Source organism: Vigna umbellata, chromosome 9, assembly GCF_029865625.1.
Source record: "Vigna umbellata cultivar VRB3 chromosome 9, Vumbellata_1.0, whole genome shotgun sequence".
Taxonomy (NCBI): Eukaryota; Viridiplantae; Streptophyta; class Magnoliopsida; order Fabales; family Fabaceae; genus Vigna; species Vigna umbellata.
Window position 1 is genome coordinate 1,563,597 of NC_142173.1, and position 72,089 is coordinate 1,635,685.

A 72,089-nucleotide genomic window follows, 5' to 3' on the forward strand; every position below is an offset into this window, starting at 1 on the left:
TCATTCATTCAAAATTTAAGTGGGTTCTCTCGTAGGGAAAGTGAGTTTCTAGAAAAACTTAAGAGGCTATGGGAAGAGACAAGCAAATATAGAATTGAGAGATTAAAAAGAGAAAAACAAAAACAAGAAGTAAGAGAGAAAAGAGAAAAAGAAAGAAGAGAAGAGGAAGAACGAAATAGAAGAGAAGAGGAAGAAAAAGAGAGAAGAGAGAGAAGAGAAGAAGAGAAAAGAAGAGAGCAAGAGAGAAGGGACGAAGAAGAAAGAGAAAGAAGAGAAAGAAGCGAAGAAGAGAAAAGAAGAGAGAAAGAGAGAAAAGAAGCACAAAGAAGAGAAAAGGAAGAAGTTGAAAGAATAGAAATGGAAGAAAAGAAAAAGCAACTAAGGGTCACATCTCCTCCTATCCTAGAAGCTAGACTCTTAAGGGGAGGTTTTCTATCCTATCACTTTTCTCCATTTATATTTGAAATTTCAAAATTTCACTTTTTTTTCAAAGAATTGACCACTCCATCTTTAAAAATGTTATCACTTTCAACACATGCAAAGTTCCAACGTGGGTTATGGTTACCTTTATGGTTACCAATAACTCAAGATACAAATAAAATTTCAAATGAAGAAAGGTTTCTTTGTTATAATAAAATTAAAAATTTCAAAATTTGGAACCCTTCTTCTACACATATTATTTTATATATTTTATTGGGTCAAAGAAAACTAGTTAGAGATATGTTTGATGCTTATTGCAGATGGATATTTGACCCAGGAGGAACCCTTATGAAGCTAACAAAAATAAGTCTTCAAAAGCACCATCAGATTTGAGGACAAATCCTTTCCAAGGGGGAGGGGATGATACACGGGGCCCAAGGCCAATTAGTTTAGTATAGTATTTCTTTTACTTTTATTAAAAACATGTGTAAAAGGTGTTAGGCATGTGCTAGATAGGAGGGACTTTTAGTCCTATATATAGACATGCCACCACCTCTTGTAAGGTACTTTTGAGAATAATGAATTAAACTTTCTGTAGAGAGAACTCCAGAAATTAATTCCCTTGAAAGTCAAAGCTAGAGAATCCCAAAGGATCTCCTCTAGCCCCCTTCCATCTCACTTATCATTCTCTCATTTTACATTATCAGATTCTCTCTCCTCCATAGCATCCATCTCACGCCACTCTCACCAATTGATAGCTTCCTCGTGGCTTGCATCAGGTCTACTGCCACGCGTGCCGTTCCTTCACGAGATTCCATCACATAGCTTCCATATCATCAATTCGCGTCCGCACCTACGTTTTCTCTCTCGAAAGCTCTTCAACCACAAACCTCATCCTCATCAACAAGCCTCCGAGAGATTCTTTACTTCAGAATCTCAAAACCTTCACGTCTGCCCAATCCACCGAATCACATATTCATCTCTGCTTCACGACCATTCTCCACCGATTAGATCCTTTCTCACCGACTAAAATCACTTCTCCATCGCTCAAACCGCTTCCGCATCAAACCCTAGGTTTTCAACCGAACAAACCTCGAATCTCTGGTTTGTTCCTCGCTGTTCATCCTCGAATCCAAATACTAGGGTTCTTGACTATGTCTGTTTCTTCTGCTGCTTCCCGGTCTTCATCTCGAGCAAATCCAGATTTCTCGACGTTTCCGAATTCAGCTCAAGCCGTCAGCTATCATGTGGTATTCAGAGCCTAGGTTAGGCGCGTCCGCTTGAGCTAAGTATCTCGTTTCTCTCTGATCTGAGTTACTCTTCGTCGATTCTCAAATTTTTCTGTCTCGATCTGTTCTCTGTTCTTGAGATTCAATCTGTGCGTTTGGTTTTTTTCAAATTATTCGTGTTGTTCATTATGATTCCTTCTCTGTCTTGTGTTGATTCATGTGTTTTTGGTCTTGATTTGTTCATTAGGTTTCTGCTTGAGTCATTTCTTGTATGCTAACCTTGTTTTGGTTGTGTCTTTCATCATCTTAATCGGTCCAAATTTTTGTTGAGTCATTTTCATTGCTGAATCATATTCTGTCATGTTTACAGTCATGTTTAATTTCTTAAAATGTCATAAATTTTGTGTTCAAAGCTGTGTTGAGTTTTTTTCTGAGATTTTGGAATATATGATCAGTGGCTATACACCATATGAGCTATGATACATTCATTGTGAGCTCGGGTGCATGCAAAAGTGACCGTAATCTCAGATTTAACGTACTGTTGAGGTGTATTTTGATTTGCGTTTATTGTCATGGTCAATACATATTATTTTGGTGATAAAATGCTTGAATGAGTTCGTATCAGATGCACATCACTTAAGCCATGAATTGCTGAAGCAAATAGCTTGATGGCACCTTGTGAAAACTCCAACAGTATCAAATTGCAGTTGGCCGATCTGCATTGTCTTGTTTGAGTCTAAATTTTGTTTTAAAATCTGTTCTGGCATATAGATCTTGCTGGAAATCTTACATTAACTTCCTCGTGTCGTGTTCAAGTTTCCAATTGCTGTTTTAAAGTCATTTTCATCAATAATTTGTCCTTTGACTCAATGAAACTTAAAACTGGTGGTGTGGTTGACCTGTTTGATTGCATAATTGGCTATTGCAAGTTCAATTTTCGAATTACTATGTTCTGCATCCAATTTTAATGCAAAACAAGTTTGTTTTGAAGTTTTAAACATGTTGAGATAGTTAATTCGAGTTATATCAGCCTTTGTGCGTTTTTCACCTTTGAAACCACCATTTTAAGTCAATTTTTTTTATGAAGCAAGTATAGTGCAGTACTGAAATTTTGATTTGTGTGTTTATGATTCAGTTGGATTGTAGTAAGAGCTAGGGTCTGTTGAATGAAATCAAAACAGGTGAAAAAGAATATCTATACAAGTTTAAAAAGCATTCAGACCTTGTACAATCCAAATAAGTGAAGCTCCAAAATCAGAAACTGAAAACATTATCAATTATGAACTAAATTTGTTGGGGCATTGTATCAAACGCATTTGTAAAATTCAGTACTGGAGTCACTTAATTGTTTCTGCTCTAACTTGCTTGTGTTTTTCTTGCTTTCTTAATCCCTTCTAGAGCAATTCTTAGGTTCATTTTTGAGTACTTCCCTTCTTGATAGCTTTGCTTCTTGTTTGTCTTTGTTGGTTATCTAGTTTTGTCTGCAATGCATGTGAAATCTATTCTGCCAATCTTTAATTGAAGCTTTTAATTGCTTATTTCATCTGGTCTAGAGTTTCCTTAGTTAGAGTATGTTCTGCTGTTTGAGTGGTTGTCCTGTTTGTCCATCACTTTACCTTAGCTAACCATTTTCCTGAATTGAGAAATCTGATTCCAATCTGGTTTGTGGATTTGAAAGAAGGTAAGTGTGAATGGTAGCATTCTAGGTGGTGGTGATCCACAGGATTCTCTGGCTTAGACTGAAAATTTCATTTGAGTGCCTTAAAATGTTTTAAAGAGAAATTTGGGTGCTGTGAGATTAGTGGCTATTGGCATTTACAAGAGTTCAGTTTCAACTAACCATTTGTTGATTGTTCATTGTGCAGGAAACGAAAATGAGATGATCAGAGTGGAGAGTTGTGACTGTTTAAGAAGTTATTGAAATCAATTTCGTTCATAAATTGTTTGATGAAGTCAGTGAGATATTAAATGCTTGAATGTTTAAACTGTGCTTGTGATGCTAGTTGTGCTTGTGAGTGTTTAAACTATCATTGCACTCATTTTAGTTTCAAACATTGCTTGCTGAATTCATTGATATACTCACTGCTTTGAAAGTGAATTGTTGATTTTATGGTTTAATTGGGCATGTTGAATGTTGCTTCTGATTTGATAAAGACCTATGGGACTTGGTAGATGCATAGGAATTGCAAATAATGTGCTGATTGTTTTATGAGCATTTCTGGAATTGCAAGAACACTGTTTTAAAACTGCCAATTTCTGATTTGCCTCACAATACTCTGTCCATTGATTTGATTAGCATGGTCCACTGATTTTTGAATTAGTTTAGGACATTATTCTTGACTGGTTTGGTCCATTGTTTCTGTCCAGTGTAATTCATTGAATTGTTGAAAAGGCTGCTCTAGTCATAATCAGTTGTGCATCAATCTGTTTTAATTACCAATGTATCAACCAGTTTTCACAAGTGATTAAAGCACCTAAATTCCAGTTCTGACTTGGTGGTTGAATTAATTAGGTGGTTATTTTCTGCATTGAATTACATCCAATCTGAATTTAATTCACTGTGCTGGATTCTGTTGCTGGATTCTGTTGAGATTTAGGTGTGCAGAGCTGATGTGAATGAATCATTAGTTGAGCAGAATATTATTGAAGAAACAGTAGCAGGAACACTTCAGTGTGGATCTTGAAACAGGCTAGAAACAACCATTCAAATAGGGAAGTTGTCTAACTTACCTTTGTTGTGAATTGCTATTCTATTTTAGCTTGTAAGTGATGTAAGTGATAATATTGAATGAATATCCTGCTGATGTTGGTTGAAATTTAACTGTGCAGAATACTTGGAACAGTTTGAGAGTTTAGTTTAAGCACTTCATGTGGAAGCTTTGAACTAAAGTGAGTTTAATTGAACAGCAGCATAATTCTGAGTGGAAAGCTTGGAAAGCTTGTGCAGCCAAGAGAAAGGGAAGTTCTTACTGCCCTATATCTTCTTTTACAATCTGTTTTAACCAAGTGAATACTCACAACAGTTTTTGTGCATTTGTGATTATAGGATTGACCAGAAGCTAGATTGCCCAAGTTATCCCGCAACAAGAAATTGAAGCAATAGGAGTGTACGTATTTTTGGCACAAGGACTGGCATCCAAAAGTGGATTGTAGCTGAACCAGACCAGACCGTGACAGCTGTTTGAATCTTTTGTAAATTGTTTTCTTCATTTTATGTGTAATAGGTTTTTGTGTTAGCTTTCTTTTAATATCAGTGTAAAAGGCCATTCAAAGTCCAAGTGTCTTGGAAGAGTCCTTGGTGCTCTTTCAACTCTTGGCAAAACTTTTCTTGTTTGTGTTTAATTTTTAGTGTCTTACGTTTAGGGTGATTTTAGGCTAAAAGGGATTAAACTCTAAGCCTTGTCACATTAGAGTCCGCAAAGTCTCATTTATTAGTGTTTAATTGTTGTGATTGTTTGTGAGTTGTGTCCTTTGATTTTAAAAGTGATTTTAGTTTAAAGGGTAACTAGTAGTAACCTAAGACATTTCTGGCAAGGCAAGACTTGGTACTTAAGCAGTCTTCATGACTCACCTCTCTTACCTGGGACTTGTCTAAGTGTGAATCTTGTATATCTTTTACACTAGAAAACTTTTAGAAACAAAGATGTCTTGTTATCCATATAGGTCTTCTAGGAATTTTAATTTTGATAAGCAACTTAGTTACAAAGGAATCAAAAGAGAACATGATAAAGCTAGAAGGAAGTCTTGTTCATCTTATGAATTTGATAGGATTGAAGATGATTTGTATAAAAAAGCTAGTGAAAATATTCCATTCTTTGGTGATGATATTGGTGCATTAACATACCTAGCTTGGGAAAAGGAAATTAATGACATGCATTCATTCATGGTGAGAAAAAGTAAATATGAATCCTTCTATTCTAAAGATGATGAATCTTATATTCTTAATCTTTACACTTCTAGTTTTAAAAAGCATGCAAGAGAGTGGTGGGATGATAGGCAATATCATGTTAAGATAGGTAGAAAATATCCCATTTATGATTGGAATGAATTGAAAGCTTGTATGAGAAGAAAGTTTGTGCCTCGAGAAATTGAAAGAAACTTAGAACTTATGAGAGAGCTTATTAGAGAAGGTGAGTCATTCATTCAAAATTTAAGTGGGTTCTCTCGTAGGGAAAGTGAGTTTCTAGAAAAACTTAAGAGGCTATGGGAAGAGACAAGCAAATATAGAATTGAGAGATTAAAAAGAGAAAAACAAAAACAAGAAGTAAGAGAGAAAAGAGAAAAAGAAAGAAGAGAAGAGGAAGAACGAAATAGAAGAGAAGAGGAAGAAAAAGAGAGAAGAGAGAGAAGAGAAGAAGAGAAAAGAAGAGAGCAAGAGAGAAGGGACGAAGAAGAAAGAGAAAGAAGAGAAAGAAGCGAAGAAGAGAAAAGAAGAGAGAAAGAGAGAAAAGAAGCACAAAGAAGAGAAAAGGAAGAAGTTGAAAGAATAGAAATGGAAGAAAAGAAAAAGCAACTAAGGGTCACATCTCCTCCTATCCTAGAAGCTAGACTCTTAAGGGGAGGTTTTCTATCCTATCACTTTTCTCCATTTATATTTGAAATTTCAAAATTTCACTTTTTTTTCAAAGAATTGACCACTCCATCTTTAAAAATGTTATCACTTTCAACACATGCAAAGTTCCAACGTGGGTTATGGTTACCTTTATGGTTACCAATAACTCAAGATACAAATAAAATTTCAAATGAAGAAAGGTTTCTTTGTTATAATAAAATTAAAAATTTCAAAATTTGGAACCCTTCTTCTACACATATTATTTTATATATTTTATTGGGTCAAAGAAAACTAGTTAGAGATATGTTTGATGCTTATTGCAGATGGATATTTGACCCAGGAGGAACCCTTATGAAGCTAACAAAAATAAGTCTTCAAAAGCACCATCAGATTTGAGGACAAATCCTTTCCAAGGGGGAGGGGATGATACACGGGGCCCAAGGCCAATTAGTTTAGTATAGTATTTCTTTTACTTTTATTAAAAACATGTGTAAAAGGTGTTAGGCATGTGCTAGATAGGAGGGACTTTTAGTCCTATATATAGACATGCCACCACCTCTTGTAAGGTACTTTTGAGAATAATGAATTAAACTTTCTGTAGAGAGAACTCCAGAAATTAATTCCCTTGAAAGTCAAAGCTAGAGAATCCCAAAGGATCTCCTCTAGCCCCCTTCCATCTCACTTATCATTCTCTCATTTTACATTATCAGATTCTCTCTCCTCCATAGCATCCATCTCACGCCACTCTCACCAATTGATAGCTTCCTCGTGGCTTGCATCAGGTCTACTGCCACGCGTGCCGTTCCTTCACGAGATTCCATCACATAGCTTCCATATCATCAATTCGCGTCCGCACCTACGTTTTCTCTCTCGAAAGCTCTTCAACCACAAACCTCATCCTCATCAACAAGCCTCCGAGAGATTCTTTACTTCAGAATCTCAAAACCTTCACGTCTGCCCAATCCACCGAATCACATATTCATCTCTGCTTCACGACCATTCTCCACCGATTAGATCCTTTCTCACCGACTAAAATCACTTCTCCATCGCTCAAACCGCTTCCGCATCAAACCCTAGGTTTTCAACCGAACAAACCTCGAATCTCTGGTTTGTTCCTCGCTGTTCATCCTCGAATCCAAATACTAGGGTTCTTGACTATGTCTGTTTCTTCTGCTGCTTCCCGGTCTTCATCTCGAGCAAATCCAGATTTCTCGACGTTTCCGAATTCAGCTCAAGCCGTCAGCTATCATGTGGTATTCAGAGCCTAGGTTAGGCGCGTCCGCTTGAGCTAAGTATCTCGTTTCTCTCTGATCTGAGTTACTCTTCGTCGATTCTCAAATTTTTCTGTCTCGATCTGTTCTCTGTTCTTGAGATTCAATCTGTGCGTTTGGTTTTTTTCAAATTATTCGTGTTGTTCATTATGATTCCTTCTCTGTCTTGTGTTGATTCATGTGTTTTTGGTCTTGATTTGTTCATTAGGTTTCTGCTTGAGTCATTTCTTGTATGCTAACCTTGTTTTGGTTGTGTCTTTCATCATCTTAATCGGTCCAAATTTTTGTTGAGTCATTTTCATTGCTGAATCATATTCTGTCATGTTTACAGTCATGTTTAATTTCTTAAAATGTCATAAATTTTGTGTTCAAAGCTGTGTTGAGTTTTTTTCTGAGATTTTGGAATATATGATCAGTGGCTATACACCATATGAGCTATGATACATTCATTGTGAGCTCGGGTGCATGCAAAAGTGACCGTAATCTCAGATTTAACGTACTGTTGAGGTGTATTTTGATTTGCGTTTATTGTCATGGTCAATACATATTATTTTGGTGATAAAATGCTTGAATGAGTTCGTATCAGATGCACATCACTTAAGCCATGAATTGCTGAAGCAAATAGCTTGATGGCACCTTGTGAAAACTCCAACAGTATCAAATTGCAGTTGGCCGATCTGCATTGTCTTGTTTGAGTCTAAATTTTGTTTTAAAATCTGTTCTGGCATATAGATCTTGCTGGAAATCTTACATTTACTTCCTCGTGTCGTGTTCAAGTTTCCAATTGCTGTTTTAAAGTCATTTTCATCAATAATTTGTCCTTTGACTCAATGAAACTTAAAACTGGTGGTGTGGTTGACCTGTTTGATTGCATAATTGGCTATTGCAAGTTCAATTTTCGAATTACTATGTTCTGCATCCAATTTTAATGCAAAACAAGTTTGTTTTGAAGTTTTAAACATGTTGAGATAGTTAATTCGAGTTATATCAGCCTTTGTGCGTTTTTCACCTTTGAAACCACCATTTTAAGTCAATTTTTTTTATGAAGCAAGTATAGTGCAGTACTGAAATTTTGATTTGTGTGTTTATGATTCAGTTGGATTGTAGTAAGAGCTAGGGTCTGTTGAATGAAATCAAAACAGGTGAAAAAGAATATCTATACAAGTTTAAAAAGCATTCAGACCTTGTACAATCCAAATAAGTGAAGCTCCAAAATCAGAAACTGAAAACATTATCAATTATGAACTAAATTTGTTGGGGCATTGTATCAAACGCATTTGTAAAATTCAGTACTGGAGTCACTTAATTGTTTCTGCTCTAACTTGCTTGTGTTTTTCTTGCTTTCTTAATCCCTTCTAGAGCAATTCTTAGGTTCATTTTTGAGTACTTCCCTTCTTGATAGCTTTGCTTCTTGTTTGTCTTTGTTGGTTATCTAGTTTTGTCTGCAATGCATGTGAAATCTATTCTGCCAATCTTTAATTGAAGCTTTTAATTGCTTATTTCATCTGGTCTAGAGTTTCCTTAGTTAGAGTATGTTCTGCTGTTTGAGTGGTTGTCCTGTTTGTCCATCACTTTACCTTAGCTAACCATTTTCCTGAATTGAGAAATCTGATTCCAATCTGGTTTGTGGATTTGAAAGAAGGTAAGTGTGAATGGTAGCATTCTAGGTGGTGGTGATCCACAGGATTCTCTGGCTTAGACTGAAAATTTCATTTGAGTGCCTTAAAATGTTTTAAAGAGAAATTTGGGTGCTGTGAGATTAGTGGCTATTGGCATTTACAAGAGTTCAGTTTCAACTAACCATTTGTTGATTGTTCATTGTGCAGGAAACGAAAATGAGATGATCAGAGTGGAGAGTTGTGACTGTTTAAGAAGTTATTGAAATCAATTTCGTTCATAAATTGTTTGATGAAGTCAGTGAGATATTAAATGCTTGAATGTTTAAACTGTGCTTGTGATGCTAGTTGTGCTTGTGAGTGTTTAAACTATCATTGCACTCATTTTAGTTTCAAACATTGCTTGCTGAATTCATTGATATACTCACTGCTTTGAAAGTGAATTGTTGATTTTATGGTTTAATTGGGCATGTTGAATGTTGCTTCTGATTTGATAAAGACCTATGGGACTTGGTAGATGCATAGGAATTGCAAATAATGTGCTGATTGTTTTATGAGCATTTCTGGAATTGCAAGAACACTGTTTTAAAACTGCCAATTTCTGATTTGCCTCACAATACTCTGTCCATTGATTTGATTAGCATGGTCCACTGATTTTTGAATTAGTTTAGGACATTATTCTTGACTGGTTTGGTCCATTGTTTCTGTCCAGTGTAATTCATTGAATTGTTGAAAAGGCTGCTCTAGTCATAATCAGTTGTGCATCAATCTGTTTTAATTACCAATGTATCAACCAGTTTTCACAAGTGATTAAAGCACCTAAATTCCAGTTCTGACTTGGTGGTTGAATTAATTAGGTGGTTATTTTCTGCATTGAATTACATCCAATCTGAATTTAATTCACTGTGCTGGATTCTGTTGCTGGATTCTGTTGAGATTTAGGTGTGCAGAGCTGATGTGAATGAATCATTAGTTGAGCAGAATATTATTGAAGAAACAGTAGCAGGAACACTTCAGTGTGGATCTTGAAACAGGCTAGAAACAACCATTCAAATAGGGAAGTTGTCTAACTTACCTTTGTTGTGAATTGCTATTCTATTTTAGCTTGTAAGTGATGTAAGTGATAATATTGAATGAATATCCTGCTGATGTTGGTTGAAATTTAACTGTGCAGAATACTTGGAACAGTTTGAGAGTTTAGTTTAAGCACTTCATGTGGAAGCTTTGAACTAAAGTGAGTTTAATTGAACAGCAGCATAATTCTGAGTGGAAAGCTTGGAAAGCTTGTGCAGCCAAGAGAAAGGGAAGTTCTTACTGCCCTATATCTTCTTTTACAATCTGTTTTAACCAAGTGAATACTCACAACAGTTTTTGTGCATTTGTGATTATAGGATTGACCAGAAGCTAGATTGCCCAAGTTATCCCGCAACAAGAAATTGAAGCAATAGGAGTGTACGTATTTTTGGCACAAGGACTGGCATCCAAAAGTGGATTGTAGCTGAACCAGACCAGACCGTGACAGCTGTTTGAATCTTTTGTAAATTGTTTTCTTCATTTTATGTGTAATAGGTTTTTGTGTTAGCTTTCTTTTAATATCAGTGTAAAAGGCCATTCAAAGTCCAAGTGTCTTGGAAGAGTCCTTGGTGCTCTTTCAACTCTTGGCAAAACTTTTCTTGTTTGTGTTTAATTTTTAGTGTCTTACGTTTAGGGTGATTTTAGGCTAAAAGGGATTAAACTCTAAGCCTTGTCACATTAGAGTCCGCAAAGTCTCATTTATTAGTGTTTAATTGTTGTGATTGTTTGTGAGTTGTGTCCTTTGATTTTAAAAGTGATTTTAGTTTAAAGGGTAACTAGTAGTAACCTAAGACATTTCTGGCAAGGCAAGACTTGGTACTTAAGCAGTCTTCATGACTCACCTCTCTTACCTGGGACTTGTCTAAGTGTGAATCTTGTATATCTTTTACACTAGAAAACTTTTAGAAACAAAGATGTCTTGTTATCCATATAGGTCTTCTAGGAATTTTAATTTTGATAAGCAACTTAGTTACAAAGGAATCAAAAGAGAACATGATAAAGCTAGAAGGAAGTCTTGTTCATCTTATGAATTTGATAGGATTGAAGATGATTTGTATAAAAAAGCTAGTGAAAATATTCCATTCTTTGGTGATGATATTGGTGCATTAACATACCTAGCTTGGGAAAAGGAAATTAATGACATGCATTCATTCATGGTGAGAAAAAGTAAATATGAATCCTTCTATTCTAAAGATGATGAATCTTATATTCTTAATCTTTACACTTCTAGTTTTAAAAAGCATGCAAGAGAGTGGTGGGATGATAGGCAATATCATGTTAAGATAGGTAGAAAATATCCCATTTATGATTGGAATGAATTGAAAGCTTGTATGAGAAGAAAGTTTGTGCCTCGAGAAATTGAAAGAAACTTAGAACTTATGAGAGAGCTTATTAGAGAAGGTGAGTCATTCATTCAAAATTTAAGTGGGTTCTCTCGTAGGGAAAGTGAGTTTCTAGAAAAACTTAAGAGGCTATGGGAAGAGACAAGCAAATATAGAATTGAGAGATTAAAAAGAGAAAAACAAAAACAAGAAGTAAGAGAGAAAAGAGAAAAGAAAGAAGAGAAGAGGAAGAACGAAATAGAAGAGAAGAGGAAGAAAAAGAGAGAAGAGAGAGAAGAGAAGAAGAGAAAAGAAGAGAGCAAGAGAGAAGGGACGAAGAAGAAAGAGAAAGAAGAGAAAGAAGCGAAGAAGAGAAAAGAAGAGAGAAAGAGAGAAAAGAAGCACAAAGAAGAGAAAAGGAAGAAGTTGAAAGAATAGAAATGGAAGAAAAGAAAAAGCAACTAAGGGTCACATCTCCTCCTATCCTAGAAGCTAGACTCTTAAGGGGAGGTTTTCTATCCTATCACTTTTCTCCATTTATATTTGAAATTTCAAAATTTCACTTTTTTTTCAAAGAATTGACCACTCCATCTTTAAAAATGTTATCACTTTCAACACATGCAAAGTTCCAACGTGGGTTATGGTTACCTTTATGGTTACCAATAACTCAAGATACAAATAAAATTTCAAATGAAGAAAGGTTTCTTTGTTATAATAAAATTAAAAATTTCAAAATTTGGAACCCTTCTTCTACACATATTATTTTATATATTTTATTGGGTCAAAGAAAACTAGTTAGAGATATGTTTGATGCTTATTGCAGATGGATATTTGACCCAGGAGGAACCCTTATGAAGCTAACAAAAATAAGTCTTCAAAAGCACCATCAGATTTGAGGACAAATCCTTTCCAAGGGGGAGGGGATGATACACGGGGCCCAAGGCCAATTAGTTTAGTATAGTATTTCTTTTACTTTTATTAAAAACATGTGTAAAAGGTGTTAGGCATGTGCTAGATAGGAGGGACTTTTAGTCCTATATATAGACATGCCACCACCTCTTGTAAGGTACTTTTGAGAATAATGAATTAAACTTTCTGTAGAGAGAACTCCAGAAATTAATTCCCTTGAAAGTCAAAGCTAGAGAATCCCAAAGGATCTCCTCTAGCCCCCTTCCATCTCACTTATCATTCTCTCATTTTACATTATCAGATTCTCTCTCCTCCATAGCATCCATCTCACGCCACTCTCACCAATTGATAGCTTCCTCGTGGCTTGCATCAGGTCTACTGCCACGCGTGCCGTTCCTTCACGAGATTCCATCACATAGCTTCCATATCATCAATTCGCGTCCGCACCTACGTTTTCTCTCTCGAAAGCTCTTCAACCACAAACCTCATCCTCATCAACAAGCCTCCGAGAGATTCTTTACTTCAGAATCTCAAAACCTTCACGTCTGCCCAATCCACCGAATCACATATTCATCTCTGCTTCACGACCATTCTCCACCGATTAGATCCTTTCTCACCGACTAAAATCACTTCTCCATCGCTCAAACCGCTTCCGCATCAAACCCTAGGTTTTCAACCGAACAAACCTCGAATCTCTGGTTTGTTCCTCGCTGTTCATCCTCGAATCCAAATACTAGGGTTCTTGACTATGTCTGTTTCTTCTGCTGCTTCCCGGTCTTCATCTCGAGCAAATCCAGATTTCTCGACGTTTCCGAATTCAGCTCAAGCCGTCAGCTATCATGTGGTATTCAGAGCCTAGGTTAGGCGCGTCCGCTTGAGCTAAGTATCTCGTTTCTCTCTGATCTGAGTTACTCTTCGTCGATTCTCAAATTTTTCTGTCTCGATCTGTTCTCTGTTCTTGAGATTCAATCTGTGCGTTTGGTTTTTTTCAAATTATTCGTGTTGTTCATTATGATTCCTTCTCTGTCTTGTGTTGATTCATGTGTTTTTGGTCTTGATTTGTTCATTAGGTTTCTGCTTGAGTCATTTCTTGTATGCTAACCTTGTTTTGGTTGTGTCTTTCATCATCTTAATCGGTCCAAATTTTTGTTGAGTCATTTTCATTGCTGAATCATATTCTGTCATGTTTACAGTCATGTTTAATTTCTTAAAATGTCATAAATTTTGTGTTCAAAGCTGTGTTGAGTTTTTTTCTGAGATTTTGGAATATATGATCAGTGGCTATACACCATATGAGCTATGATACATTCATTGTGAGCTCGGGTGCATGCAAAAGTGACCGTAATCTCAGATTTAACGTACTGTTGAGGTGTATTTTGATTTGCGTTTATTGTCATGGTCAATACATATTATTTTGGTGATAAAATGCTTGAATGAGTTCGTATCAGATGCACATCACTTAAGCCATGAATTGCTGAAGCAAATAGCTTGATGGCACCTTGTGAAAACTCCAACAGTATCAAATTGCAGTTGGCCGATCTGCATTGTCTTGTTTGAGTCTAAATTTTGTTTTAAAATCTGTTCTGGCATATAGATCTTGCTGGAAATCTTACATTAACTTCCTCGTGTCGTGTTCAAGTTTCCAATTGCTGTTTTAAAGTCATTTTCATCAATAATTTGTCCTTTGACTCAATGAAACTTAAAACTGGTGGTGTGGTTGACCTGTTTGATTGCATAATTGGCTATTGCAAGTTCAATTTTCGAATTACTATGTTCTGCATCCAATTTTAATGCAAAACAAGTTTGTTTTGAAGTTTTAAACATGTTGAGATAGTTAATTCGAGTTATATCAGCCTTTGTGCGTTTTTCACCTTTGAAACCACCATTTTAAGTCAATTTTTTTTATGAAGCAAGTATAGTGCAGTACTGAAATTTTGATTTGTGTGTTTATGATTCAGTTGGATTGTAGTAAGAGCTAGGGTCTGTTGAATGAAATCAAAACAGGTGAAAAAGAATATCTATACAAGTTTAAAAAGCATTCAGACCTTGTACAATCCAAATAAGTGAAGCTCCAAAATCAGAAACTGAAAACATTATCAATTATGAACTAAATTTGTTGGGGCATTGTATCAAACGCATTTGTAAAATTCAGTACTGGAGTCACTTAATTGTTTCTGCTCTAACTTGCTTGTGTTTTTCTTGCTTTCTTAATCCCTTCTAGAGCAATTCTTAGGTTCATTTTTGAGTACTTCCCTTCTTGATAGCTTTGCTTCTTGTTTGTCTTTGTTGGTTATCTAGTTTTGTCTGCAATGCATGTGAAATCTATTCTGCCAATCTTTAATTGAAGCTTTTAATTGCTTATTTCATCTGGTCTAGAGTTTCCTTAGTTAGAGTATGTTCTGCTGTTTGAGTGGTTGTCCTGTTTGTCCATCACTTTACCTTAGCTAACCATTTTCCTGAATTGAGAAATCTGATTCCAATTTGGTTTGTGGATTTGAAAGAAGGTAAGTGTGAATGGTAGCATTCTAGGTGGTGGTGATCCACAGGATTCTCTGGCTTAGACTGAAAATTTCATTTGAGTGCCTTAAAATGTTTTAAAGAGAAATTTGGGTGCTGTGAGATTAGTGGCTATTGGCATTTACAAGAGTTCAGTTTCAACTAACCATTTGTTGATTGTTCATTGTGCAGGAAACGAAAATGAGATGATCAGAGTGGAGAGTTGTGACTGTTTAAGAAGTTATTGAAATCAATTTCGTTCATAAATTGTTTGATGAAGTCAGTGAGATATTAAATGCTTGAATGTTTAAACTGTGCTTGTGATGCTAGTTGTGCTTGTGAGTGTTTAAACTATCATTGCACTCATTTTAGTTTCAAACATTGCTTGCTGAATTCATTGATATACTCACTGCTTTGAAAGTGAATTGTTGATTTTATGGTTTAATTGGGCATGTTGAATGTTGCTTCTGATTTGATAAAGACCTATGGGACTTGGTAGATGCATAGGAATTGCAAATAATGTGCTGATTGTTTTATGAGCATTTCTGGAATTGCAAGAACACTGTTTTAAAACTGCCAATTTCTGATTTGCCTCACAATACTCTGTCCATTGATTTGATTAGCATGGTCCACTGATTTTTGAATTAGTTTAGGACATTATTCTTGACTGGTTTGGTCCATTGTTTCTGTCCAGTGTAATTCATTGAATTGTTGAAAAGGCTGCTCTAGTCATAATCAGTTGTGCATCAATCTGTTTTAATTACCAATGTATCAACCAGTTTTCACAAGTGATTAAAGCACCTAAATTCCAGTTCTGACTTGGTGGTTGAATTAATTAGGTGGTTATTTTCTGCATTGAATTACATCCAATCTGAATTTAATTCACTGTGCTGGATTCTGTTGCTGGATTCTGTTGAGATTTAGGTGTGCAGAGCTGATGTGAATGAATCATTAGTTGAGCAGAATATTATTGAAGAAACAGTAGCAGGAACACTTCAGTGTGGATCTTGAAACAGGCTAGAAACAACCATTCAAATAGGGAAGTTGTCTAACTTACCTTTGTTGTGAATTGCTATTCTATTTTAGCTTGTAAGTGATGTAAGTGATAATATTGAATGAATATCCTGCTGATGTTGGTTGAAATTTAACTGTGCAGAATACTTGGAACAGTTTGAGAGTTTAGTTTAAGCACTTCATGTGGAAGCTTTGAACTAAAGTGAGTTTAATTGAACAGCAGCATAATTCTGAGTGGAAAGCTTGGAAAGCTTGTGCAGCCAAGAGAAAGGGAAGTTCTTACTGCCCTATATCTTCTTTTACAATCTGTTTTAACCAAGTGAATACTCACAACAGTTTTTGTGCATTTGTGATTATAGGATTGACCAGAAGCTAGATTGCCCAAGTTATCCCGCAACAAGAAATTGAAGCAATAGGAGTGTACGTATTTTTGGCACAAGGACTGGCATCCAAAAGTGGATTGTAGCTGAACCAGACCAGACCGTGACAGCTGTTTGAATCTTTTGTAAATTGTTTTCTTCATTTTATGTGTAATAGGTTTTTGTGTTAGCTTTCTTTTAATATCAGTGTAAAAGGCCATTCAAAGTCCAAGTGTCTTGGAAGAGTCCTTGGTGCTCTTTCAACTCTTGGCAAAACTTTTCTTGTTTGTGTTTAATTTTTAGTGTCTTACGTTTAGGGTGATTTTAGGCTAAAAGGGATTAAACTCTAAGCCTTGTCACATTAGAGTCCGCAAAGTCTCATTTATTAGTGTTTAATTGTTGTGATTGTTTGTGAGTTGTGTCCTTTGATTTTAAAAGTGATTTTAGTTTAAAGGGTAACTAGTAGTAACCTAAGACATTTCTGGCAAGGCAAGACTTGGTACTTAAGCAGTCTTCATGACTCACCTCTCTTACCTGGGACTTGTCTAAGTGTGAATCTTGTATATCTTTTACACTAGAAAACTTTTAGAAACAAAGATGTCTTGTTATCCATATAGGTCTTCTAGGAATTTTAATTTTGATAAGCAACTTAGTTACAAAGGAATCAAAAGAGAACATGATAAAGCTAGAAGGAAGTCTTGTTCATCTTATGAATTTGATAGGATTGAAGATGATTTGTATAAAAAAGCTAGTGAAAATATTCCATTCTTTGGTGATGATATTGGTGCATTAACATACCTAGCTTGGGAAAAGGAAATTAATGACATGCATTCATTCATGGTGAGAAAAAGTAAATATGAATCCTTCTATTCTAAAGATGATGAATCTTATATTCTTAATCTTTACACTTCTAGTTTTAAAAAGCATGCAAGAGAGTGGTGGGATGATAGGCAATATCATGTTAAGATAGGTAGAAAATATCCCATTTATGATTGGAATGAATTGAAAGCTTGTATGAGAAGAAAGTTTGTGCCTCGAGAAATTGAAAGAAACTTAGAACTTATGAGAGAGCTTATTAGAGAAGGTGAGTCATTCATTCAAAATTTAAGTGGGTTCTCTCGTAGGGAAAGTGAGTTTCTAGAAAAACTTAAGAGGCTATGGGAAGAGACAAGCAAATATAGAATTGAGAGATTAAAAAGAGAAAAACAAAAACAAGAAGTAAGAGAGAAAAGAGAAAAGAAAGAAGAGAAGAGGAAGAACGAAATAGAAGAGAAGAGGAAGAAAAAGAGAGAAGAGAGAGAAGAGAAGAAGAGAAAAGAAGAGAGCAAGAGAGAAGGGACGAAGAAGAAAGAGAAAGAAGAGAAAGAAGCGAAGAAGAGAAAAGAAGAGAGAAAGAGAGAAAAGAAGCACAAAGAAGAGAAAAGGAAGAAGTTGAAAGAATAGAAATGGAAGAAAAGAAAAAGCAACTAAGGGTCACATCTCCTCCTATCCTAGAAGCTAGACTCTTAAGGGGAGGTTTTCTATCCTATCACTTTTCTCCATTTATATTTGAAATTTCAAAATTTCACTTTTTTTTCAAAGAATTGACCACTCCATCTTTAAAAATGTTATCACTTTCAACACATGCAAAGTTCCAACGTGGGTTATGGTTACCTTTATGGTTACCAATAACTCAAGATACAAATAAAATTTCAAATGAAGAAAGGTTTCTTTGTTATAATAAAATTAAAAATTTCAAAATTTGGAACCCTTCTTCTACACATATTATTTTATATATTTTATTGGGTCAAAGAAAACTAGTTAGAGATATGTTTGATGCTTATTGCAGATGGATATTTGACCCAGGAGGAACCCTTATGAAGCTAACAAAAATAAGTCTTCAAAAGCACCATCAGATTTGAGGACAAATCCTTTCCAAGGGGGAGGGGATGATACACGGGGCCCAAGGCCAATTAGTTTAGTATAGTATTTCTTTTACTTTTATTAAAAACATGTGTAAAAGGTGTTAGGCATGTGCTAGATAGGAGGGACTTTTAGTCCTATATATAGACATGCCACCACCTCTTGTAAGGTACTTTTGAGAATAATGAATTAAACTTTCTGTAGAGAGAACTCCAGAAATTAATTCCCTTGAAAGTCAAAGCTAGAGAATCCCAAAGGATCTCCTCTAGCCCCCTTCCATCTCACTTATCATTCTCTCATTTTACATTATCAGATTCTCTCTCCTCCATAGCATCCATCTCACGCCACTCTCACCAATTGATAGCTTCCTCGTGGCTTGCATCAGGTCTACTGCCACGCGTGCCGTTCCTTCACGAGATTCCATCACATAGCTTCCATATCATCAATTCGCGTCCGCACCTACGTTTTCTCTCTCGAAAGCTCTTCAACCACAAACCTCATCCTCATCAACAAGCCTCCGAGAGATTCTTTACTTCAGAATCTCAAAACCTTCACGTCTGCCCAATCCACCGAATCACATATTCATCTCTGCTTCACGACCATTCTCCACCGATTAGATCCTTTCTCACCGACTAAAATCACTTCTCCATCGCTCAAACCGCTTCCGCATCAAACCCTAGGTTTTCAACCGAACAAACCTCGAATCTCTGGTTTGTTCCTCGCTGTTCATCCTCGAATCCAAATACTAGGGTTCTTGACTATGTCTGTTTCTTCTGCTGCTTCCCGGTCTTCATCTCGAGCAAATCCAGATTTCTCGACGTTTCCGGATTCAGCTCAAGCCGTCAGCTATCACCTTCCCCACTTTCTCCACTTCGTCAACTTCGTCGACTTCGTCAACGTCCTCCACTTCCCCAACTTCCTCCACTTCGTCCACTTCCACCATTTCCTCTTCGTCCACATTGTCCACTTCCCCGACTTCCACCACTCCTCCACTACCTCCACTCCTCCACTTCCTCCACTTCTTCCCCTTCCCCACTTTCTCCACTTCCTCCACTTCGTCAACTTCGTCCACTTCGTCAACTTCGTCCACTTCGTCAACTTCCTTCACTTCCCCAACTTCCTCTACTTCCTCCACTTCCTCCACTTCCTCCACTTCGTCAACTTTGTCCACCTCGTCCATTTCGTCGATTTCTTCTTCCACTCCGTCCACTTCCTCCAGTTCCTCCACTTCCTCCTCTACTTCCTCCACTTCCTCCACTTCCTCCACTTCCTCCACTTCGTACACTTCGTCCACTTTGTCCACTTCGTCCACTTTGTCCACTTCGTCAACATCGTCCAGTTCGTCAATTTCGTCCACTTCGTCTACTTCCTCCACTTCCTCCACTTCACCCACTTCTTCTTCCACTTCGTCCATTTCATCCACATCGTCGACTTCCTCCACTTCCTCCCCTTCCTCCACTTCCTTCACTTCCTCCACTTCCTCCACTTCGTCCACTTCGTCGACTTTGTCCACTTCGTTCACTTCGTCCACTTCCTCCACTTCTTCTTCCACTTCTACCCCTTCTTCCAGTTCGTCCACTTCGTCAACTTCCTCCACTTCGTCAACTTCCTCCACTTCCTCCACATCCTCCACTTCTTCCACTTCATCCCCTTCCCCACTTTCTCCACTTCGTCAACTTCGTCGACTTCGTCAACGTCCTCCACTTCCCCAACTTCCTCCACTTCGTCCACTTCCACCATGTCCTCTTCGTCCACATTGTCCACTTCCCCGACTTCCTCCACTCCTCCACTACCTCCACTCCTCCACTTCCTCCACTTCCTCCACTTCCGCCACTTCGTCCGCTTGTTCCACTTCGTCCACTTCGTCAAATTTGTCAATTTCGTTTACTTCGTCAACTTCCTCAACTTCCCCAACTTCCTCCACTTCCTCCACTTCCTTCACTTCCTCCACTTCTTCTACCTCCTCCACTTCCTCCACTTCTTCCACTTCCTCCACTTACTCCACTTCGTCCATTTCGCCTATTTTGTCCACTTCTTCTTCCTCTTCGTCCACATGGTCCACTTCCTCTTCTTCCTCCACTTCCTTCACTTCATCCACTTCCTCCACTTCGTCCACTTCGTCCGCTTCCTCCACTTCGTCCGCTTCCTCCATTTCGTCCACTTCATCCACTTCGTCAACCTCGTCCACTTCGTGCACTTCGTCCAGTTCTTCTTCCACTCCCTCCACTTCGTCCATTTCCTCCACTTCCTCCACTTCCACTACTTCCTCCACTTCCTCCAATTCGTCCGCTTCCTCTACTTCATCCACTGCTTCCACTTCGTCCACTTCCTCCACTTCCTCCACTTCGTCCATTTCATCCACTTCGTCCGCTTCGTCAACTTCGTCCACTTCGTCAACTTCCTCCACTTCGTCAACTTCGTTAACTTCGTCCACTTCGTCAACTTCCTCCACTTCCTCCACTTCGTCCACTTCCTCCACTTCCTCCGCTTCCTCCACTTCCTTCACTTCCTCTACATCCTCAACTTCCTCCACTTCGTCGACTTTGTCCACTTCGTTCACTTCGTCCACTTCTTCTTCCGCTTCTACCCCTTCTTCCAATTCGTCCACTTCGTCCACTTTGTAACCTTCGTCCTCTTCGTCAACTTCCTCCACTTCCTCCACTTCTTCTTCCACTTCGTCCACTTCCTCCACATCGTCCACTTCCTCTAGATCCTCCACTTCGTCAACTTCGTCCACTTTGTCGACTTTGTCCACTTCATCCATTCATCCATTCATCCATTTCCTCCACTTGGTCCACTTCCTCCACTTCTTCCATTCATCCATTTCCTCTACTTCGTCAAATTTGTCAACTTCGTCCACTGCGTCAAATTTGTCAACTTCGTCCATTTTGTCTGCTTCCTCCATTTCCTCCACTTCGTCCACTTAGTCCACTTCGTCAACTTCGTCCACTTCATCAACTTCGTCAACTTCGTCCATTTCGTCCATTTCGTCCATTTCGTCCACTTCTTCCACTTCGTCAGGTTCGTCCACTTCTTCTTCCACTTCTTCCACTATGTCAAGTTCGTCCACTTCCTCCTCTTCCTCCACTTCGTCCTCTTCCTCCACATCATCAATTTCGTGCACTTCGTCAAATTCGTCAACTTCGTCCACTTCGTCAACTTCCTCCACTTCCTCAATTTCCTCCACTTCCTCCTCTTCCTTCCCTTCCTTCCCTTCCTCCACTTCCTCCACTTCCTCCACTTCCTCCACTTCGTCAACTTCTTCCACTTTGTCCACTTTGTCAAATTTGTCAACTTCGTCCACTTCGTCAACTTCGTCAACTTCCCCAACTTCCTCCACTTCCTCCGCTTCTACCACTTCCTCCACTTCCACGACTTCCTCCTCTTCCTCCAATTCCTCCACTTCCTCCACTTCCTTCACTTCCTCCACTTCTTCTACTTCCTCCACTTCCTCCATTTCGTCCACTTCGTCAACTTCGTCCACTTCCTCGACTTCCTCCACTTTCCCTACTTCGTCCACGTTCTCCACTTCTTTCACTTCGTCAGCTTCGTCCACTTTGTCAACTTCCTCAACTTCGTCTACTTCCTCCACTTCGTCCACTTCGTGCCAATCGTCCACTTCGTCCACTTCGTGCACTTCGTCAAGTTCTTCGTCCACTCCCTCAACTACCTCCATTTCCTCCACTTCCACAACTTCCTCCACTTCCTCCAATTCGTCCGGTTCCTCCACTTCGTCCACTGCCTCCACTTCCTCCACTTCCTCCTGTTCCTCCACTTCGTCCATTTTGTCCACTTCGTCCACTTTGTCCACTTCGTCAACTTCCTCCACTTCATCAACTTCGTTAACTTCCTCCACTTCGTCAACTTCCTCCACTTCCTCCACTTCCTCCACTTCCACCTCTTCCTCCCCTTGCTCCACTTCTTCCACTTCCTCCACATCCTCCACTTAGTCCACTTTGTCCACTTCGTCCACTTCGTCCACTTCGTCAACTTCGTCCAATTCGTCAACTTCATCCACTTCGTCATTTGTCCACTTCCTCCACTTCATCCACTTCCTCCACTTCGTCAACTTCCTCCACTTCCTCCATTTCGTCCACTTCGTCCACTTCGTCAACTTCCTCCACTTCGTCAACTTCCTCCACTTCCTCCACATCCTCCACTTCTTCCACTCCATCCCCTTCCCCACTTTCTCCACTTCGTCAACTTCGTCCACTTCGTCAACTTCCTCCACTCCGTCCACTTTGTCAACTTCGCCACCTTCGTCCACTTCCTCCACTTCGTCCATTTCGTCAAATTCGTCAACTTCGTCGACTTCGTCAACTTCCTCCACTTCCCCAACTTCCTCCACTTCGTCCACTTCCACCATTTCCTCTTCGTCCACATTGTCCACTTCCCCCACTTCCTCCACTTCCTCCACTCCTCCACTACCTCCACTCCTGCACTTCCTCCACTTCCTCCACTTCGTCCACTTCTTCCACTTTGTCCACTTCGTAAAATTTGTCAACTTCGTCCACTTCGTCAACTTCCTTAACTTCCCCAACTTCCTCCACTTCCTCCGTTTCTACCACTTCCTCCACTTCCACGACTTCCTCCAATTCCTCCACTTCCTCCACTTCCTCCAGTTTCGTCCACTTCTTTCACTTCGTCAACTTCGTCAACTTTGTCACCTTCGTCAACTTTGTCAACTTCGTCCACTTAGTCCACTTCTTCCACTTTGTTCCCTTCGTCCAAATCTTCCACTTCGTCCACTTCGTCCACTTCCTCGACTTAGTCCACTTCGACTACTTCCTCCACTTCATCCACTTCGGCCACTTCCTCTTCCACTTCGTCCACTTCCTCTACCTCCACCACTTCCTCCACTTCCTCCACTTCCTCCACTTCATCAACTTCGTCCACTTCGTTGACTTCGTGCACTTCCTCCACTTCCTCCTTTTTCTCCATTTCCACCGCTTCCTCCACTTCATGTACTTCCTCCACTTCGTCCACTTCGTCCGCTTCGAGCACTTCGTCCTCTTCGTCCACTTCGTCCACTTCGTCCACTTCGTCAAGTTCGTCCACTTCGTCCCCTTCCTCCACTTCCCCAACTTCCTCCACTTCCTCCCCTTCCTCCACTTCCTCCACTTCTTCTACTTCCTCCACTTCCTCCACTTCTTCCACTTCCTCCACGTCCTCCATTTCGTCCACTTCCTCGACTTCCTCCACTTTCTCTACTTCGTCCACTTTCTCCACTTCTTTCACTTCGTCAACTTCGTCTACTTCGTCCATTTTGTCAACTTCCTCAACTTCGTCTACTTCCTCCACTTCGTCCACTTCGTGCCAATCGTCCACTTCGTCAACTTCGTCCACTTCGTCAACTTCGTCCACTTCGTGCAGTTCGTCCAGTTCTTCTTCCACTCCCTCCACTCGATCCACTTCCTCCACTTCCACTACTTCCTCCACTTCCTCCAATTCGTCCGGTTCCTCCACTTCGTCCACTGCCTCCACTTCCTCCACTTCCTCCACTTCCTCCAGTTCCTCCACTTCGTCCAATTCGTCCATTTCGTCCACTTCGTCAACTTTGTCCACTTCGTCAACTTCCTCCACTTCGTCAACTTCGTTAACTTCCTCCACTTCGTCAACTTCCTCCACTTCCTCCACTTCCTCCACTTCCACCCCTTCCTCCCCTTGCTCCACTTCTTCCACTTCCTCCACATCCTCCACTTAGTCCACTTTGTCCACTTCGTCCACTTCGTCAACTTCGTCCAATTCGTCAACTTCATCCACTTCGTCATTTGTCCACTTCCTCCACTTCATCCACTTCCTCCACTTCGTCAACTTCCTCCACTTCCTCCATTTCGTCCACTTCGTCCACTTCGTCAACTTCCTCCACTTCGTCAACTTCCTCCACTTTCTCCACTTCGTCAACTTCGTTCACTTCGTCAACTTCCTCCACTCCGTCCACTTTGTCAACTTTGCCACCTTCGTCCACTTCCTCCACTTCGTCCACTTCGTCCATTTCGTCAAATTCGTCAACTTCGTCGACTTCGTCAACTTCCTCCACTTCCCCAACTTGCTCCACTTCGTCCACTTCCACCATTTCCTCTTCGTCCACATTGTCCACTTCCCCCACTTCCTCCACTTCCTCCACTCCTCCACTACCTCCACTCTTCCACTTCCTCCACTTCCTCCACTTCCTCCACTTCCTGCACTTCTTCCACTTTGTCCACTTTGTCAAATTTCTCAACTTCGTCCACTTCGTCAACTTCCTCAACTTCCCCAACTTCCTCCACTTCCTCCGCTTCTACCACTTCCTCCACTTCCACCAGTTCCTCCACTTCCTCCACTTCCCCCACTTCCTCAACTTTCGCCACTTCCTCCACTTCTTCCACTTCGTCCACTTCGTCAAATTTGTCAACTTCGTTTACTTCGTCAACTTCCTCAACTTCCCCAACTTCCTCCACTTCCTCCACTTCCTTCACTTCCTCCACTTCCTTCACTTCCTCCACTTCTTCTACTTCCTCCACTTCCTTCACTTCTTCCACTTCCTCCACTTACTCCACTTCGTCGTTCTTCCTCTTCGTCCACATGGTCCACTTCCTCCTCTTCCTCCACTTCCTTCACTTCATCCACTTCCTCCACTTCGTCCACTTCCTCCACTTCGTCCACTTCGTCCGCTTCGTCCGCTTCATCCACTTCGTCAACCTCGTCCACTTCGTGCACTTCGTCCACTTCCTCCACTTCCTCCACTTCCACTACTTCCTCCACTTCCTCCAATTCGTCCGCTTCCTCCACTTCGTCCACTGCCTCCACTTCCTCCACTTCGTCCATTTCGTCCCCTTCGTCCATTTCGTCCCCTTCGTCCGCTTCGTCAACTTCGTCCACATCGTCAACTTCCTCCACTTCGTCAACTTCGTTAACTTCGTCCACTTCCTCCAGTTCCTCCCCTTCCTCCACTTCCTTCACTTCCTACACTTCCTCCACTTCCTCCACTTCGTCGACTTTGTCCACTTCGTTCACTTCGTCCACTTCTTCTTCCGCTTCTACCCCTTCTTCCACTACTCCACTTTGTAACCTTCGTCCACTTCGTCAACTTCCTCCACTTCCTCCACTTCTTCTACCACTTCCTCCACTTCCACCACTTCCTCCACTTCCCCCACTGCCTCCACTTCCGCCACTTCGTCCACTTCTTCCACTTCGTCCACTTCGTCAAATTTGTCAACTTCGTTTACTTCGTCAACTTCCTCAACTTCCCCAACTTCCTCCACTTCCTCCGCTTCTACCACTTCCTCCACTTCCACCACTTCCTCCACTTCCCCCACTGCCTCCACTTTCGCCACTTCGTCCACTTCTTGCACTTCGTCCACTTCGTATAATTTGTCAACTTCAATTACTTCGTCAACTTCCTCAACTTCCCCAACTTCCTCCACTTCCTCCACTTCCTTCACTTCCTCCACTTCTTCTACTTCCTCCACTTCCTCCACTTCTTCCACTTCCTCCACTTACTCCACTTCGTCCACTTTGCCTATTTGGTCCACTTCTTCTTCCTCTTCGTCCACATGGTCAACTTCCCCCTCTTCCTCCAGTTCCTCCACTTCATCCACTTTGTCCGCTTCGTCCACTTCGTCCGCTTCGTCCACTTCGTCCGCTTCGTCCACTTCGTCCACTTCATCCACTTCGTCAAGCTCGTCCACCTCGTGCACTTCGTCCAGTTCTTCTTCCACTCCCTCCACTTCCTCCACTTCCACTACTTCCTCCACTTCCTCCACTTCCTCCAATTCGTCCGCTTCCTCCACTTCGTCCACTGCCTCCACTTCCTCCACTTCCTCCACTTTGTCCATTTCGTCCACTTCGTCCACTTCGTCAACTTCCTCCACTTCGTCAACTTCGTTAACTTCGTCCACTTCGTCAACTTCGTTAACTTCGTCCACTTCGTCAACTTCCTCCACTTCCTCCACTTCCTCCACTTCCTCCCCTTCCTCCACTTCCTTCACTTCCTCCACTTCCTCCACTTCGTCGACTTTGTCCACTTCGTTCACTTCGTCCACTTCGTCCACTTCTTCTTCCGCTTCTACCCCTTCTTCCACTTCGTCCACTTTGTAACCTTCGTCCACTTCGTCAACTTCCTCCACTTCTTCTTCCACTTCGTCCACTTCCTGCACATCGTCCACTTCCTCTACATCCTCCACTTCGTCAACTTCGTCCACTTTGTCGACTTTGTCCACTTCATCCATTCATCCATTTCCTCCACTTCGTCCACTTCCTCCACTTCTTCCATTCATCCATTTCCTCCACTTCGTCAAATTTGTCAACTTAGTCCACTTCGTCAACTTCCTCAACTTCCCCAACTTCCTCCACTTCCTCCGCTACTACCACTTCCTCCACTTCCACCACTTCCTCCACTTCCTCCACTTCCCCCACTTCCTCCACTTCCGCCACTTCGTCCACTTCTTCCACTTCGTCCACTTCGTCAAATTTGTCAACTTCGTTTACTTCGTCAACTTCCTCAACTTCTACAACTTCCTCCACTTCCTCCACTTCCTCCACTTCTTCTACTTCCTCCACTTCCTCCACTTCTTCCACTTCCTCCACTTACTCCACTTTGCCTATTTGGTCCACTTCTTCTTCCTCTTCGTCCACATAGTCCACTTCCTCCTCTTCCTCCACTTCCTCCACTTCATCCACTTCGTCCCCTTTGTCCGCTTCGTCCACATCGTCCGCTTCGTCCACTTCATCCACTTCGTCAACCTCGTCCACTTAGTGCACTTTGTCCAGTTCTTCTTCCACTCCCTCCACTTCGTACACTTCCTCCACTTCCACAACTTCCTCCACTTCCCCCAATTCGTCCGCTTCCAACACTTCGTCCACTGCCTCCACTTCGTCCTTTTCGTCCACTTCCTCCACTTCGTCAACTTCCTCCACTTCCTCCACTTCTTCTTCCTCTTCGTCCACTTCCTCCACATCGTCCACTTCCTCTACATCCTCCACTTCGTCAACTTCGTCCACTTTGTCGACTTTGTCCACTTCATCCATTCATCCATTTCCTCCACTTCGTCCACTTCCTCCACTTCTTCCATTCATCCATTTCCTCCACTTCGTCAAATTTGTCAACTTAGTCCACTTCGTCAACTTCCTCAACTTCCCCAACTTGCTCCACTTCCTCCACTTCTACCACTTCCTCCACTTCCACCACTTCCTCCACTTCCCCCACTGCCTCCACTTCCGCCACTTCGTCCACTTCTTCCACTTCGTCCACTTCTTCAAATTTGTCAACTTCGTTTACTTCGTCAAATTCGTCAACTTCCCCAACTTCCTCCACTTCCTCCACTTCCTTCACTTCCTCCACTTCTTCTACTTCCTCCACTTCCTCCACTTCCTCCACTTACTCCACTTCGTCCACTTTGCCTATTTGGTCCACTTCTTCTTCCTCTTCGTCCACATGGTCCACTTCCTCCTCTTCCTCCACTTCCTCCACTTCATCCACTTCGTCCCCTTTGTCCGCTTCGTCCACATCGTCCGCTTCGTCCACTTCGTCCACTTCATCCACTTCGTCCACCTCGTCCACTTAGTGCACTTTGTCCAGTTCTTCTTCCACTCCCTCCACTTCGTCCACTTCCTCCACTTCCACTACTTCCTCCACTTCCCCCAATTCGTCCGCTTCCTCCACTTCCTCCACTGCCTCCACTTCCTCCACTTCGTCCTTTTCGTCCACTTCCTCCACTTCGTCAACTTCCTCCACTTCCTCCACTTCTTCTTCCACTTCGTCCACTTCCTCCACATCGTCCACTTCCTCTACATCCTCCACTTAGTCAACTTCGTCCACTTTGTCGACTTTGTCCACTTCATCCATTCATCCATTTCCTCCACTTCGTCCACTTCGTCCACTTCTTCCATTCATCCATTTCCTCCACTTCGTCAAATTTGTCAACTTAGTCCACTTCGTCAAGTTCCTCGACTTCCCCAACTTCCTCCACTTCCTCCGCTTCTACCACTTCCTCCACTTCCACCACTTCCTCCACTTCCTCCACTTCCCCCACTGCCTCCACTTCCGCCACTTCGTCCACTTCTTGCACTTCGTCCACTTCGTCAAATTTGTCAACTTCGTTTACTTCGTCAACTTCCTCAACTTCCCCAACTTCCTCCACTTCCTCCACTTCCTTCACTTCCTCCACTTCTTCTACTTCCTCCACTTCCTCCACTTCTTCCACTTCCTCCACTTACTCCACTTCGTCCACTTTGCCTATTTGGTCCACTTCTTCTTCCTCTTCGTCCACATGGTCCACTTCCCCCTCTTCCTCCAGTTCCTCCACTTCATCCACTTTGTCCGCTTCATCCACTTCGTCCGCTTCGTCCGCTTCGTCCGCTTCGTCCGCTTCGTCCACTTCGTCCACTTCATCCACTTCGTCAAGCTCGTCCACCTCGTGCACTTCGTCCAGTTCTTCTTTCACTCCCTCCACTTCCTCCACTTCCACTACTTCCACCACTTCCTCCAATTCGTCCGCTTCCTCCACTTCGTCCACTGCCTCCACTTCCTCCACTTCCTCCACTTTGTCCATTTCGTCCACTTCGTCAACTTCCTTCACTTCGTCAACTTCGTTAACTTCGTCCACTTCGTCAACTTCCTCCACTTCGTTAACTTCGTCCACTTCGTCAACTTCCTCCACTTCGTCCACTTCGTCCACTTCGTCCACTTCCTCCCCTTCCTCCACTTCCTTCACTTCCTCCACTTCCTCCACTTCCTCCACTTCCTCCACTTCGTCGACTTTGTCCACTTCGTTCACTTCGTCCACTTCGTCGACTTCTTCTTCTGCTTCTACCCCTTCTTCCACTTCGTCCACTTTGTAACCTTCGTCCACTTCGTCAACTTCCTCCACTTCCTCCACTTCTTCTTCCACTTCGTCCACTTCCTGCACATCGTCCACTTCCTCTACATCCTCCACTTCGTCAACTTCGTCCACTTTGTCGACTTTGTCCACTTCATCCATTCATCCATTTCCTCCACTTCGTCCACTTCCTCCACTTCTTCCATTCATCCATTTCCTCCACTTCGTCAAATTTGTCAACTTAGTCCACTTCGTCAACTTCCTCAACTTCCCCGACTTCCTCCACTTCCTCCACTTCTACCACTTCCTCCACTTCCACCACTTCCTCCACTTCCTCCACTTCCCCCACTTCCTCCACTTCCGCCACTTCGTCCACTTCTTCCACTTCGTCCACTTCGTCAAATTTGTCAACTTTGTTTACTTCGTCAACTTCCTCAACTTCCTCCACTTCCTCCACTTCTTCTACTTCCTCCACTTCCTCCACTTCTTCCACTTCCTCCACTTACTCCACTTTGTCCACTTTGCCTATTTGGTCCACTTCTTCTTCCTCTTCGTCCACATGGTCCACTTCCTCCTCTTCCTCCACTTCCTCCACTTCGTCCCCTTTGTCCGCTTCGTCCACATCGTCCGCTTTGTCCACTTCATCCACTTCGTCAACCTCGTCCAATTAGTGCACTTTGTCCAGTTCTTCTTCCACTCCCTCCACTTCGTACACTTCCTCCACTTCCACAACTTCCTCCACTTCCCCCAATTCGTCCGCTTCCAACACTTCGTCCACTGCCTCCACTTCCTCCACTTCGTCCTTTTCGTCCACTTCCTCCACTTCGTCAACTTCCTCCACTTCCTCCACTTCTTCTTCCACTTCGTCCACTTCCTCCACATCGTCCACTTCCTCTACATCCTCCACTTCGTCAACTTCGTCCACTTTGTCGACTTTGTCGACTTTGTCCACTTCATCCATTCATCCATTTCCTCCACTTCGTCCACTTCCTCCACTTCTTCCATTCATCCACTTCCTCCACTTCGTCAAATTTGTCAACTTAGTCCACTTCGTCAAGTTCCTCGACTTCCCCAACTTCCTCCACTTCCTCCGCTTCTACCACTTCCTCCACTTCCACCACTTCCTCCACTTCCTCCACTTCCCCCACTGCCTCTACTTCCGCCACTTCATCCACTTCTTGCACTTCGTCCACTTCGTCAAATTTGTCAACTTCGTTTACTTCGTCAACTTCCTCAACTTCCCCAACTTCCTCCACTTCCTCCACTTCCTTCACTTCCTCCACTTCTTCTACTTCCTCCACTTCCTCCACTTCTTCCACTTCCTCCACTTACTCCACTTCGTCCACTTTGCCTATTTGGTCCACTTCTTCTTCCTCTTCGTCCACATGGTCCACTTCCCCCTCTTCCTCCAGTTCCTCCACTTCATCCACTTTGTCCGCTTCGTCCGCTTCGTCCGCTTCGTCCACTTCATCCACTTCGTCAAGCTCGTCCACCTCGTGCACTTCGTCCAGTTCTTCTTCCACTCCCTCCACTTCCTCTACTTCCACTACTTCCTCCACTTCCTCCAATTCGTCCGCTTCCTCCGCTTCCTCCACTTCGTCCACTGCCTCCACTTCCTCCACTTCCTCCACTTCCTCCACTTCCTCCACTTTGTCCATTTCGTCCACTTCGTCAACTTCCTCCACCTCGTCAACTTCGTTAACTTCGTCCACTTCGTCAAATTCCTCCACTTCGTCAACTTCGTTAACTTCGTCCACTTCGTCAACTTCCTCCACTTCCTCCACTTCCTCCACTTCGTCCACTTCCTCCACTTCCTCCCCTTCCTCCACTTCCTTCACTTCCTCCACTTCCTCCACTTCGTCGACTTTGTCCACTTTGTTCACTTCGTCCACTTCGTCCACTTCTTCTTCCGCTTCTACCCCTTCTTCCACTTCGTCCACTTTGTAACCTTCGTCCACTTCGTCAACTTCCTCCCCTTCCTCCACTTCTTCTTCCACTTCGTCCACTTCCTGCACATCGTCCACTTCCTCTACATCCACCACTTCGTCAACTTCGTCCACTTTGTCGACTTTGTCCACTTCATCCATTCATCCATTTCCTCCACTTCGTCCACTTCCTCCACTTCTTCCATTCATCCATTTCCTCCACTTCGTCAAATTTGTCAGCTTAGTCCACTTCGTCAACTTCCTCAACTTCCCCAACTTCCTCCACTTCCTCCGCTTCTACCACTTCCTCCACTTCCACCACTTCCTCCACTTCCTCCACTTCCCCCACTTCCTCCACTTCCACCACTTCGTCCACTTCTTCCACTTCGTCCACTTCGTCAAATTTGTCAACTTCGTTTACTTCGTCAACTTCGTCAACTTCCTCCACTTCCTTCACTTCCTCCACTTCTTCTACTTCCTCCACTTCCTCCACTTCTTCCACTTCCTCCACTTACTCCACTTCGTCCACTTTGCCTATTTGGTCCACTTCTTCTTCCTCTTCGTCCACATGGTCCACTTCCTCCTCTTCCTCCACTTCCTCCACTTCGTCCCCTTTGTCCGCTTCGTCCACATCGTCCGCTTCGTCCACTTGATCAACTTCGTCAACCTCGTCCACTTAGTGCACTTTGTCCAGTTCTTCTTCCACTCCCTCCACTTCGTACACTTCCTCCACTTCCACAACTTCCTCCACTTCCTCCAATTCGTCCGCTTCCAACACTTCGTCCACTGCCTCCACTTCCTCCACTTCGTCCTTTTCGTCCACTTCCTCCACTTCGTCAACTTCCTGCACTTCCTCCACTTCTTCTTCCACTTCGTCCACTTCCTCCACATCGTCCACTTCCTCTACATCCTCCACTTCGTCAACTCCGTCCACTTTGTCGACTTTGTCCACTTCATCCATTCATCCATTTCCTCAACTTCGTCCACTTCCTCCACTTCTTCCATTCATCCATTTCCTCCACTTCGTCAAATTTGTCAACTTAGTCCACTTCGTCAACTTCCTCAACTTCCCCAACTTCCTCCACTTCCTCCGCTTCTACCACTTCCTCCACTTCCACCACTTCCTCCACTTCCTCCACTTCCCCCACTTCCTCCACTTCCGCCACTTCGTCCACTTCTTCCACTTCGTCCACTTCGTCAAATTTGTCAACTTCGTTTACTTCGTCAACTTCCTCAACTTCCTCCACTTCCTTCACTTCCTCCACTTCTTCTACTTCCTCCACTTCCTCCACTTCTTCCACTTCCTCCACTTACTCCACTTCGTCCACTTTGCCTATTTGGTCCACTTCTTTTTCCTCTTCGTCCACATGGTCCACTTCCTCCTGTTCCTCCACTTCCTCCACTTCGTCCCCTTTGTCCGCTTCGTCCACATCGTCCGCTTCGTCCACTTCATCCACTTCGTCAACCTCGTCCACTTAGTGCACTTTGTCCAGTTCTTCTTCCATTCCCTCCACTTTATACACTTCCTCCACTTCCACAACTTCCTCCACTTCCTCCAATTCGTCCGCTTCCAACACTTCGTCCACTGCCTCCACTTCCTCCACTTCGTCCTTTTCGTCCACTTCCTCCACTTCGTCAACTTCCTCCACTTCCTCCACTTCTTCTTCCACTTCGTCCACTTCCTCCACATCGTCCACTTCCTCTACATCCTCCACTTCGTCAACTCCGTCCACTTTGTCGACTTTGTCCACTTCATCCATTCATCCATTTCCTCCACTTCGTCCACTTCCTCCACTTCTTCCATTCATCCATTTCCTCCACTTCGTCAAATTTGTCAACTTAGTCCACTTCGGCAACTTCCTCAACTTCCCCAACTTCCTCCACTTCCCCCGCTTCTACCACTTCCTCCACTTCCACCACTTCCTCCACTTCCCCCACTGCCTCCACTTCCGCCACTTCGTCCACTTCTTCCACTTCGTCCACTTCGTCAAATTTGTCAACTTCGTTTACTTCGTCAACTTCCTCAACTTCCCCAACTTCCTCCACTTCCTCTACTTCCTTCACTTCCTCCACTTCATCTACTTCCTCCACTTCCTCCACTTCCTCCACTTACTCCACTTCCTCCACTTTGCCTATTTGGTCCACTTCTTCTTCCTCTTCGTCCACATGGTCCACTTCCTCCACTTGGTCCACTTCCTCCACTTCATCCACTTCCTCCACTTCGTCCACTTCGTCCGCTTCGTCCACTTCGTCCGCTTCGTCCACTTCGTCCACTTCATCCACTTCGTCAACCTCGTCCACTTCGTGCACTTTGTCCAGTTCTTCTTCCACTCCCTCCACTTCGTCCACTTCGTCCACTTCCTCCACTTCCACTACTTCCTCCACTTCCTCCAATTCGTCCGCTTCCTCCACTTCGTCCACTGCCTCCACTTCGTCCTTTTCGTCCACTTCCTCCACTTCGTCAACTTCCTCCACTTCCTCCACTTCTTCTTCCACTTCGTCCATTTCCTCCACATCCTCCACTTCCTCTAGATCCTCCACTTCCTCCACATCCTCCACTTCCTCCACTTCTTCCCTTTCCCCACTTTCTCCACTTCCTCCACTTCCTCCACTTCCTCCACTTCGTCAACTTCCTCGACTTCCCCAACTTCCTCTACTTCCTCCACTTCCTCCACTTCGTCAACTTCATCCACCTCGTCCATTTCGTCCATTTCTTCTTCCACTTCTTCCACTCCGTCAACTTCCTCCACTTCCTCCACTTCCTCCTCTACTTCCTCCACTTCTTCCACTTCGTCCATTTCGTCCACCTAGTCCACATCGTCCACTTCATCCACTTCGTCAACTTCGTCCACTTCGTCAATTTCGTCCACTTCCTCTACTTCCTCCACTTCCCCCACTTCTTCTTCCACTTCATCCATTTGGTCCACATCGTCTACTTCCTCCACTTCCTCTACTTCCTCCCCTTCCTCCACTTCCTTCACTTCCTCCACTTCCTCCACTTCATCCACTTCGTCGACTTTGTCCACTTCGTTCACTTCGTCCACGTCCTCCACTTCCTCTTCTGCTTCTACCCCTTGTTCCACTTCGTCCACTTCGTCTACTTTGTGAACTTCGTCCACTTTGTCAACTTCCGCCACTTCCTCCAGTTCTTCTTCCACTTCGTCCATTTCCTCCACATCGTCCACTTCCTCTACATCCTCCACTTCGTCAACTTCGTCCACTTCGTCGACTTTGTCCACTTCCTGCACGTCATCCACTTCCTCCACTTCCTCCACTTCCTCCATTTTGTCCACTTCGTCCACTTCGTCAACTACCTCCACTTCCTCCACTTCGTCAACTTCCTCCACTCCGTCCACTTTGTCAACTTCGCCAGCTTCGTCCACTTCCTCCACTTCGTCCACTTCCTCCACTTCGTCCACTTCGTCCACTTCGTCCACTTCGTCCATTTCGTCAAATTCGTCAACTTCGTCCACTTCGTCAACTTCCTCCACTTCCCCAACTTCCTCCACTTCCTCCACTTCCTCCATTTCCTCTTCGTCCATATTGTCCACTTCCCCCACTTCTTCCATTTCCTCCACTCCTCCACTTCCTCCACTCCTCCACTTCCTCCACTTCCTCCACTTCCTCCACTTTGTCCACTTCATCCACTTCCTCCACTTCGTCCACTTTGTCCACTTCGTCCACTTCGTCAACTTCGTCCACTTCATCAACTTCGTCAACTTCGTCCATTTCGTCCACTTCTTCTTCCACTTCGTCAAGTTCGTCCACTTCTTCTTCCACTTCTTCCACTTCGTCAAGTTTGTCCACTTCCTCCTCTTCCTCCACTTCGTCCAATTCCTCCACTTCCTCCACTTCTTCCATTTCGTCCACTTCGTCCACTTCGTCGACTTCGTCAACTTCGTCCACATCATCAATTTCGTCCACTTCGTCAAATTCGTCAACTTCGTCTACTTCGTCAAATTCGTCAACTTCGTCCACGTCGTCAACTTCCTCCACTTCCTCAATTTCCTCCACTTCCTCCTCTTCCTCCCCTTCCTCCACTTCCTCCACTTCCTCCACTTCGTCCACTTCTTCCACTTTGTCCACTTCGTCAAATTGGTCAACTTCGTCCACTTCGTCAACTTCCTCAACTCCCCCAACTTCCTCCATTTCTTTCGCTTCTACCACTTCCCCCACTTCCACGACTTCCTCCACTTCCTCCACTTCTTCCACTTTGTCCACTTCGTCAAATTTGTCAACTTCGTCAAATTTGTCAACTTCGTCCACTTTTTAAACTTCCTCAAATTCCCCGACTTCCTCCACTTCTTCTACTTCCTCATTTCCTCCACTTCTTCCACTTCCTCCACTTACTCCATGGTGAGAGGGTCGCACCTCCCAACAAAAGTTGTGCATAAAAGAATGCAGTATAAACTAGGAAGTGACTCCTAGGTCGTCTCTCAAGGACCAAATTGGGTTCAGTCTCAGATCAACACGTAGTGGGGGGGGTTTTGAAAGTGTTTTTGTGATTTTAAATGAACTGAATTTAAAACACGAACATAAACACAAATGTAAACACAGAATTAAATGAACAAAGCATGATGACCAAACGATCCTACATTGTAACCGAACGATTTCTAAAACAAGTGAGGAAATTGGAAATGAAAAAAAATAAAGAAGCCGAACAAAACCGAATGGACAACATAGTGAATGGAAACAGTAAATTGTCCTAAAACAAAATGTGTGAACTAATTAGAATGTAGAAAATAAAAAAAACACATGATATGCCAATCAAACCTAACACTTAAACTAAAACATTAAATACCCAATGTGGCTTGGAATTGAAATTAAATGCTCAAAGTGAGTGCAAATTGTAATGCTAAAAATAAAAACACTTAATTAAAAATTAAATCCCTCAAGGATTCAACACTTAAATTAAAATAAAATGCATGAACAGTAAAGAAATCAACAATTGCAATCGGAGATGATATATCTATTAAAAATGTGTGACAGTAACATAAATTCAATGCAAAAGTGCTTTGGAGCCATCCTAAAATTTATGGCCGTGAGCTGTGTGCCTCTTCCTAATGTCCGTATGCCTCCAATGTAAATCATAATCTACTAAAACAATTACTGGACCTGTGACAGCAGCTCACTCAAAATGGAAAGCACAAAGTGAAAGTGTAAACATCCCTACTGTTGAAAATAAAATAAAACCGAGAGCTCTTTTCCTTCAAAATGAAATCAGCGCTTGTGCCAATATGAGTCACCGTCCTTCACCATTCCAAGCCATGACACCACATCACGTAACGTGCTGCTGCTGCTGTGACCGTGAGAGCACTTCTATCTCTAGAAAAAGTAAATGCAGCAACACTCCAAAGCCAGAGAAATGAATCACTACTTCCTTGGAGTTCAACCGTAACCCTCCATTCTAGCAAAAATAAGGTATCTCCGTACGTGGTTGCGGCTGCCCCTTCCAAGTGTGCACACAAAAAAACCCCCTATATCTTGCCTCTCCGTAACCTTTTTCTTTTTCAAAGCTGGACTTGTGAAGCTCCTTTCTCCTGCTCCCAAGTGTTGCTGGATGCACCCCTATTTGGTTGCTTCCCATTCTCCATCCCGTGACAGCTGGAGCCACCCGTTTGCAAGCAATTTCTGGGCCGCGGTGCTTTCTTCAAAGCTGGACGTGTGAAGGTGCGGAATCTGCTGGAGTGCTGCCCTTGTTGGAGCTGGGACGTGACGCTACTGGACCGTTTCCGTGTGCACCTCCCTGCTTCCCATGTGGCTGCTTTTTTCTCCACCACGCTGGACTTGCTTACCTCCGTGTTTTCCAAGCTGGAATGCTGCTGGATTGTTGGAGAGTTGCTGGACGGGTGAGCCCGTTTGCAAGAAATCTAAGGGCCGTGTGGTGTGGATCTCTTTGCTGGATGCACCCCTTGCTACTGGACACACCCCCAATCTTGCTGGGTGTACCCCGCTGGACGTGTGCTGCATGCCATGTGCTCACCTCTCCAAATGAATCCAGCTTCTTGATGTGCACCCCTAAAATTGAAATCCACACCTCCTCTCTCATCTTAGTTTAAAACATAATTGATGTGGTATTTCTTTTCACCTCCAAATGTCCCAAATATTATCCAACAATTTCCCTACAATTAATAATGCAAATAATTAGCTCAAATAATTCAAATTAATTAAAATAAGAATTTTTGGTCAAATTAAGCACAATTATCAAAAACAGGAAAATACCGGACAATTAAGCACAATTCCCCGATTAAATTCGGTACAATAAACTAAGTGAAGTGAATAAAATATTGACTCATCACTCCACATCGTCCACTTCGCCTATTTTGTCCACTTCTTCTTCCTCTTCGTCCACATGGTCCACTTCCTCCTCTTCCTCCACTTCCTCCACTTCCACCACTTCCTCCACTTCATGTACTTCCTCCACTTCCTCCACTTCGTTCTCTTCGTCCACTTCGTCCGCTTCGTCCACTTCGTCCCCTTCGTCCACTTCGTCAAGTTCGTCAAGTTCGTCCACTTCCTCCACTTCGTCCACTTCGTCAACTTCGTCAACTTCGTCCGCTTCCTCCACTTTCCCAACTTCCTCCACTTCCTCCCCTTCCTCCACTTCCTCCACTTCTTCCACTTCCTCCAGTTCCTCCACTTCTTCCACTTCCTCCACTTCCTCCACTTCGTCCATTTCTTACATTTCTTCCACTTCGTAAACTTCGTCAACTTCCTCGACTTTCTCTACTTCGTCCACTTGCTCCACTTCGTCCACTTCGTCAACTTCGTCAACTTCGTCCACTTTGTCAACTTCCTCAATTTCGTCCACTTCCTCCACTTCCTCCACTTAGTCCAGTTCGTCTACTTCGTCCACTTCGTGCCAATCGTCCACTTGGTCCACTTCCTCCACTTCATCCACTTCCTCCACTTCGTCCACTTCGTCCGCTTCGTCCACTTCGTCCGCTTCGTCCACTTCGTCCACTTCATCCACTTCGTCAACCTCGTCCACTTCGTGCACTTTGTCCAGTTCTTCTTCCACTCCCTCCACTTCGTCCACTTCGTCCACTTCCTCCACTTCCACTACTTCCTCCACTTCCTCCAATTCGTCCGCTTCCTCCACTTCGTCCACTGCCTCCACTTCGTCCTTTTCGTCCACTTCCTCCACTTCGTCAACTTCCTCCACTTCCTCCACTTCTTCTTCCACTTCGTCCATTTCCTCCACATCCTCCACTTCCTCTAGATCCTCCACTTCCTCCACATCCTCCACTTCCTCCACTTCTTCCCCTTCCCCACTTTCTCCACTTCCTCCACTTCCTCCACTTCCTCCACTTCGTCAACTTCCTCGACTTCCCCAACTTCCTCTACTTCCTTCACTTCCTCCACTTCGTCAACTTCATCCACCTCGTCCATTTCGTCCATTTCTTCTTCCACTTCTTCCACTCCGTCAACTTCCTCCACTTCCTCCACTTCCTCCTCTACTTCCTCCACTTCTTCCACTTCGTCCATTTCGTCCACCTAGTCCACTTCGTCCACTTCATCCACTTCGTCAACTTCGTCCACTTCGTCAATTTCGTCCACTTCCTCTACTTCCTCCACTTCCCCCACTTCTTCTTCCACTTCATCCATTTGGTCCACATCGTCCACTTCCTCCACTTCCTCCACTTCCTCCCCTTCCTCCACTTCCTTCACTTCCTCCACTTCCTCCACTTCGTCCACTTCGTCGACTTTGTCCACTTCGTTCACTTCGTCCACGTCCTCCACTTCTTCTTCTGCTTCTACCCCTTCTTCCACTTCGTCTACTTTGTGAACTTCGTCCACTTTGTCAACTTCCGCCACTTCCTCCAGTTCTTCTTCCACTTCGTCCATTTCCTCCACATCGTCCACTTCCTCTACATCCTCCACTTCGTCAACTTCGTCCACTTCGTCGACTTTGTCCACTTCCTGCACGTCATCCACTTCCTCCACTTCCTCCATTTTGTCCACTTCGTCCACTTCGTCAACTACCTCCACTTCCTCCACTTCGTCAACTTCCTCCACTCCGTCCACTTTGTCAACTTCGCCAGCTTCGTCCACTTCCTCCACTTCGTCCACTTCGTCCATTTCGTCAAATTCGTCAACTTCGTCCACTTCGTCAACTTCCTCCACTTCCCCAACTTCCTCCACTTCCTCCACTTCCTCCATTTCCTCTTCGTCCATATTGTCCACGTCCCCCACTTCTTCCATTTCCTCCACTCCTCCACTTCCTCCACTCCTCCACTTCCTCCACTTCCTCCACTTCCTCCACTTCGTCCACTTTGTCCACTTCGTCCACTTCGTCAACTTCATCCACTTCATCAACTTCGTCAACTTCGTCCATTTCGTCCACTTCTTCTTCCACTTCGTCAAGTTCGTCCACTTCTTCTTCCACTTCTTCCACTTCGTCAAGTTTGTCCACTTCCTCCTCTTCCTCCACTTCGTCCAATTCCTCCACTTCCTCCACTTCTTCCATTTCGTCCACTTCGTCCACTTCGTCGACTTCGTCAACTTCGTCCACATCATCAATTTCGTCCACTTCGTCAAATTCGTCAACTTCGTCCACTTCGTCAAATTCGTCAACTTCGTCCACTTCGTCAACTTCCTCCACTTCCTCAATTTCCTCCACTTCCTCCTCTTCCTCCCCTTCCTCCACTTCGTCCACTTCTTCCACTTTGTCCACTTCGTCAAATTGGTCAACTTCGTCCACTTCGTCAACTTCCTCAACTCCCCCAACTTCCTCCATTTCTTTCGTTTCTACCACTTCCCCCACTTCCACGACTTCCTCCACTTCCTCCAATTCCTCCACTTCCTCCACTTCCTCCACTTCTTCCACTTTGTCCACTTCGTCAAATTTGTCAACTTCGTCCACTTTTTAAACTTCCTCAAATTCCCCGACTTCCTCCACTTCCTCCACTTCTTCTACTTCCTCATTTCCTCCACTTCTTCCACTTCCTCCACTTACTCCACATCGTCCACTTCGCCTATTTCGTCCACTTCTTCTTCCTCTTCGTCCACATGGTCCACTTCCTCCTCTTCCTCCACTTCCTCCACTTCCACCACTTCCTCCACTTCATGTACTTCCTCCACTTCCTCCACTTCGTTCTCTTCGTCCACTTCGTCCGCTTCGTCCACTTCGTCCCCTTCGTCCACTTCGTCAAGTTCGTCAACTTCGTCCACTTCCTCCACTTCGTCCACTTCGTCAACTTCGTCCGTTTCCTCCACTTTCCCAACTTCCTGCACTTCCTCCCCTTCCTCCACTTCCTCCACTTCTTCCACTTCCTCCAATTCCTCCACTTCTTCCACTTCCTCCACTTCCTCCACTTCGTCCATTTCTTACATTTCTTCCACTTCGTAAACTTCGTCAACTTCCTCGACTTTCTCTACTTCGTCCACTTGCTCCACTTCGTCCACTTCGTCAACTTCGTCAACTTCGTCCACTTTGTCAACTTCCTCAATTTCGTCCACTTCCTCCACTTCCTCCACTTAGTCCACTTCGTCTACTTCCTCCACTTCGTCCACTTCGTGCCAATCGTCCACTTGGTCCACTTCCTCTACTTCGTGCACTTGGTCCAGTTCTTCTTCCCCTCCCTCCACTCCGTCCACTTCCTCCACTTCCTCCACTTCCACTACTTCCTCCACTACGTCCAATTCGTCCGCTTCCTCCACTTCGTCCACTGCCTCCACTTCCTCCACTTCCTCAACTTCCTCCACTTCGTCCATTTCGTCCACTTTGTCAACTTCGTCCACTTCGTCAACTTCCTCCACTTCGTCAGCTTCGTTAACTTCCTCCAGTTCGTCCACTTCGTCCACTTAGTCCACTCCTTCTTCCACTTTGATGAACCAATATTTTCCTCACTTCACTTAGTTTAATGTGCTAGAATTAGTCGGGGAATTATGCTTAAACGTCCGGTATTTTCCTGTTTTTCCTAATTGTGCTTAATTTGATCGGAAATTCTTATTTTAACTAATTTGAATTATCTGAGCTTATTGTTTTGCATTATTAATTATGGGAAAATTTTGGATAACTTTCTGGGACATTAGAAAGCTAAATGAGAAATGGAAATTGAGCCAATGCATCTTAGCCATTTTTATTTTCGCTGGCTGCCGCGTGAATGTTGTGTCAACTTGTGTGTCTTCGTTTGAGTTCAATTCTTATCCGTTTTCCATGCAATTTTTTTTCATAGTTTCGTCTGGATGTCTATTTTAACATATAGTTTTTACTTTGTTCAAATTCATTCTGTGCTGTTCCCAGTATTTATTTTACTCTCATATGTCAGTCCAGTGATTACTGCTGTTTGTGTCAACTTGTGTGTCTTCGTTTGAGTTCAATTCTTATCCGTTTTCCATGCAATTTTTTTTCATAGTTTCGTCTAGATGTCTATTTTAACGTATAGTTTTTACTTTGTTCAAATTCGTTCTGTGCTGTTCCCAGTATTTATTTTACTCTCATATGTCAGTCCAGTGATTACTGTTTGAGTGATTTCTAATCTGTTTGCATTGTTTGCTTGCTGTTTAGTAATTGTGGTGGCTGGAATTGATCATTGGACGATGCTAAGACCTTCTAACACTCTTAAACAAGGCATACAATAGCTTGGCTTTATTGGATAGCAAAGAGAAAAAAAAGAAAGCAGCCACATTCACGGTCCAGCAGAGGAAGTGGCTTTCATTTTTCCAGAACTTGGTTTATGCACCTTGGAGCTTGATTCCAGCAAGCACCGTCCAGTGGAGAAGGTGGATCTGTTTTAGTGAAGTAAAGAATGGATGGGGCTGCACGTGAAAGAGGGAGAACATGTCATTCACTTCATGAATTTTTAGAAGCAAAACTTGGAACCCACATACACATCACACAGCCAATTCATGCTAAAAGCACATTACCATTCATTTTTGCCGTGAAGCATGGAGGGAACCAATTGGAAATGCAAGCTGCACACGGCCCAACACAGCCCATGACAATTCATTTTGTCAAGCATATCAACACATGCCACATAGGTCACGGCCCACATAATGGAAAAGAGGTGCATTCTTGTGGTGATTAATTAATTGAAGGAAGTCAAAAGTGCTAGGGGACAAAACTTTATGGAATGAAGCCGTACAGCAGCAAAGGGTGGTGCGCGGATGAATAGAGCATCCAGTAAAAGGGTAGCGTAAAAAGTAGAGGGGCCAGAGGTTGCATATCCAGCAGGGCCCATGGAGAAGTCCAGCTGCCACCATAGGGCACCTTCGTTTTAGAGTTCTTTTTTGGGGGCATCCAGCCGCCACTTGTTGGGGAAGGGAGATTTTCTTTTTGGGGCGAAAAGAGAGAAAGAAAAAAAAAAAAAGAGGGGGAAGAACGGAGAGGGACGTATGGAAGGTTACGGGTGAGGAGAGAAATTGGTGTGCACAGTGCAGGGAGCTGAATCACGTCCAGCCGCCACCTTCATTTTGTGTTACTATCATTTTCTTTCTTTTATTCTGAAGTAGCAGAACAACTTTCGATTCTTAAGTTGGAAGTGCACGGTGATTAATTGTTGGTAATGCACGCTGTTACGTTTTTTTTTATCACTTTCATTGCTTTATGAGAAAAGAGAGAAACGTTTTCTTTCAAAGGAGAATGAAGCACAGGTTTTCCGGTTTGGATGGGATTCTTTTTATCACAATTAGCCTTTATTTTCTTTTAAGAGAAAAGTGTTGATTGATGGGACGGGCCAAGACGCAGCAGAATGTGTAGCACTCATTTTCTTTATTTCTTTGGGAATAAAGAGGTCATTAGATGGGAGTAGGTGGGTGTATTGTGTCCGGTGGTTGACTTTGAGAGAAGAAGTTTTGGGTTTTTAATTGAAGAAGGCAAGTGAGTCACGGCCAAGAGTTGCATATTAGAAGCATTTTTAATTTCCAATTCTCTTGGAAGCTGCTCACGGCCACGGGTTGCATCCATATCTTTTATTTGTTTTAGATTAATTGCCTTTGATGTTTAGTTTACAACATTGTGCATTTAATGTTTCAGTTTAAGTGTTGCATTTTAATAGTTTTAGTTGTATTTGGATATTTATCTTTTGCATTGTTTAGTTTACTTTTCAATTCACTGTGATGTCTATTATTTCGGTTTATTGTTTCCGTTCATTATGCTATTTATTCTGTTCGGCTTCTTTATTTTTTTTGCATTTCCAATTTCCTCACTTGTTTTAGAAATCGTTCGGTTACAATGTAGGATCGTTTGGTCATCATGCTTTGTTCATTTATTTCAGTGTTTTCAATTATGTTCGGTTGAATTTAATTTCCAGTCTTAATTTACATCATTTTCGAATCACAAAAACACTTTCAAAATTCCCCCCCCCCCCACTATGTGTTTGATCCGAGACTGAACCCAAATTGGTCCTTGAGAGACGACCTAGGAGTCACTTCCTAGTCTATACTGCATTCTTTATGCACAATTTTTGTGGGAGGTGCGACCCTCTCATCACACTTCTTCCACTTCGTCCCCTTCGTCCACTTCCTCCACTTCCTCCACTTCCTCCACTTAGTCCACTTTGTCTACTTCCTCCACTTCCTCCACTTCCTCCACTTCCTCCACTTCGTCAACTTCGTCCACTTCGTCCACTTCGTCAACTTCGTCCACTTCATCCACTTCGTCAACTTTGTCCACTTCGTCCACTTCGTCAACTTCCTCCACTTCGTCAACTTCGTGAACTTCCTCCACTTCGTCAACTTCCTCCATTTCCTCCACTTCCTCCGCTTTCACCCCTTCCTCCCCTTCCTCCACTTCTTCCACTTCCTCCACATCGTCAACTTTGTCCACTTTGTCCACTTGGTCCACTTCGCCACTTCTTCTTCCACTTCTTCTTCCACTTCGTCCACTTCCTCCACTTCCTCCACTTCGTCTACTTCCTCCACTTCGTCAACTTCTTCCACTTCCTCCACTTCCTCCACTTCCTCCCCTTCCTCCACTTCCTTTACTTATTCTACTTCCTCCGCTTTGTCCCATCGTCCCCTTCGTCAACTTCGACGACTTCGTCAACTTCCTCCCATTCTTCAACTTCATCCACTTCCTTCACTTCCTCCACTTCCTTCACTTATTCTACTTCCTCCACATCCTCGATTTCGTCCACTTCGTCCACTTCCTCCACTTCATCAACTTCGTCCACTTCGTCCAGTTCGTCCGCTTCCTCCAATTCCTCCACTTCCTGCACTTCCTGCACTTCTTCCACTTTGTCCACTTCATCAAATTTGTCAACTTCGTCAACTTTTTCAACTTCCTCAACTTCCCCAACTTCCTCCACTTCCTCCACTTCCTTCACTTCCTCCACTTCTTCTACTTCCTCATTTCCTCCACTTACTCCACATCGTCCACTTCGCCTATTTCGTCCACTTCTTCTTCCTCTTCGTCCACATGGTCCACTTCCTCCTCTTCCTCCACTTCCTCCACTTCCACCACTTCCTCCACTTCATGTACTTCCTCCACTTCCTCCACTTCGTTCTCTTCGTCCACTTCGTCCGCTTCGTCCACTTCGTCCCCTTCGTCCACTTCGTCAACTTCGTCAACTTCGTCCACTTCGTCAACTTCGTCCACTTCGTCCGCTTCCTCCACTTCCCCAACTTCCTCCACTTCCTCCCCTTCCTCCACTTCCTCCACTTCTTCCACTTCCTCCACTTCCTCCACTTCGTCCATTTCATACATTTCGTCCACTTCGTCAACTTCCTCGACTTCCTCTACTTTCTCTACTTTGTCAACTTGCTCCACTTTGTCCACTTCGTCAACTTCGTCAACTTCGTCCACTTTGTCCACTTCCTCAATTTCGTCCACTTCCTCCACTTCTCCACTTAGTCCACTTCGTCTACTTCGTCCATTTCGTCCACTTCGTGCCAATCGTCCACTTCGTCAACTACGTCCACTTCGTGCACTTGGTCCTGTTCTTCTTCCACTCCCTCCACTCCGTCCACTTCCTCCACTTCCTCCGCTTCCACTACTTCCTCCACTTCGTCCAATTCGTCCGCTTCCTCCACTTCGTCCACTGCCTCCACTTCCTCCACTTCCTCCACTTCCTCCAGTTCCTCCACTTCCTCCACTTCGTCCCTTTCGTCCACTTCGTTAACTTCGTCCACTTCGTCAACTTCCTCCACTTCGTCAGCTTCGTTAACTTCCTCCACTTCGTCAACTTCCTCCACTTCCTCCACTTCCACCCCTTCCTCCCCTTGCTCCACTTCTTCCACTTCCTCCACATCCACCACTTAGTCCACTTCGTCAACTTCGTCAACTTCGTCACCTTCGTCAACGTTGTCAACTTCGTCCACTTATTCCACTTCGTCCACTTCTCCACTTCCTCCAGTTAGTCCACTTCGACTACTTCCTCCACTTCGTCCATTTCGGCCACTTCCTCTTCCACTTCGTCCACTTCCTCTACTTCCACCACTTCCTCCACTTCCTCCACTTCATCAACTTCGTCCACTTCGTTGACTTCGTCCACTTCGTCGACTTCGTCCATTTCGTCAACTTCGTCCACTTAGTCCACTTAGTCCACTTAGTCCACTCCTTCTTCCACTTCTTCCACTTCGTCCCCTTCGTCCACTTCCTCCACTTCCTCCACTTCCTCCACATCCTCCACTTCCTCCACATCCTCCACTTCCTCCACTTCCTCCACTTCCTCCACTTAGTCCACTTCGTCTACTTCCTCCACTTCCTCCACTTCGTCCACTTCCTCCACTTCGTCAACTTCGTCCACTTGGTCCACTTCGTCCACTTCGTCAACTTCGTCCACTTCATCCACTTCGTCAACATCGTCCACTTCGTCCACTTCGTCAACTTCGTCCACTTCGTCAACTTCGTCCACTTCGTGAACTTCCTCCACTTCGTCAACTTCGTGAACTTCCTTCACTTCGTCCACTTCGTCCACTTCCTCCACTTCGTCAACTTCGTGAACTTCCTCCACTTCGTCAACTTCCTCCACTTCCTCCACTTCCTCCGGTTCCACCCCTTCCTCCCCTTCCTCCACTTCTTCCACTTCCTCCACTTCCTCAACTTCGTCTACTTCCTCCACTTCGTCAACTTCTTCCACTTCCTCCACTTCCTCCACTTCCTCCCCTTCCTCCACTTCCTTCACTTATTCTACTTCCTCCGCCTCGTCCCACCGTCCCCTTCGTCAACTTCCTTCACTTCCTCCACTTCCTCGATTTCGTCCACTTCCTCCACTTCCTTCACTTCCTCCACTTCCTTCACTTCCTCCACTTCCTCGATTTCGTCCACTTCCTCCACTTCGTCCACTTCCTCCACTTCGTCCACTTCCTCCACTTCGTCAACTTCGTCCACTTCGTCAACTTCGTCCACTTCGTCCACTTCCTCCACTTCGTCAACTTCGTCCACTTCGTCAATTTCGTCCACTTCGTCCAGTTCGTCCGCTTCCTCCAATTCCTCCACTTCCTCCACTTCCTCCACTTCTTCCACTTTGTCCACTTCGTCAAATTTGTCAACTTCGTCCACTTTTTCAACTTCCTCAACTTCCCCAACTTCCTCCACTTCCTCCACTTCCTTCACCTCCTCCACTTCTTCTACTTCCTCATTTCCTCCACCTCTTCCACTTCCTCCACTTACTCCACATCGTCCACTTCGCCTATTTTGTCCACTTCTTCTTCCTCTTCGTCCACATGGTCCACTTCCTCCTCTTCCTCCACTTCCTCCACTTCCACCACTTCCTCCACTTCATGTACTTCGTCCACTTCGTTCTCTTCGTCCACTTCGTCCGCTTTGTCCACTTCGTCCGCTTCGTCCACTTCGTCAACTTCGTCCACTTCGTCAACTTCGTCCACTTCGTCCGCTTCCTCCACTTCCGCAACTTCCTCCACTTCCTCCCCTTCCTCCACTTCCTCCACTTCTTCCACTTCCTCCACTTCCTCCACTTCTTCCACTTCCTCCACTTCCTCCACTTCGTCCATTTCTTACATTTCGTCCACTTCGTCAACTTCCTCGACTTCCTCTACTTTTTCTACATCGTCCACTTGCTCCACTTCGTCCACTTCGTCAACTTTGTCAACTTCGTCCACTTCGTCAACTTCGTCCACTTTGCCAACTTCCTCAATTTCGTCCACTTCCTCCACTTCCTCCACTTAGTCCACTTCGTCTACTTCCTCCACTTCGTCCACTTCGTGCCAATCGTCCACTTTGTCAACTTCGTCCACTTCGTGCACTTGGTCCAGTTCTTCTTCCACTCCCTCCACTCCGTCCACTTCCTCCACTTCCTCCACTTCCACTACTTCCTCCACTTCGTCCAATTCGTCCGCTTCCTCGACTTCGTCCATTGCCTCCACTTCCTCCACTTCCACCACTTTCTCCATTTCCTCCACTTCCTTCACTTCATCCACTTCGTCCACTTCGTTCTTTTCGTCCACTTCGTCAACTTCCTCCACTTCGTCAGCTTCGTTAACTTCCTCCACTTCGTCAACTTCCTCCCTTTCCTCCACTTTCACCCCTTCCTCCCCTTGCTCCACTTCTTCCACTTCCTCCACATCCAACTTCGTCAACTTCGTCAACTTCGTCACCTTCGTCAACTTTGTCAAGTTCGTCCACTTAGTCCACTTCGTCCACTTCTTCCACTTCGTTCTTCGTCCAAATCTTCCACTTCCTCCACTTCCTCCACTTAGTCCACTTCGACTACTTCCTCCACTTCGTCCACTTCGGCTACTTCCTCTTCCACTTCGTCCACTTCCTCTACTTCCACCACTTCCTCCACTTCCTCCACTTCCTCCACTTCATCAACTTCGTCCACTTCGTTGACTTCGTCCACTTCGTCGACTTCGTTCATTTCGTCAACTTCGTCCACTTAGTCCATTCCTTCTTCCACTTCTTCCACTTCGTCCCCTTCGTCCACTTCGTCCACTTCGTCCACTTCCTCCACTTCCTACACTTCCTCCACTTTGTCCACTTCGTCTACTTCCTCCACTTCCTCCACTTCCTCCACTTCCTCCACTTCGTCAACTACGTCCACTTCGTCAACTTCGTCCACTTCATCCACTTCGTCAACTTCGTCCACTTCATCCACTTCGTCAACTTCGTCCACTTCGTCCACTTCGTCAACTTCCTCCACTTCGTCAACTTCGTGAACTTCCTCCACTTCGTCCAGTTCGTCAACTTCCTCCACTTCCTCCACTTCGTCAACTTCCTCCACTTCCTCCACTTCCTCCGCTTCCACCCCTTCCTCCCCTTCCTCTACTTCTTCCACTTCCTCCACATCCTCCACTTAGTCCACTTTGTCCACTTTGTCCACTTCGTCCACTTCACCACTTCTTCCACTTCGTCCACTTCCTCCACTTCCTCAACTTCGTCTACTTCCTCCACTTCGTCAACTTCTTCCACTTCCTCAACTTCCTCCCCTTCCTCCACTTCCATCACTTATTCTACTTCCTCCGCTTCGTCCCATCGTCCACTTCGTCAACTTCGATGACTTCGTCAAGTTCCTCCACTTCCTCGATTTCGTCCACTTCCTCCACTTCGTCCACTTCGTCCACTTCGTCCACTTCGTCCACTTCGTCAACTTCGTCAACTTCGTCAACTTCGTCCACTTCGTCCAGTTCGTCCACCTTGTCAACTTCGTCCACTTAATCTTCCACATCTTCCACTTCCTCCACTTCGTCTACTTCCTCCACTTCCTCTACTTCCTCCACTTCGTCCACTTCGTTCACTTCGTCCACTTCGTCTACTTCGTCCACTTCGTCCACTTCTTCCACTTCGTCCACTACGTCCACTTCGTCCACTTCGTCCACTTTGTCAACTTCGTCAACTTCCTCCACTCCTTCAACTTCCTCCACTTCCTTCACTTCCTCCACCTCTTCTACTTCGTCCACTTCGTCCACTTCCTCCACTTCGTCTACTTCCTCCACTTCTTCTACTTCGTCCACTTTGTCCACTTCGTCTACTTCATCAACTTCGTACACTTCGTGCACCTTGTCAACTTCGTCAACTTCGTCTACTTCGTCCACTTCGTCGACTTCATCCATTTCCTCTTCCACCTCTTGCACTTCCTCCACTTCCTCCACTTCCTGCACTTCATCTACTTCCTCCACTTCTTCTACTTCGTCCACTTCGTCCACTTTGTCCACTTCGTCCACTTCATCCACTTCCACCCCTTCCTCCCCTTGCTCCACTTCTTCCACTTCCTCCACATCCTCCACTTAGTCCACTTTGTCCACTTCGTCAACTTGGTCCACTTCGTCCACTTCGTCAACTTTGTCAACTTCGTCCACTTCGTTCAAATCTTCCACTTCGTCCACTTCCTCCACTTCCTCCACTTAGTCCACTTCGACTACTTCCTCCACTTCGTCCACTTCGGCCACTTCTTCTTCCACTTCGTCCACTTCCTTTACTTCCACCACTTCCTTCACTTCCTCAACTTCCACCACTTCCTCCACTTCCACTATTCCTCCACTTCCTCCAATTTGTCCGCTGCCTTTACTTCGTCCACTGCCCCGACTCCGTTCGCTTCCACCCCATCCTCCCCTTCCTCCACTTCTTCCACTTCCTCCACATCCTCCACTTAGTCCACTTTGTCCACTTCGTCCACTTCGTCTACTTCGTCCACTTCTTCTTCCACTTCTTCTTCCACTTCGTCCACTTCCTCCACTTCCTCAACTTCGTCTACTTCCTCCACTTCCTCAACTTCTTCCACTTCGTCCACTTCCTCCACTTCCTCCCCTTCCTCCACTTCCTTCACTCATTCTACTTCCTCCGCTTTGTCACATCGTCCACTTCGTCAACTTCCTCCACTGCTTCAACTTCATCCAATTCCTTCACTTCCTCCACTTCCTCCACTTCGTCCACTTCCTCCACTTCCTCGACTTCGTCAACTTCGTCCACTTCGTCAACTTCGTCCACTTTGTCAACTTCATCCAGTTCGTCCACCTTGTCAACTTCGTCAACTTCATCCACTTAATCTTCCAGTTCTTCCACTTCGTCCACTTCCTCCACTTCCTACACTTCGTCTACTTCCTCCACTTCCTTTACTTCCTCCACTTCGTCCACTTCGTTCACTTCGTCCACTTCGTCAACTTCGTCCACTTCTTCCACTTCGTCCAATTCGTCCACTTCGTCAACTTCGTCCACTTTGTCAACTTCGTCAACTTCGTCAACTTCGTCCACTTTGTCAACTTCGTCAACTTCCTCCACTCCTTCAACTTCGTCCACTTCCTTCACTTCCTCCACTTCTTCTACTTCCTCCACTTCTTCTACTTCCTCCACTTCATCCACTTCGTCCACTTTGTAAACTTCGTGCACTTTGTCAACTTCGTCAACTTCTCCTACTTTGTCAACTTCAACTTCCTCCACTCCTTCAACTTCCTCCACTTCCTTCACTTCCTCCACTTCCTCCACTTCCTCCACTTCCTCCACTTTATCCACTTCGTCCAATTCGTCCACTTTGTCAACTTTGTCCACTTCGTTCACTTCGTCAACTTCGTCCACTTCGTCCACTTCGTCAACTTCGTCCACTTCATCCACTTCGTCGACTTCATCCATTTCATCTGCCACCTCTTCTACTTCGTCTACTTCCTCCACTTCTTCTACTTCGCCCACTTCGTCGACTTCGTCCACCTTGTCCACTTCGTCAACTTCGTCCTACTTCGTCCACTTCGTCGACTTCATCCATTTCCTCTTCCACCTCTTGCACTTCGTCCACTTCCTCCACTTCCTTCACTTCGTCTACTTCCTCCACTTCTTCTACTTCGTCCACTTCGTCCACTTCGTCCACTTTGTCCACTTTGTCCACTTCCTCCACTTCCTCCACTTCCTTCACTTCCTCCACTTCCTCCACTTCGTCAACTTCGTCCACTTCATCAACTTCCTTTACTTCGTCAACTTCATTAACTTCCTCCACTTCGTCAACTTCGTCCACTTCATCAACTTCCTTTACTTCGTCAACTTCGTTAACTTCCTCCACTTCGTCAACTTCCTCCACTTCTTCTTCCGCTTCTTCCGCTTCTTCCACTTTGTCCATTTCGTCCACTTCCTACACTTCCTCCACTTCGTCCACTTGCTCTACTTCCTCCACTTCGTCCACCTCCTCCACTTCCTCTACTTGCTCCACTTCTTGCACTTCCTCCACTTCCTCCACTTAGTCCACTTAGTCCACTTCGTCAAATTTGTCAACTTCCTCCACTTTGTCCATTTCGTCCACTTTGTCCACTTCGCCAACTTCGTCCACTTCGTCAACTTCCTCCACTTCCTTAACTTCCTCCACTTCCTCGACTTCCGCCACTTTCTCCACTTCCTCCACTTCTTCCACTTCTTCCACTTCGTCAACTTCGTCCACTTCGCCAACTTCGTCTACTTCGTCCACTTTGTCAACTTCGTCGTCTTCCTCCACTTCCTCCACTTCCTCCACTTTGTCCAGTTCGTCCACTTCGTCCACTTCGTCAACTTCCTCCACTTCCTCAATTTCCTCCACTTCCTCCTCTTCCTCCCCTTCCTCCACTTCGTCCACTTCGTCTACTTCCTCCACCTCGTCCATCTCGTCCACTTCCTCCACTTCCTGCACTTCGTCCATTTCGTCCACTTCTTCTTCCTCTTCGTGCACATTGATGAGTCGTTATTTCTTGAATTATATTTAGTTTATTGCACTTAAATAAACCAGGGAATTGTGTTTAATTGTCTGTTATTTCCCCGTTTTCCGAATTCTGCTTAATTTGGTCGGAAATTCGTAATTGTGCTAGTTTGGGTTTTCTGAGCTGATTAAGTGCATTTCTGGTTGCAGGGAAATTGTGGAAACATCATCTGGAGCATTGGGATATGGCGTGGCACACTCAAAGACTCAACATTTAGTCATTTAGATTCTAATTAAAGTTGTAATTTCATTTTCTAGAAGCCCTTAATTAGAATTAGGTGTTTTGGACCCTTTTAGGGGCAATTTTGTAAAAAGACCCATTTGTAGGACATGTGCCTTTTTGTTAGGGTTTTATTGTGTGGATCCCACCCTTATTAAAAGGGGCTGGAATAAGACACACGACATGGTGTCCAGCCGCCAGGGGCCATTTTGCCACTCACTCTCGGTTTTCAGTTAGGGATTTTTGAGGCTTTTGTTTTTGAACATTTCTTGGGGGGTTGGAACGCTGTTTTGAATGAAGGAGAAGAGAGTTTTAATGCTTCATTCCTTTGGCTGAATCTTCATTGCATTTTCATTTTTATTGGAGGCACATTTTTTTATGTTTCTTGACTGGAACGTTATTTTGAATGATGAATGAAGAACACACTTTCATTTTTTTCTACTTCGTTTTTGCAAGCGCTGGATTCCTGAGAATGCTTGTTTAATTTTCATTATGAAAAGTGAGGTGTTTCACGGAGAGATGAAGCCGGAAGGTGTCACGACCTAGAAGCAGCAGCACGCGTAAGAGGAAGCTTTTAATTTTTAAGTTAGAAGTGCACGGTGATTGAGCGTTGACGGTGGAAGGCTGTTATGCTAGCAAGAATGAAGTTTTGCTGATTCACGAAGGGATGATTCATTTCTTTCTTTCATTTGCTGCTACGCTTACCTTTATGCACATGGGCGTGGATTGATAGAAAGGAAAGCACTTGGTGTCACGGCTGCTGGAAGGAACGTGCTAGCATTTCTTTTGCTTTCATGGAATGAGAAATAGATTAGGTGAGAGTCTAGGAGGATGGGACGTGTGAAGAGAGTTGGCAGCCGAATGGTAGCACTCATTTCCTTTATTTCTTGAGAATGAAGAGGTGATTAGATAGGAGTAGGTGTATTGTGTACGGTGGTAATTTTGAGAGAAGAAATCAATTCATTTGCCTTGGAGAAAAGGGTGCAGCACGTGATGATCTAAATATGATGGAAAGAAGGAAGTAGCTAGCCGCCACCCACATGGCACTAGCTCTCGGTTACTTTTTGTTTCAGCAATAGGGGAATTGACATTTTTTTTTTGTGTTTAAAGGTTAGAAGCGTGGATTAATTGCAGAAGGGAAACACTTGCTTCAGCAAGTAAAAGAGGGCATTTGTTTCACGGGATGATGGAGTGGTAACCACATGAATTACTTGGAAAATAAAATTGAATTGGATGTTGGAAGGCCACGGTTTTTGAAGAACCTATTTCCATTTTTATTTTTTTTTCTTTTGAATGAAACACATGGAAGCTCAACATGTCATGGCAATTGCAATTGCAATTTCAATTTCTTATGGTAGATTCACAAGGGTCACGGTTAATGGTAGTAGAAAAGTTTTATTTTCTTTCATTTATTTTGCCTTAGAATATTTTGCATTATGGGTTGAAATGCTTTTTCTTCTTTTCAACGGTGAATGTGTGGGATAGATGACATAATTATGCATTTAATTTTTTAGTTTAAGTGTTACATTTTTACCGCTTGAATTGTAATTGGATATTTATCGTTTGTAATTTCCATTTTAATGCTTTCATTTGTATTTAGTTGTATTTAATTCTTATCCGCAAACAAAATCACAAACCCCCCCACTTCATGTTTGACCTAAGACTCGAACCACATTTGGTCCTTGAGAGATGATGTTCATTGCGTTCTCACCACTGGACTGATACATCTGCTGCCAAAGTTTCATGGTTTTGCAGGAGAATGCCCACATAGACATTTGGAGGAGTTCAATATCATGTGCTCTTCACTGAAGCCTCCACATGTCCCTCTTGATCACATTTTCTTGGGTGCATTTCCGCATTCATTACAAGGAGCAGCTAAGGATTGGAAAGACTCTCTTCCTCTAAGATCCGTTACCGATAGGGGATATCTTGAGCATCAGTTTCTGAGCAAATTCTCCCCTGTATAGTATGGTTACAGCAACGATCCTGGATGGAATGATCCTAACCTGGGATGGCATAATACTCCACAACATCATTATCAAGAACCACCATTCCAGAGTACTTTTATGTCTCCACCTGTCCAACAATACGAGAGTCAGCAGTATGATGCTCCTGCCCAAATAACTCCTCCGCCTTCTACTTCTGAGCCTACATTGCAGGAGTTGTTGGAGCAAATGACCATGCAGAACCTTCAGTTTCAGTAAGAGAACAGAGCACACCTTCAATGTTTGAGCAATCAGATAGGGCAGATGACCACTCAACTTAATCAGGAACAGTCTCAAGATTTAGAGGAATCACCATTTCAGACTATTCTGATTCCTGATGATGTTAGTGTCATCCACATAGAAGATGGGGAGCAGAGTTATGAGCTTACTACTGCGTGATGAGTCGTTATTTCTTGAATTATATTTAGTTTATTGCACTTAAATAAACCAGGGAATTGTGTTTAATTGTCTGTTATTTCCCCGTTTTTCTGAATTCTGCTTAATTTGGTCGAAAATTTGTAATTGTGCTAATTTGGGTTTTCTGAGCTGATTAAGTGCATTTTTTATTACAGGAAGAATTTTGGAGATACATTTTGGGACATCAGGAAGAATGCAAATAAATTCAAGACTCTCCACATAGACATTTAGAATTAATTAAATTGTAATTTAGTAGTGTAGAATGTCTTTTGATTAACTTTAGTAGATTTAGCCAATTTTTGGCAAAATGAACTAGATAAAAAAAGGAGGGTGGATGACTTGGCACCTAGGGTTTTATTGTGTGGACCCCACCCTCATTAAAAGAAACTCACGGCCTTGGAGATTTGGAGAGCCGCCACTTGCCACCTACTCTTTCATTCTGACCTTGGTTTTCCTAGAACGCGGTTTTCAATGGCATGAATGAAGAGAACGTTGCTTTCTTTTCGTTGATTTTTCATTTCCCTTTTCATTCTCATTTGGTTTATGCACCTTTGGAGTTTGATTCCAGCTAGCACCGTCCAGTGGAGTGCACGGTTTTTCTTTCTTTTAAAAAGGAGAAACTAATTCATTTTGCTTTAGGAAAGTAGCACTGATTCAATTTAGAGAAAGTTGGTGTACGTTGTTGAGCTGGAAGAGAAGGGAAGTAGTAGAACGTAGGTGTCACGGTGCAGGGACAGTCACGGCTGGCGCATGGTGATTGAGAATGAGTGTTAATTCTACTTAGCTAAGCATTGCATTTACAATTGTCATTGAACTTTGCCCCTGCTACACGGTCACATCAACTCTAGCAACTATGAAGCACACAAACTTTTTCATTTTCTGCTGGAGAAGCTTTGTACTTGGAGCATTGGGATACGTGGAGTGAATTTAAGTGGGGCTGGACGTGTGAAGGGAGCCGTCAACCTCACGTTTCTTTTTTTTATTTTTTTTTTGGAAGTTTTTATTATGTTTTAATCCAATGAAGAAGGGAGCTACTGTCACACACGGGCATTTACTTTTTGCTTATAGAAATGGAAAGCTGATTGATTTAGAGAAGAGAAAACAAAGCTAGCATTCAATTTCTTTTAGAGGAGGCGCTGATTTATTAGGAGAAAGGTACACACAACAAATGATTTATCCAAGAGATGTTTCGTTTTTCTTTTAATTCACGCTTGGACCGAGAAACTTTTATATGTCATAGATTGGAATCCATTAGCAGCGTACTCATCTAGACTCATCTAGTTTATTTTACTGTTCACACATTATTTTCTTTTAGTGTTGTTTCCGTGAATGAGATGCTTTGATTGATGACTAACCGTTGTAGTCCAATAGCGTTAGATGAGTTTCTTTGCTGCATTTCAATTTCCACTTTTGGTTTAGAGACCGCTCGGTCTCAATGTTAAAACCGTTCGGTCTCTGTTTAGAGACCGTTCGGTCTTCATGTTTTCCACATTTCTTTCCACATTTTTAATTATGTTTGGTTGTATTTAATTTCCAGTTTTAATTTCGTCATTTGCATTCACAAAAACTTTCAAACCCCCCACCTACGTGTTTGACCTAAGACTCGAACCACAATTGGTCCTTGAGAGACGACCTAGGAGTCACTTCCTAGTAATATACTGCATTAATTCTGCAAACAACTTTTGTGCGAGGTGTGACCCTCTCAACAAAATGGCGCCGTTGCCGGGGACCAATGGTTCAGTCTTAGGTCTTTTGTTGTGTTAGTGTTGTGTTGTGTTGTGTGATGTGTTTTAGGATGTTTAGTTAGTCTTGTTTGAGTTTACTTCTTTTATCAATTTTTGTGTGTTTAGATTTTTATCATTTTTGTATTTTGTGCGTTTAGTTGTTGTTTCTGGAAGTTTCAAATTATGTAAATAATGATTTCCCCGTGTTATGTTCCTATGTGTTTGGTTTAATCTTTGCTTGAAGTGGAAGTCCAGGTCTGAGACAGGTTTTGCACTACAATAGAGGAGATGACAGATTCTTAAGACTGGATGTATGAGCTGATCAAGAATCTTCCCAAATTCCATGGGTTGGCACATGAAGATCCATACAGGCACCTTAAGGAGTTTTGTTTGGTGTGTTTGTCTATGAAGCCTGCTGGTGTTTCAAAGGAGACAGTGTTGATGAAAGTGTTTCCAATGTCCCTTCAAGGTGCAGCAAGAGACTGGTTCCTATACCAGTATCCTTTTGATAATTGGCAGGAAACACAACAGAGATTCCTCAACAAGTTCTTTCCAGCAGCAAAGGTAGTCAGCATTAGGAGGGAGATCACTGCCATTGAGCAATTTCAAGAAGAGAGCCTGGCAGATTATTGGGAGAGGTTTAACAGGCTCTGCACAGCCTGTCCAAACCACCAAATTCCAGAGCATTTGCTCTTGATTTACTTTTATGAAGGGCTCCTAGACAATGAAAGGATATTAGTGGATGTAGCTGCTGGTGGATCTTTGATGGACAGAACTCCAACAGAGGCAAAGAAGTTGCTCTGCAAGCTGGCGGGTCAAAATCCAAGTGAGGTAGTAAAGGAAAAACCTGAGCAGGTTTACTGTAAACTTGAAATCCCTACTCATGTATCTGAGGTTCAAGTAAATTTTAATGTTTTTGAATTGGTAAAACTTGAACCATTTAAGCCTGTTCTGGATTCTGATATTGATATACATGTGCACACTCATGTTGTGGATTCATTATTCCCTGTAGAGCACATTGACATACCTGATGTTCACTATCTTTGCACTGATCTTGATTTAAATGATAACCTTGAGGATGTAGCTGATGACTTGGAGATTGGTAAGAAAATTTTCAATGAGAAAAAACAGGTTTATTCTGAACTTGAGATTCCAAACACTTTACCTGATTTGCTTATACATTCAAATGCCTGTGATTTGATGCACACTGATTCTATAGGATTCATGACTGATACTGATACAGATTTGATTGACCATTCTAAAATTTTTTGATTCAGTATCAGCCATTGAACCCATTGGTCTAAAGGTTGTTTTGAATGGACATGATTGCCGTGATGAAATTTTGAATGATAATAGCCTTGAACTAACCTTTAATTCTGTTGATGATGCATATATAAATATTGATTTTGAGGTAGAAACTGTGAAATCTGATAACTCTATAGAGTTAGGACTGAACTTTGATCTGACACAGTTCTCTGAGAACTTTGAATGTGATTGTGAATCTGGTTCTTGCTCGATTTGTATTGAAATTGATTATGTGTTACAGACAGATTCTAAGCGTATAACAGATGCTATTAATTGTGAGTTTGATGACCATGCTACATAATTAAATGAGAATACAAGTGCTGACATTAAGGAAATCATGATTAATGAAGGAGAGTGTACTGCTACTTCTTTGACTGAGCCAGAGATCTCCATTCCGGTGTCACACACTCAACAACTGCCAGTGGAAGGAAAGCTACTGATGGAACAGTTTGCTGGGAGAAGAAAGAAGAAACATCTCGTTTTGGATGATATGGCAGTATTGATGAAGTTGTTCCTCCTCAAAACTTGTTTGCTGAATCCTGTGGTGGAAGACATCTCCCTGATAGTCCAAAATTGGCAACTGCCACCATGACCACGGGAGTTTTCTTTCTCTCTTCTTCCCCTTTCCGTACTTTTATTGCACTTGTCCATGATCTGTTCACTGTTCTGATTTCTGATCTTATTGTTTGTGACACATTGAGGACACTGTGTAGTTTAAGTGTGGTCATTGGGGGAGATTTTTATTTTTCTTTGTTAGTTTTTGTTTTCTTGGTTAAATTTTTTCTTTTCTAGGTTGTGTCTTATGTATAATTTTACATGTTTCTCTTGATTTTTGGACTTTGTTTAGATTGTAGATGTGTCTTTCACTTCACTTGACTCATACTTATGGCTTGAAATCTTTGCTTTTCTTTGCGTGGGAAGATGATTATGATGTTTAAGAGGTTGAATTGATTGTAACACAAATACCCTGTGTGAGAATTTGAGCCACTTGATGTTCTTTCTTGTGTGCGATATGTCTCTTGATTGCTTGCGCATATGCCTTGGCTTGACTCTTGTTGATAATTCTTGATTGATATGCATGTTTGGAAGTGATAAAGGCAGTTTTGTTTTTTAGCCTCTCTAGCCAAATAAGCTTACCTTGTTCTGATTCTTTGAAAACCCTTTTTGAGCCTATACTTTCCTCAATTCTTTGTTTTGAAGCTCATACACTAGCCTTAAGTGAAAAAACCATGATTACCTTAACCTTAGGGAATTTTGAAGCTTTGGAAGTGTTTTTGGAACAAGTGTGGTCTCCTTAGGGATTCTTATGAGTTGGCTAGTTGGTTCCTCTTCTTGTTTTGTGTTCAGAAATATGATTTATATCTCGTCTCTTACAGTTGTGTGCTAAAGAGAGAAAAGAAAAGAGACAGGATGAAAAAAAAAATACAGAGAAAAATAAAAAATAAAAAAAAATGAAAAATGAAAAAAAAATAAAAAAATAAAAAAATAATAAACTTGTGAATAATGGAGTCAAGAAGGGGATTGAATTAGAGGTTTTGGGTGTATTTGATTGTGTTTTCACTTGTTCCCCATTGCTCCTCTATTCTTTTTGGTTTGTAGCTTCTCATCCATATTATATCCTTCCTTGTCCTTGGCCCCATTACAACCATGAAAAGACCTTTTGATTTGAACATGCATATGTTTTGAGTGTTGATATTAGAGGCTTGCCAAGTTTGTTGTTGTTTGCTTTCTTTAGTGCATTGAGTTGAAATTCTTTACCTTATACACTTGAGAGAAACACTGATAGTGCATCTGTGAGGTTTTGTTACTTTTGATTCACCTCTTGAGCTGATTTATCATTTTACCGTGTTTGAAATGCTTGGATGATTTCATGAGTATCCGCTTTCCATGAGCTGATTGTTCCGAAGTCTGCTTAATTTGGTCGGAAATTCGTAATTGTGCTAATTTGGGTTTTCTGAGCTGATTAAGTGCATTTCTGGTTGCAGCGAAGTGGTGGAAACATCATCTGGAGCATTGGGATGTGGCGTGACACACTCAAAGACTCAACATTTAGTCATTTAGATTCTAATTAAAGTTGTAATTTCATTTTCTAGAAGCCCTTAATTAGAATTAGGTGTTTTGGACCCTTTTAGGGGCAATTTTGTAAAAAGACCCATTTGTAGGACATGTGCCTTTTTGTTAGGGTTTTATTGTGTGGACCCCACCCTTATTAAAAGGGGCTGGAATAAGACACACGGCCTGGTGTCCAGCCGCTGATAACAGTTGTAAAACTGTTATTTTCATGCTTAAAAGTGATACTAAAAGCAACCTTTAGACTTAGAAACTAGCTTGAAATCATGCATTTTGTTTATATTTTCAGAAATAAGAGAGCTGGACAGGTTTATGCTTGATTTGAGTGTTTTTGTGCAGGTTTTGAGGTGAATTTGGTGAAAGAAGTGAAGAATGAGAGAGAGGACATTAGAAAAGACAAGAAAGAGTGCAAAAAGAGAAGTCGAAGGCACCGCTCAGCGGCAAACTACCGCTGAGCGGCACTCAAGAGGTGGCGTTGGAACCGCTGAGGGGCAAATGGCCGCTGAGGGGAAGAAAGAAGACGCGTAACCACCGCTGAGCGGTAAATGGCGCTGAGCGGCACTTTTTGGGCTTGGGCTTTTGTAATCTTTTGTAACTCTAGATTAGTATATAAGGGCTTGCACGTCCTTTAGTTAGGGATCTTTGGCAGAAACGAGGCAAACACTCTCTCTTTCACCCCTTTGAAGGAGGATCTTGGATGCTCAGGCTACCTCTTCACCTTTATTGGGTTTATTCTTTCATACTTTCATTGTAATTCATCTAGGTTCACCATGAATATGGTGAACTAAACCTTGTATGTTTGTTGGGGAATCAAAGTAATCTCTTGAAGCTCTCATATATGGATTTGTTGAGTACATCTTTGAATTAAGACATATGCTTTCTTTCATCATTAGTTAGGGTTTTTCCTCTTTGCTCAATGCTTGCATTGTTTAACTCATTCTAATGCATGATTATTGGTTTTGTTGATACGGACACGTACGGGGAAATCTAGATCCGGGGAATTTCTCCCAATATTATACTGACAATATTATATTGGTTGCCTTTAAGCTCCTGCACTCATGAACTAATCATTAGGAATGCTAGGAATTGTATGAACTATTTGATTAGGGAGAAGCCATCTAGAATGGTACATTAGAGAGTGGCATTAACAATGATGATTTGAATGTTGAATTCCTAAAATATATGAGAGTGGATGAGATGAAATTGACCCCCCAACAACATATTCATTCATATATTTCCTTGAAAGTGTTTATCTTTTGTCTTTGTCATTGATCAATTCATGCATACATATTTAATTTTCGTCTTTGCATATTAAACTTCAATTATTGTGTTCTTAAGTTTTAGCTAATCAACAAATCACATAACTAAACTAGGTCGTGAGTCCTTTGGGAGAACGATACTTGGTCTTACCAAGTTTATTACTTGAAACGATTCGGTCATACTTGCCGATTGTGAAACAAGTTTGTGACATCATATTTTGGTGCTTACAAATTTGTCCATCAAGTTTTTGGCGCCGTTGCCGGGGACTCGTGGTTTAACTGGTTAATTTGTGTGATTATTGATTATCTTTGACTTATTTTTTTTATTTTTAATTTAAATTTCGAATTTTTATTTTATCTTATTTTATTTTTCTGTTTATATTTTTCAGTTTGTATTTTATTTGATTTTATTTTTATTTTTTTTGTTTGTTTTCTGTTTTTCTGTTTTCTGTTTTTATTTTCTGTTTTTTTTATTTTTCGGTTTTTATTTGATTTTATTTTATCTTTTTAGATTAGATTTTATTTTATTTTATTAGATTTTATCTTTTTATCTTCTTAGGTTAGATTTTATTTTATTCTTATTCTATCTTTTAGGTTAGGTTAGATTTTATTTTATTTTATCTTTTAGATTAGATTTTATCTTTTAGGATTAGATTTTATTTGGTTAGATTTTATTTTATCTTTTAGGTTAGATTAGATTTTATTTTATTTTATCTTTTAGGTTAGATTAGATTTTATTTTATTCTATCTTTTAGGTTAGGTTAGATTTTATTTTATCTTTTCAGATTAGGTTAGATTTTATTTTATTTTATTTTATTTTATTCTATCTTATTCTATCTTATCTTCTGAATCTTTTATCTTTTGAATCTATATCTTCTTCACTATCTTTTTGTGCTAACAAATATTTTCTAGAGTTTTGTGCCTAATATCTGCAGAATGCAATTTGGTCAAGAGTTTAACTATAGGGGCACTCAATTCTACCAAAGTAATCTCAACCAATGGTGGGAACCTCACTCAAGCATGGATCAAAGCCAATTTTGGCAAGCTGCTGGACAATTTGAGAACCAACCACAACAACAATGGCAGCAACAACCCTTTCTATCAGGAAGTTTGGATAGGTTGGAGGACACCCTTCAACGATTTTTGAAAAATTCTGACTCTACTCAGAAAAGCATTGAAGAATCATGTAAAAGAATGGAGATGCAACTTTGTCACATTAGTCAGATATTAAATGATGATGTTAATACTGATGTTAACCTTAAGGAGGAAGGGCAAGTCATTATCACTGAAAGTGACAAGATTCTTGATGAGGAAAAATTAGAGGGAGATGAGGAAAGGGTAGAGAGAAAAGAGAAAGAAGAGTTGAGTGAGAAAGATAAAGATGAAGAAAAAGAAAAAGAATTGGTTGAGAGAGAAGAGAGAAAGAAAATTTGTGTGAAGATAAAGAAGTTGAGGAGAAAAAGAGAAAGGAAGAAAAAAATAAAAGAAGAGAAAAAGAGAAAATTTAGGGAGAGAAAAAGGAAGAAAAAGAAGATGAGAGGAAAGAAGAAGAAATCACATGAAAAATCACATCCTCATCTAAAGAAGAATCATAGGAAGGAAAAGAAATTTAAGTGCTTTATGGAAATCTTCAAGAAATTGGAGATTAAAGTTCCTATGATTGAGACATTGCAACAGGTTCCTGGTTTGATCAAATTTCTGAAGAAGTTCAGTAGAAAGAAGAAAAAGAAGAAGGAACATGAGCTTTACTGGGTCAAGCTAGTGACGTTAAAGAAGCGCTTGCTGGGAGGCAACCCAGTGGATTTACAAACTTTTGATTTGGTTTTGTAATTTATAATTTGTGAACATTATTCTGGACATTATTTTGTTGAATCTAGCATCTACTGAAGGATGCTAGGTGATTAAGTATCTACTGAAGGATACTAAGTTTGTAACACCTACTAATGGGTGTTGGTGAGAAGATTTTGCACCTACTGATGGGTGCTGGTAAGTTTGAAACACCTACTGATGGGTGTTGGTGGATTTTGGGTCAGGCTCGTGACGTTAAACAAGCGCTACCTGGGAGGCAACCCAGTTGATTGATTGTTTTCTGTTTGTCTATTTTAGTTAGGGTTTGCATAAGCATTTTTAACATTGAATTGCAGGGAACCTATGAGGGGTATGCTAGGAAGGCACGTAGGTCAAGAAAAGAAGGAGAAGGGCACATCACGAAAGTGCCGCTGAGCGGCATTTACCGCTGAGCGGTACTAACGCAGATGGGCTTAAGTTCCCCTTAGCGGAACCCGAGCCCATTGGGGTATTTTTAAACCCTAAGCTGCGCGTTTTTACACTCTTTCAAGTTCTTCTCTGCATAAACACTTCCACACCTCTTCTCCTAGGTTTTCCACATCTTTCTACTCTTCCCTCTTTAGAAGATTTCTCTTCCACTCACTTTTATACTAGTGTGTCATCAAAGTTTGGGGTTGGAAGAGAGCATTCTAGTTTGGAAGCATTCTCATATCATCTAGCATCTCCACCCAAGTAAGTAAAATGCATTTTGTTCATTCTAGGGTTCTTGAATTTGAATGTGATTGTCAAAGCATGAATACTTAGGGGTTTTAGTTTCTATGCATGATTTGATGATATATTTGATGTTTGAACCGATTAAACTGCTTGATTATGAACTGGAAAACTGAAAATTGCATTTGGGTGGAGTTAGGACTGTTTTAAAAAGAGATTTGCAAAAATCTGCAGATCACCGCTGAGCGGCATTTACCGCTGAGCGGCACTCTGCCAGATTTGTTTTTTTCTGGTTTATTGCGTGTTTGAATGTGGCACTGGTGGCGCTGAGGGGAAATTCTGGCCCTCAGCGGTGGTTTAGCTTCGAAAGGAGTTGTGTTCTGAGTTTACTAATGATTAACATCATGTTCTGTGGTTTTGGATTTGTGTTTGAATGCAGGAATGGCATCCTCTTCAGGAAAGAGATTGAAAACCATGGCAACCAAGAGGAAGGAAAAGGAACCAGAGCAGCCTCATAATGGCAGGTTCCTCTCTAGGAAACATGAGAAGCACTTTAGGGTGGTTCAGGACAGGAGACTTCTAATGGAGAGAAAGGTTGGAATGATACCTAACTTTGCTCCTCAATTTGGAGAGCAAGTGTTAGGGAATGATTGGGGAAAGCTAGCCACCTATCCAGCACCTGCCAACATAGCTGTGGTCAAGGAATTCTACACCAATGCAAAGAAGAATGGTGATCATCCAGCTGAGAATTATTTGGGCTATGTTAGAGGCCATGCTATCAGGTATGATCCTGACTCCATCAATAATTTCCTGGATACTGTGTGGGCTGGTGAGCAATGCCAGTTTGCTCTTAGCATGGAGGAAGGTGTTGACTTTGAGGATGTTGAGAGAGTATTGTGCATACCTGGAGGACACTTTCAAAGGAATAGATCTGGCTCAGTGGTTAATATTAGGAGGACAGACTTGACTCCTCTTGCAAAGTATTGGATGGCATTTTCTCATGCCAACATTCAGCCATGCTCACATGTGTCAGATATCACTCTCAGCAGGGCACTATTCATCTATTGTGCTATCAGAAACTTGAATGTTAATATTGGGCAGGTGATAGCTGATGAGATTAGTGTGTGTGCGAACACCTCAAACAACAAAGCACCACTGGGACATCCTTCTTTGATCACTCACCTTTGCAAGCTAGCTGGGGTGGATACTTCTGTTCCACCATTTGAGAGGCCAAGAAAAGCTATAGATGAGGCCTATTACAGACAGTACTGTGGAGGTGAGGAGGCAGCCCAGCCAGTTCCACCACGCCAGGCTCGTAGAGAGAGAAGGCCAGCACAGGGCAGGACTTCTGCTGATACTCATGAGGCAGAACCATTCCAGATGAGGGACATGTATATGTCTCTTATAGGTGCTCAGTTGCAGTCCATCCACAGAGGGCAGGTGGCCACGGCTGAGATGATAGTGGGGATGTATGATACCCCTCCAGCACACAGGTGGACTATGGATGAATTCCATAATGTGGTAGCTTGGCCAGAAGAACCATGGCATGGAGGAGCTGAAGCAGCTGAAGCTTCAGCCCGAGACATGGATGAAGATGAAGCTGAGGAGGAGGATGCATTTGATGAAGATGATGATGAAGAGGAAGAGGAAGATACAGAGAGCTCGGACTGATGAGGAGCTGAGATAGCATTTACTGATGAATGCTATCATATGATTATGCTTTTATGGTTTAAGTTTTCTGAATTTATTTGTTTTTGTTTTAGGGTTTGATGTACTCTATTTAAAACCTGGTTTCTTGTGATGGTTTGCTATTAACTGTGATTGTGTGATAAGTAATGCTTGATGATGCTTATTGATTGATTGATGTTGAGATGATGTGCACATTAAAATGCTTATACAGGTGATTCACAAGCTTTGTGAACAAATGCATAATATCATGATTGTGATTGTGAAATTAAGCAGGATGTGCATGTCAAATGTGAATGAGCTTATATGTGAGGTTTTGAGCTCCAGAGTTGTTATTGTTGAATGCTATTACTTTGAAAGCATGAATGACTTTGCCCAGGTTTTCTATGATTGAATCAATTGCTTTTTTTGCATCATATGATCAAAGGCCGTGTTTTTGAAACCCTTTTTATTGGCCAAATTCATAAAGTTAGCCTTCTAAAAGAGAACACGTTGTGTTCTATCCTTTGAACCCTTAGCCTTAAATATACACTGAACACCCTTGATTGAAAATCTTTACCTTGAGTTAAGTAGAAGATCTTGTGTGGTACTGTTAAATGTTCAAGTTTGGGGTTATTGGGGAAACATGAAAAAGGAAAAAGCATTGAGCTAACAGCTAAAAAGTAAGAATATGCAAAGAAAAGAAAAGAAAAAGAAGCAAAGCTCAATGCAAATGCAAAAGCAAAGACAAAAGAAAGTTGGGAATGAATAAGAAGATTGTGTTGTTATGATTCTCTTAACTCAAGAATTTTGTGATCCAGAAAAACCAATTTTCTTGTTAGCCCAGCCACATTATAAGCCATTGAAAAGTCCTTGTGATGATGCATGCTTGTGAATGTATTTGATTGTGGTTAAATGAAAGGCAAAGTTGATTCATGTGACATTGTGATAGTGGAGTGAATGAGTGAAACACTTTACCTCTTATACACTTGTGTGTTGAGTGAAACACTTTACCTAGTGAGGAAATATTCCATAAGCACATAAACATCCATGCTTAATTGATTGATCATTCATGAAAAATAGCATTTGTTGGAATTTAAATGACTTTGTGAACACTAAAGCATGTGCACATCTTGAATTAACTCTTGGTCATAAGTTTGAGTGAAGTTATTACTTATCTTGAAAAGAGGATTTTGAATGAGTGAACCATCATATGAATTGGTTGGAGATGGAGTTACATTTTGTTTGCTTGAGGACAAGCAAAGTTCTAAGTTTGGGGTTGTGATAACAGTTGAAAAACTGTTATTTTCATGCTTAAAAGTGATACTAAAAGCAACCTTTAGACTTAGAAACTAGCTTGAAATCATGCATTTTGTTTATATTTTCAGAAATAAGAGAGCTGGACAGGTTTATGCTTGATTTGAGTGTTTTTGTGCAGGTTTTGAGGTGAATTTGGTGAAAGAAGTGAAGAATGAGAGAGAGGACATTAGAAAAGACAAGAAAGAGTGCAAAAAGAGAAGTCGAAGGCACCGCTCAGCGGCAAACTACCGCTGAGCGGCACTCAAGAGGTGGCGTTGGAACCGCTGAGGGGCAAATGGCCGCTGAGGGGAAGAAAGAAGACGCGTAACCACCGCTGAGCGGTAAATGGCGCTGAGCGACACTTTTTGGGCTTGGGCTTTTGTAATCTTTTGTAACTCTAGATTAGTATATAAGGGCTTGCACGTCCTTTAGTTAGGGATCTTTGGCAGAAACGAGGCAAACACTCTCTCTTTCACCCCTTTGAAGGAGGATCTTGGATGCTCAGGCTACCTCTTCACCTTTATTGGGTTTATTCTTTCATACTTTCATTGTAATTCATCTAGGTTCACCATGAATATGGTGAACTAAACCTTGTATGTTTGTTGGGGAATCAAAGTAATCTCTTGAAGCTCTCATATATGGATTTGTTGAGTACATCTTTGAATTAAGACATATGCTTTCTTTCATCATTAGTTAGGGTTTTTCCTCTTTGCTCAATGCTTGCATTGTTTAACTCATTCTAATGCATGATTATTGGTTTTGTTGATACGGACACGTACGGGGAAATCTAGATCCGGGGAATTTCTCCCAATATTATACTGACAATATTATATTGGTTGCCTTTAAGCTCCTGCACTCATGAACTAATCATTAGGAATGCTAGGAATTGTATGAACTATTTGATTAGGGAGAAGCCATCTAGAATGGTACATTAGAGAGTGGCATTAACAATGATGATTTGAATGTTGAATTCCTAAAATATATGAGAGTGGATGAGATGAAATTGACCCCCCAACAACATATTCATTCATATATTTCCTTGAAAGTGTTTATCTTTTGTCTTTGTCATTGATCAATTCATGCATACATATTTAATTTTCGTCTTTGCATATTAAACTTCAATTATTGTGTTCTTAAGTTTTAGCTAATCAACAAATCACATAACTAAACTAGGTCGTGAGTCCTTTGGGAGAACGATACTTGGTCTTACCAAGTTTATTACTTGAAACGATTCGGTCATACTTGCCGATTGTGAAACAAGTTTGTGACATCATATTTTGGTGCTTACAAATTTGTCCATCCCACTCACTCTCGGTTTTCAGTTTGGGATTTTTGAGGCTTTTGTTTTTGAACATTTCTTGGGGGGCTGGAACGCTGTTTTGAATGAAGGAGAAGAGAGTTTTAATGCTTCATTCCTTTGGCTGAATCTTCATTACATTTTCATTTTTATTAAAGGCACATTTTTTTATGTTTCTTGACTGGAACGTTATTTTGAATGATGAATGAAGAACACACTTTCATTTTTTTCTACTTCGTTTTTGCAAGCACTGGATTCCTGAGAATGCTTGTTTAATTTTCATTATGAAAAGTGAGGTGTTTCACAGAGAGATGAAGCCGGAAGGTGTCACGACCTAGAAGCAGCAGCACACGTAAGAGCAAGCTTTTAATTTTTAAGTTAGAAGTGCACGGTGATTGAGCGTTGACGGTGGAAGGCTGTTATGCTTGCAAGAATGAAGTTTTGCTGATTCACGAAGGGATGATTCATTTCTTTCTTTCATTTGCTGCTACGCTTACCTTTATGCACATGGGCGTGGATTGATAGAAAGAAAAGCACTTGGTGTCACGGCTGCTGGAAGGAACGTGCTAGCATTTCTTTTGCTTTCATGGAATGAGAAATAGATTAGGTGAGAGTCTAGGAGGATGGGACGTGTGAAGAGAGTTGGCAGCCGAATGGTAGCACTCATTTCCTTTATTTCTTGAGAATGAAGAGGTGATTAGATAGGAGTAGGTGTATTGTGTACGGTGGTAATTTTGAGAGAAGAAATCAATTCATTTGCCTTGGAGAAAAGGGTGCAGCACGTGATGATCTAAATATGATGGAAAGAAGGAAGTAGCCAGCCGCCACCCACATGGCACTAGCTCTCGGTTACTTTTTGTTTCAGCAATAGGTGAATTGACATTTTTTTTTGTGTTTAAAGGTTAGAAGCGTGGATTAATGGCAGAAGGGAAACACTTGCTTCAGCAAGTAAAAGAGGGCATTTGTTTCACGGGATGATGGAGTAGTAAGCTTATGAATTACTTGGAAAATAAAATTGAATTGGATGTTGGAAGGCCACGGTTTTTGAAGAACCTATTTCCATTTTTATTTTTTTTTCTTTTGAATGAAACACATGGAAGCTCAACATGTCACGGAAATTGCAATTGCAATTTCAATTTCTTATGGTAGATTCACAAGGGTCACGGTTAATGGTAGTAGAAAAGTTTTATTTTCTTTCATTTATTTTGCCTTAGAATATTTTGCATTATGGGTTGAAATGCTTTTTCTTCTTTTCAACGGTGAATGTGTGGGATAGATGACATAATTATGCATTTAATGTTTTAGTTTAAGTGTTACATTTTTACCGCTTGAATTGTAATTGGATATTTATCGATTGTAATTTCCATTTTAATGCTTTCATTTGTATTTAGTTGTATTTAATTTTTATCCGCAAACAAAATCACAAACCCCCCCCCCCCCCCCACTTCATGTTTGACCTAAGACTCGAACCACATTTGGTCCTTGAGAGACGACCTAGGAGTCACTTCCTAGTTTATACTGCATTAATTTTGCAATCAATTTTTGTGTGAGGTGCGACCTTCTCAACAAAATGGCGCCGTTGCCGGGGACCAACGGTTCGTTCTTAGGTCTTTTGTTGTGTTAGTGTGTGTTGTGTTTTGTCTTGTGTTGTGATGTTCTGTTTTCTGTGTGCGTGTTGCATGTATAAATGTGTTGTGTTTTATTTGTTTCGTAATTTTTAGTATTTTTCTTTTTCCATGTCTACCTATTCTGGTTATGTGAATAGTGCTTATTCTGTGAGTGCCTCTGATTATGATTCTCCTTCTGCATCTAACTCTGAGTACAGTCCTCATGTTTATTCTGTTGATTTTTATGCTGAGAACAATATGGCTCATCCTCAAACTTCTGAGAGCTCTCTTTGGGAGCCGGTTTCACTTAATGAGGATGATGTTCATTGCGTTCTCACCACTGGACTGATACATCTGCTGCCAAAGTTTCATGGTTTTGCAGGAGAATGCCCACATAGACATTTGGAGGAGTTCCACATCATGTGCTCTTCACTGAAGCCTCCACATGTCCCTCTTGATCACATTTTCTTGGGGGCATTTCCGCATTCGTTACAAGGAGCAGCTAAGGATTGGAAAGACTCTCTTCCTCTAAGATCCGTTACCGATAGGGGATATCTTGAGCATCAGTTTCTGAGCAAATTCTCCCCTGTATAGTATGGTTACAGCAACGATCCTGGATGGAATGATCCTAACCTGGGATGGCACAGTACTCCACAACATCATTATCAAGAACCACCATTCCAGAGTACTTTTATGTCTCCACCTGTCCAACAATACGAGAGTCAGCAGTATGATGCTCCTGCCCAAATAGCTCCTCCGCCTTCTACTTCTGAGCCTACATTGCAGGAGTTGTTGGAGCAAATGACCATGCAGAACCTTCAGTTTCAGTAAGAGAACAGAGCACACCTTCAATGTTTGAGCAATCAGATAGGGCAGATGACCACTCAACTTAATCAGGAACAGTCTCAAGATTTAGAGGAATCACCATTTCAGACTGTTCTGATTCCTGATGATGTTAGTGTCATCCACATAGAAGATGGGGAGCAGAGTTATGAGCTTACTACTGCGTGATGAGTCGTTATTTCTTGAATTATATTTAGTTTATTGCACTTAAATAAACCAGGGAATTGTGTTTAATTGTCTGTTATTTCCCCGTTTTTCCGAATTCTGCTTAATTTGGTCGGAAATTTGTAATTGTGCTAATTTGGGTTTTCTGAGCTGATTAAGTGCATTTTTTATTACAGGAAGAATTTTGGAGATACATTTTGGGACATCAGGAAGAATGCAAATAAATTCAAGACTCTCCACATAGACATTTAGAATTAATTAAATTGTAATTTAGTAGTGTAGAATGTTTTTGGATTAACTTTAGTAGATTTAGCCAATTTTTGGCAAAATGAACTAGATAAAAAAAGGAGGGTGGATGACTTGGCACCTAGGGTTTTATTGTGTGGACCCCACCCTCATTAAAAGAAACTCACGGCCTTGGAGATTTGGAGAGCCGCCACTTGCCACCTACTCTTTCATTCTGACCTTGGTTTTCCTAGAACGCGGTTTTCAATGGCATGAATGAAGAGAACGTTTCTTTCTTTTCGTTGATTTTTCATTTCCCTTTTCATTCTCATTTGGTTTATGCACTTTGGAGTTTGATTCCAGCTAGCATCGTCCAGTGGAGTGCACGGTTTTTCTTTCTTTTAAAAAGGAGAAACTAATTCATTTTTCTTTAGGAAAGTAGCACTGATTCAATTTAGAGAAAGTTGGTGTACGTTGTTGAGCTGGAAGAGAAGGGAAGTAGCAGCACGTAGGTGTCACGGTGCAGGGACAGTCACGGCTGGCGCATGGTGATTGAGAATGAGTGTTAATTCTACTTAGCTAAGCATTGCATTTACAATTGTCATTGAGCTTTGCCCCTACTACACGGTCACATCAACTCTAGCAACTATGAAGCACACAAACTTTTTCATTTTCTGCTGGAGAAGCTTTGTACTTGGAGCATCGGGAGACGTGGAGTGAATTTAAGTGGGGCTGGACGTGTGAAGGGAGCCGTCAACCTCACGTTTCTTTTTTTATTATTTTTTTTGGAAGTTTTTATTATGTTTTAATCCAATGAAGAAGGGAGCTACTGTCACACACGGACATTTACTTTTTGCTTATAGAAATGGAAAGCTGATTGATTTAGAGAAGAGAAAACAAAGCTAGCATTCAATTTCTTTTAGAGGAGGCGCTGATTTATTAGGAGAAAGGTACACACAACAAATGATTTATCCAAGAGATGTTTCGTTTTTCTTTTAATTCACACTTGGACCGAGAAGCTTTTATATGTCATAGATTGGAATCCATTAGCAGCGTACTCATCTAGACTCATCTAGTTTATTTTACTGTTCACACATTATTTTCTTTTAGTGTTGTTTCCGTGAATGAGATGCTTTGATTGATGACTAAGCGTTGTAGTCCAATAGCGTTAGATGAGTTTCTTTGCTGCATTTCAATTTCCACTTTTGGTTTAGAGACCGCTCGGTCTCAATGTTAAAATCGTTCGGTGTCTGTTTAGAGACCTTCGGTCTTCATGTTTTCCACATTTCTTTCCACATTTTTAATTAAGTTTGGTTGTATTTAATTTCCAGTTTTAATTTCGTCATTTGCATTCACAGAAACTTTCAAACCCCCCACCTACGTGTTTGACCTAAGACTCGAACCACAATTGGTCCTTGAGAGACGACCTAGGAGTCACTTCCTAGTAATATACTGCATTAATTCTGCAAACAACTTTTGTGTGAGGTGCGACCCTCTCAACACTGCGCCACATACTTTCCCACCTTCAAATGTCCCTAATCTTGCATCTGAGGAGACTGATAAAGATCTTAAGGAACAGGAAAAAATAAGCAGTAATTCTGAACCAGGTAGACCACCTTCATTTTCCCACACTCTACCAATCTTCAAGGAAGTGGAGGTAAACATACCTAATTTTGACTATGTTGTTGATGAATATGTTGTTGATAGGTATGTTGATGATTGTATTGTTGCTGAGCATGTTTTTAATTCTCCCTCTCTGCATGATGAGAACCAATTTTTGATATCAAATTCATATGTTTATTCTCCATGCACTGAACATGAATCTGAGTCTGTGGTTGATATTGTTTCTGAATTTGAAAGTGATTCATGTTCTGAGAGTATATTTGAGGTTTAGCCTGTTACACTGGAATTGGGTGTTATACCCCTGCATGTAATTTCTGTAGAGCCACATTGCACTAACCATGTTGCAGGAGGTACACACGAATTTAATCAACAAACACCCACTATTGAAGACAAAGGTGCTCACATACACAACAGTTTGAAGATCAATAGACACCGGCTGAACC